The sequence below is a fragment of the Benincasa hispida genome, chromosome 2 (assembly GCF_009727055.1).
Source record: "Benincasa hispida cultivar B227 chromosome 2, ASM972705v1, whole genome shotgun sequence".
Taxonomy (NCBI): domain Eukaryota; kingdom Viridiplantae; phylum Streptophyta; class Magnoliopsida; order Cucurbitales; family Cucurbitaceae; genus Benincasa; species Benincasa hispida.
This window is the reverse complement of record NC_052350.1, coordinates 1,284,279-1,356,367: the sequence shown is the minus strand read 5'-3', so window position 1 is coordinate 1,356,367 and position 72,089 is coordinate 1,284,279. Positions and strand designations below refer to the sequence as shown.

Here is a 72,089-nt window from a genome sequence, read left to right as displayed (position 1 = left end):
CAAATTCTGGACTTTGAATTTGGTTAGTTGACTATAAGGTGGCCAACCCTAGTTTTTTACCAAATATCTTTACTCAAAAAATTGATTGAGTCCCAATTGGGTTTCTCTTAGCAACCTTCTCTTTTGTGAGTAATTAAGTCTTTTTTGAGGTTCTTTAGCTATCATTATTAAATCTTGCACCAAATAATTACATGTAGTTGTACTGCTTCCATAATTTTTCATAAATATTTCTTTGTGTGATACTTTAATCAATAGCAAGGATGTATAAAATAGTGTGAGAGTAAAACTTATCTTGTGTTTTCCAATTTTGTAAAGGTTCTCTAAGTTATTGGTTCAAATTTTGCTTTTGTTGTAGAACTTCCATTGATGCAAAACGGGGTAGTTGCTTAGTCATTGAACCTTGTACACAACTTCTAAAAGAGGATGGATCAATCTTTGATTTGATCAGCCATCTTAGGCTCGGCCTCGACCATCTAATGCACGACCTTGGTTAAGCTCAGCCATAGTTATTCATATACTAGTCCAGTGGCTTGTTGTTATTTTTGTTTATCATTCTTTGGATGACATTGGCTCTAGCTTCATGACTTTGAAGCCCCCAACTTTTGGTCAAATTTGAAGTCGTTTTACGAAATTAATTTGATGCTTGCCTCAGATGTTCAATAAGGAAACATATTCCCTTGGTAACTCTTGTTTTTTATTTGATAGGGGGAAGCATATCCCTTGTAAATCTGCTTTTTGTTTAATAAGGAAGCATACTCCCTGTGAAGCCCTCTACTCAAGAAACATTTTACTTAAAGGAAATGTTTGAATGAGTATGAAGTTTTAATATCTTGAAGAAAAACAATTCCTCTAAGATGAAGTTGGCCTGAAATGACCTCGAAAGGTACTTTCAGCCTCGATCGGGTAGGTTAACCTTGGGGTTGTGGCTTTTCTTTGATCAAACTTCACATATTTTGTCTTTTGGTCTCTGATATGCTCCTCGGCTAGGCCTCGACCTCCACCTCAACCTATCCTCAACCTATCTTTAGATATTGAGTAACTCAACTTTCCATTAGAAGGTTGAGACTCGGCCTCAGTCTTGAACATGTAGGGTTCTCACAACCTCCTAAACGTTAGGATGAGGCTGGTACAGATCTCTAACCCTAATGTGCTTAGGGTCAGCCTTGATCTTGGCTACTTTCCTAGCATATGGTGTACTTGGATGCATATATGGATGGTGAAAATATTTTACCTTGATGCACTTAAGGTCGACCTCGATCAGCTCCCTATGAAATTTTGATCGCAAATTCACGTTCCATTAACAATTTTGAGCATAAGCCTCAACTTGACTCTTTGCTTCAATTTGATCTCCTCGACTTTTATTCTTCCCTCTAACTTGGTCTCATTTAGAAATGTCCAATTTCCCCACAGGAACAGGGATTTCCCGCTTAGGCGGGGAATGGGGGAGGGAGTGGGAAAAAAAAATTTCCCGTGAGCTAAACGGGGATGGATTCCCCGTTCGCCCCTGAGGCGATTCCTCGTTCCCGCCCCGATTAGCCTTTACATATTTATTTAGTATAGTTATCTAATGTTATGTTATTATTATTATTATTATTATTATATAAATATTACACTTAAATTTCAAATTTGATTATTTGTTGGGAAAGATAATGAATATGTTTAAAATGAATGTTTAAATTTAGATTATATATGTGAATAATTTGATTTATATTTATTTCTTTTATACTATAAAAATTAATTAGCTTTTTTAGGCCAAAACTTGAGTAATTTATCTTTAAATTCAAATTGTCATATAAAACTAACCATAATAAACAATTTAGTGATAAAGTTAATTATTTAACTAAAATTTGCTCATATTAGTGATTTAAATTAATTGGCTTTTTACAAAAAAAAAAAAAAAAAAGTAATGGGGAAAAATTCCCCGCGGGGAACCTGATCCCCTTGAATTCCCCGCGAGGAATCCCTGCCTCCACCCGTGGGGTCACAGGGATGGGGAATGAAATGGGGAGCAGGGTCGGGGATGCCCCACCCCGTGGACATCTCTAGTCTCATTGGGCATTGGTTGCCTTGAATTTTTCTCTTTCCTTTAACTTGGCCTCCTCGGCCTCTGTTCTTCGTTTCAATTTAGTCTTCTTGGCCTCAATTTGATATCCTTTGCCTCAACTTTTGCAAGGATCTTAGCTTCAGTTTGGCATTAGTAGTCACGACCTCGACCTCAACCTCGGCTTTGGTAGCCTCGATCTTGGTGTTTGTAGTCTCGACCTCGACCTCTGCCTCTGTCTTAAATCTCTACTTTAACTTGATCTCCATGGCATTGGAAGCCTTGACATCGGCCTTGGCCTCGACATAGGTAGCCTCGACTCAAGTTGTCTTGAACTCAACTTCGACTCTTTGACACATTAACTTCCTTTGACACATTGACACATTGATCATGGGGATCTAATTCATCGATGGCTTCCACCTTTTGAATTTCTTTTTTTTTAACATGATTGTGAGAACTAAGCCATCATGACCCTGATTTTCTTAACTTTTATTAGATCACTCTCTTCCCCGCAGACAACACTAATTGTTGATGCCAAGTCAAGGAAAAACATATCTGACCTCCATGTGACATCAATGGTTTTTTTGGGAAGAAAGGACCTGCAAAACAAAGAAAAAGATTGTGATGCCTAAGCCAGTAAGAGAATTGTGGCATATAGACGAAGTCAGAAGTTTAAGTTATCTCATATAGAGTTATAATAATGTATCTATAGAGGTTTTGATCTAGAATTTATCTTAGTCCAACTAGGATTAGGGTATGAATTTCCTAATTCTAGATAAGCTAGGTTATCTCTCAAGCCAAATGGGCCAAGACAACATTTAGCATTTATCAAACTCTGAGCCTCAACCTCAACCTCATTCTTGATGGAGGTTAACTAGCCCAACATCCTTGCTAGACACGCTAGGGTCTTTGGCCATTGGGCTAACATAAGAGGCTTAACCTCGGTTAGGGCCAAGGATGACCGACTTCTCTTGCTCTCTTTAGACCACTTTACTCTTGATTCTAAAATCCACCTATAACAACCATCATTCTTTCTCTTCTATTTTGATATTCATTTTAGGGGTGTTCATGGGTTGGGCTAGATCGGGTTGAAAGACTTTTCTGACCCAACCCAATTGTTCGGGTTATAAATTTTTTCAACCCAAATAATCCTTATTAAAAAATGAACCCAACCCAACCCAACCATGAAATATTTGGGTTGGGTTGATTCAGGTTAATCAGGTCATTTATTTAAAATTTTGTTCTAAAAAAAAGTAAAACGTAAATATGTAAAAATCTAATTTAATTATTTTCATATATTGAATTAAGATTAACAACTCAATTTCAATTTATATAGTGAAAATTTTCTTTCTAAAGTGCAAAGAAATTAATTTTGAGAGTTGTTGAAGAATAAATTATTAAAAAAATATTGAAATTAAATAAAATTAAAATCAATATATATATAAATAATTGTATTATGAGTAATAAAAAAACATATTTTGAAGTTAATAATAAATTCGGGTTGGTTCGAGTTGGTTTGGGTTATATTAGGTGAACTCATAAACCAACCCAGCCCATAAAATTTTCATTTATTTGAACCCAATCCAATCCAAACCACACGGGTTGGGTTAGGTTGATTGATTTTTTTTCGGGACATTGGGTTTTTTGAACACCCCTAATTTATTTATAAGTTTTACTTTTGTAGATTAATTTTTTTCTTAATTCTACTATTATTTGTTATATTGATTAAGTTTTGTGCATAATGTTACATGTTATTTTTTTAGGACTAATTTATATATTATATTTTTCTTTTATGTGACAATTTTTTTTAGTTTTATCCTTTTTTTAGTTCTACTAATGGTAGTTTTTCTATTGAAAGATGGTTCATGTAATTATCATTTTTTTAGTTTCATTTTTTTTTTCTTTGGCCGTATTGTTATTAGGTATATAGATTTCTCAGTCTTATTTCATGTTGACTACTATTACATATATGTTTTCTATAACTTAACTTCTTTGGTATAATTGTGTCGTTGAAGATTTATGTTTTACTTGAATATTTTTTAATCCTTATTCATTTGGTCATTGTTTAAAACATATTGTTTTTCACATTTAGCACATTGTTTTTACTGTACTATGATTGTTCATATATATATATATTTTCACTTTCTTCTATTGTGTGATATAAAAATGAAACTATCACAAAATATAGGAAAGCAGTATATTATTTTCTTAGTTCTAATATTATTTGGTATATTAGATTTGTTAGTATTGTACATTATGTTACACATTAATTTTCGTATGACTAATTTGTTTTATATGTTTGTTACAAGTTAGAATTCGAACTATGTTTTCCAAGCAATTTTTATAATTAACACTTTTGATAAATTATATATGGACTGCTTTTTGTGGGTTTTATTATTTTTGGTACTTTTTCTTTTTACTCATTTGGTTAGGTATATTTTGGAATTTATTTTTCTTTTATCATGGTTTTCCATTTATGTATTGTTGAATTTCTTTTCACCTTCACTGTTATCTCTTCTCTTACGTCAATTCATTTAATTTAATTGCACAATGTCGTGAGTTATCACCTTTCTCCTCTGCGATCTTTTTTCAAGTGATATGTTTTAATTTCACTTTAGAAGTTTAATTTCTTTTAGCGTGCTCACATAAGCACTATGGATTAAAAACAAAAATTTACATTTGGTTCTCAAAGAAATAAAATATGAACAAATAATAGAAAAAGTGAACGAGTGTATGAATGATTCATAGTGCGCTAAAAAGAACAATAATGTGCCTAAATAATAGTAAATAAATTAAAAGACAATAGAGAAAAAAGGGTACAAATTTAAATATTTGTGTTACTTTTTTCAAACTCATTTGGTCATTTTTCTAATTAGTACATTTTTCCACAATTTAGAAGGTAGGAGGATCCGAACCTCTAATCATGATGTTGATTACTTGATGCCAGTTGAGCTATTCTTTTCAACATAAAAAAAAGTATTCTTATATTTTGGATCAGATGTGGAATTTATATCTTTTGGCATTGTTGATACATTTATGTGGATGTTCTTTAGTTTCACTTATATATTATCATTTGATCATTTTTGTACATTTTTCCAACTCATTTGGTCATATTTGATTTCTTTGGGACATAATTTATGGTTGGATTTGTTTTTTAACCCTATCTTGGGTGAATACAGATTGTTAAAATTTTTCTCACCCTTCTGTTTCCTTTTTGTGACATTCCTTAGTTTCCACTTATGTTGATGTGTTTGTTTTGTACATATTTTTTGTTACTTTTGTTTCGTTCTACTACTAAATCAAGCCTATTGATAGACTTATCAGGTCACAAAGGGGCATTTACACATCCCCTTCCCCCCACCCCCAAACCCATACGTGTTTACTTTAAAACACTTTCTAACCTCTTGATTCATTTTTGGAACTTAAGGAAAAAAAAATTAAAAAAAAAAAAAAAAACCTTTCTGAAGTTTTTTTTCCCTCCTTTTAACTTCTCTTTTTATTAAATAATATTTCAAAAATATTTTCTACATACTTTTTTTTTAACTTCATTTCTTTTGGAAAAACTCACTTCTCAAAAAAATTTCTCATACTTAAATACTAACACCTTAAAAAAAAACTGACCAAATTTTGGCATGTGTGAAAATTTTCTAAAATTTAATTTTTAACTCGTACATGAGTTCATTTCAAATGAAATTGAAATTTTTCCAAAGAAAAATTGAAAAATAATAGGTTTTCTCGAAGTTGAAACTAGTCGTTCAAGGATTCTTTGACCATTTTTGGGAGCTACATGTTCTTTAGTTCAGGGATTTTGGGTCATTCACTTCAAATTTTGTTTCAAAAATTCTTTCCAAAATATTTTCTCTATTTTTTTGCTTCAAAATTTGATTCAAAGCTCTCTCTTTCAAAACAAAATTCCAAAATATTTTCCAACACTTTCTCATTTATTGCCTTTAAAAAAACTTCTGAAAACAATTTACAATTTTTCCCCAAATGTCACTCTTCAATTTTATATATTTTTCAAAATTCTTTTTCATTTATTTTTCTTTTTAAAGAAGTCTTTCAAAAACTCTTTCCAGATTAGTCTCTTCATTTTTTTTTTCAAACTATTTCTCTTCAAGTATTTTTTTTAAAGAAAACTTTATATATTGTTTAAAAATATTTTGAAGAGCTTTCTACCGTTTTCTTTTCAAAGAGTTTTACAAGAAAGACATTTTGCCAAAGAGTAAAATGCTCCATTGGTTCCTAAGGTTAGAGGAATGTGTCATTTTGGTCCCTAGGTTTCAAAATTCAACAATCCAAGTTTAATAAACTAGTCATAAACTCGTGCAATGCATGTGGCTAAAAATCTTTAGAACATGAATGTTATTGGTGAGATTTTAGTAACAAATTAATAGAAATTTTATTAAGTTTAAATAATATATATCAGACACAAAAAATTTAAAATTTAGTATATATTGTATTTATGTTAATTCATAACAAATATAAAAATGAACACATGTTTGAGGATCATTGGAACACTTGGAACATAAATTTTGATGATGACATTAATTTTAAATCGATATACTTTTTTTGTGAGACTATAAATTGTAAATTTTTTTTTACATGAAATTAAAAGGCGATGGAGAATTATAATCATCAACTAACTTTGTTGGCATGCTTGCCAGGTTACTCTCTATATATATCATACTAACACATTTGTTTAAGATCTTTTGAATCTATCAAATTTGATCTTGCTGTTGTTCATTGTAGTTTTTATGGGTACCTAACACAATGAATAAACATGTTAAATTCAAACATATGAAAAACTGGTTAAAATTTTGATTCAAATAAATAAATAGGATATCGAATTTCCTGATAAATTTGAAACTATTGAAAGAATCAAAGATCTAATTGGAGCTAATAAAATAATAATAATAAATTTCAAATACTAACTTAAGCTACATGATCAACATTTAAATTTTGAAAATAACACAAATATTTATATTTGCTATCGTTGAAAAGGAATACACATTATTTAATCTACAAGTAAGAAGTATTGTCGCTCTTTGATCGAATTCAACTGCTAAATTTCTGAATCCAAAAGAATCGTTATTGTTAATAACACTCCCTCCTGGACCTTATCCTTTCATTTTCACATCTGTTCTTCTCCTATTTTCCTCATTTTCTACTTCTATTTATCTATTGATCCAATTCTTACTTCACTGCAAGAATTTTCACTTTTCCCCACGCAAAAAAAAAAAAAAAAAAAAAACATCGAGCAAAGTATTAAAAACGTTAGGATAGGTTATGCCGACGCATTTTTTTGCGCCGGCATAATCGTCATCATATCCATGTCGGGAGAAGTTCCTCCCAACGAAAACGATTTTCGTTGCAATAAATACCATTTTTGGCAACATAATTACTTGCGTCGACATATGTTTTTTCCCAACAAAATATAATTTGCATCGGGAAAAACATAGTCCTAAAAACAAAATTTTAATTCAATATGCAGATTTCTGCCGACGTTTATTTGCGTCGGCATAAGTTGTTTATAATTTTATATATTTTTTGTAACAATTAATCAATTTTTTATTTCCTTAATACCTAGTTATGCACAAACAAAAATTAATCTTCAAACAAATCAATAGAGGATAAATATAACAAAAGTAAGCTTATATATTTAAAAGTAAGACTAATATTCAATACACAAACTATAAAATTTTACGAACAAAAACTGTATATACAATTATATTTGAGCTTTTCTAACTTTTTATAAATCCCCTATACAAAAAAAAAAGTTTAATCTTCCCTAAGCCAAAATAAGTAAGATACTAAACCGAACTAAGTAATTATCTCACAAAATCTTCTTGCAATCTCAAAAAAAAAAAAAAAAACTTTAAGAATTTACACGAACAACCTAAAATAGGGAAAACAAAATGTTTAAAATGGTTATGAGGAATGATCCCTCTCTCAAGCTACAAACATGTTGTCAATATTCATGTACTAAAATACACATATTTAAAGTGGCTACCATAACTGCAGGATAGCCACACAACAACCAAAATAAGTTTCTAAATCCACTAACCAAGAACTGAAAGTTGTCATAACGTACCTAGTTGTTCGAAGGTCCATCTCCTTGCTTTTGTTGCGCACCTAACTGTCTTGTGATTTCAGTCAATTGATCTTGAAAACCTGAAACTATTGACTTCAACATGACATTTTCCTCCTTTAAGCTTATCACCTTCACCTCAAGCTTTTCATACTTATTCCCAATATCTTTCTCAATTTATGAGGAAGATGTAGCTAAATTGGATTTTGGGTACCATCCAATACCTTTAGTGTGTCCTGATCATTTTTCCAAAACCTGTTCACAAATAATTTCCTCCGTTGTTGGTTCAACCCCATCTTATGATGAATTTCTAATCTCCTCTTGCATTTCCAACTATATTTATAATAATTTTTAAGGTTATATATTATATATAAGGATGGATATAAAATTACGCATATATGATACAATATAATTTACATATGCTTCTTTGGTGGATTCACTTATCCACCCGTCCTTCTCTGAGAAGTGACTTTTGTAATATAATTTACATATGCTTCTCGATTGTTTGTAATTAAATAAACAAATTTATTCTTTACATTCAATGGGAAATGGATAAAACAATAATGAATTTACATCATACCATACCAATTCATTTTGCACTTGAAGAAAGGATTTCGACCCACAATGATGGATGAAACCGAGACATTCTTTGCTCTTCTTGTTATTCTCTCTTTTTTCTTACACAAATTATAATTTATTAGTACAAGCAATTTATTTAAACAATAAGTACAACAAACATATACAATTTACCTTCCATTCAGGATTCTTCCGTCGATCACAAAGAATCTTCAAATCTTCTTTATTTGTTAACCTATCTGGTGGACTTTCACGAGCAATTACAGGATTCTCAAAGCTACAATAGTGCGTATGCAATTATGATCTATATTCTCTAAATGAGTTATGTATTTGCCGATTTATGTACTTATTGACGACATTCGAGGATAGATCTACAATAAAATGTGTTTACATTTTTAATAAAAGTTATGATAAGTACACATATGAGATTAATACAATAAAAGCATAAAACTTACCTGTAAATGAGCCTTTATAGTGGCAGTGACATCACTAGGTACATCCTTCCACTTAGAACAACGTAATGAAATATGTCCCAGGTCAAGGTCCCAATGGCGTTGCTAAACTTTGTAGCAAAGACGCTTACTGGTTTTCCAACACCTTCAGAAATGGTAATTGGGATCCACCCATGTCGATGTACATATACATCTAAATTAATGTTTCGGTTGTGCCCTCGCCCATGCTTCCGTTTTGTTTTAGAATTGGATCCTGTAACAAGATCAAATACACTACTTCAATTAGAGGTTACAATAATATTTAGATATTTAACCTAAGACATACTATCACCTGATGCGATGGTCGTTCCTACCTCTATCGAGAGACTCGTAGTCAAAGTATTAGCTTCCCTAACTAGTTCATCTGCTAGATGATCTTGATGTTGCCCCACCATAATTCTACAACCACACTTGAAATAATTATCATGAATTAATCGTAGCCAAAGTGTTAGCTTTCCTAACTAGTTCATCGGCTAAACAATCTTGATGTTGACCATTCATAATTATACAACCACCCAAACATGAATAACATCAAACATACTTTAAACGTACATAACACCTAAAATTACAAATTACATGTAGTCAAAGTGTTAGATTTCCTAACTAGTTCATCTGCTAGACGATCTTGAAATTATGAATTACACTAGTGTTGTTATATAGTTATTCACTATCTTGATCATCAGAATCTAGATATTAATTTGAACTAGAACTCTTCTCAGTAGACGCTTCTACATCTTTGGGTTCATCATTTATAAAACCTCATCGTCTGAATATGGTATATTATGATTCAATTGTTGTGGATTAACTTGAGGTTCTACAATAGTAAGATCAATGTCATCTCGACATAATATGACATCCTGGATAGATTCATCAACCTTAATCCTTCCAACTACTTCCAACAACTTTAATTCATCATTTTCACCTCCATCTGCTTCTGGAATGTCCCATACATATTTATTTTGGACAATTTGCACAATTTTCCAACTATTGTTAAGTTTATTGTCGTTGATGTAAAAAATGTGTTTGGCTTGAGTTGCAAAGATGAAGGGCTCATCTGTATACCAATAATGAGATGTATTTATTGACATGAACCCCAAATCTTGCTGTACTTTATTTTTCTTAGGGTCTGTGTCAAACCACTTACATTTGAAAAGGATCACACATCTTCCATTGCTATATTCTAAGTCCAATACATCAACTACACCATAGTAATTAGTTTCAGCTTCTTCTGTTTCTCCAGACACCATGATGCCGCTATTTTGAGTTGATCTTTTATTGTCATGATCAATACAGTGAAAACGAAGTCCATTGACGATGAAACCATTGTAGGAGCAGACTTGATTAAAAGGACCAAGTGATATTGAGTAAAGATCATCGGATGCTTCTCCTCTTTGATACATTGAGTAAACCTATTAATATTTAATGGATAATTGGAACTCAATATTTTTTAACTCATTATTGATGTTCAAATATCTAATTGAAGAAGTATACTTACATGATCTTTGAACCAAGTAGGGAATTGTGATTGATGCCTCTGAGATAATTCTGATGTTGTATCTGATCAAGTATGAATCGGTCTCAAATGTTTCCTAGTCATAAATTTAACATTAGATATAATATCAACTTTGAAAACTAAGGATATTAACTAAACATATAAGATCTGAAACATAACTATGATAAGTCGTTTCTCATTTTCAGTTAGCGTCTTCGCAATTGACCTCCCTAATGGTCGTACATTTTGCCTAAACACATAAAAATCTACACAACTTGGCCAATGGAGAATTGAATCATCATTACGTGGCTCCCTATTGAATCTAGTTTCTATTCCAGATAGATATGTGGAACAAAAAGTCAAAGATTCTTTCATGATAAATCCTTCTACTATTGAACCCTCGGGACGGGCTTTGTGTCTCACGTATTGCTTCGAGGTTTGCAAGCTTCTCTCAATAGGGTACATCCAACTATATGTAACTGTACCAACGACCTTTGCTTTGTAAGGCAAGTGAATAGCAAGATGAACCATTACATCAAAAAAAGCTGACGGATTTTTTTTTCAAACTTACATAATATGAGCACAGTATCTTATTACAATCGGTCCAAGTCTGTGACACATATTACTTCCACACATAAATCATGAAACAACTTACATACCTCCATAATAGGTGTATACACATTCTTTCATAAGTATACTCGAACACCAATAGGAATAAGTCGCTGAGTAGAATATGAGAGTCGTGCGTCTTTAATCCCCATAATTTTCCATCATTCACACTAACACATCGTGATATATTTAAGGCAAACACATCAGGAAACTTAACTGATTTCAATAACTTACAAAAAGTTATCTTCTCACTTGTAGTAAAAGTATATGCTACATGTGGTTTTACAAATTTAGATCCTTCTTTTTGTAAGTGTAAGTCCTTTCGCATATTCAAATCTTCAAGATCCAAATGGGCATTTGTCGTATCTTTCGTTTTTCCTTCAATATTCATCAAAATCCCAAGAAGTTATCGCATATATTTTTTTCAATATACATGACATCTAACTTATATCGTAACATTCAGTTTAGACCAGTATGGGAGCTAAAACAATATACTTTTTTTTGTCCAATTAATAGTCATTTTTCTTTTTTTATCTCGTTTGGATGGATGCTTACTTAGTATTGGAAAGTTTAGTGCATTGACTTGTTATAGGATCTCATCTCCATTCATTACAACGGGTGGAGATCTTCACTCCAATTTACCATCGTGTTGCTTACTCTTATGCCAATTGTGGTTATCTGGAAGATAACGTCGATGATCCTTGAAAGAGATTTTTCCTCTTACCTTGAACGAAGATCTATCTTGTTTATAAATGAGACATGCTTGATAACCTTTGGTACTCCATCCTAACAAGTCCCCGTATGCAGGAAAGTCATTAATGGTCCACAACAAACATGCACGTAACTGAAAGTAACCCCCACTCATGCAATCGTAAGTGCGCACACCATTGTCCCATAACTTTTTCAACTCTTCAATCAGTGGTTGTAAATACATGTCAATTTCTTTTCTAGGAGACTTTGGTTCTAGTATAAGTAAAGACATGAAAAAGTTAGATTCCTTCAAGCACTTCCATGGTGGAAAACTGTAAGGAACAAGCATTATGGGCCACATGCTATACGCAATACTCATATTTTCAAATGGATTAAATCCACCAAAAGCTAAGGCTAACCGAACATTCCTTGGGTCTGAAGCAAATTCAGGAAACTTTCTACCAAAACATTTCTACCCTTTAGCATCAGCTGGATGTTGCAACACACCATTGGTTTCAACTCGTTTATCCTTATGCCATCGCATCTCAGAAGCCATTTGTTTTTATGAAAACAATGGCTTCAACCTCAGTATTAATTGAAAATGACGTAAAATTTTGTTTAGGATTTTCTTATTCTTGCCATCCTTTATTTTGTATCGAGACTCACCACATACTAGACAACTTTGACAATTAGAATATCTTTTCCAAATTAAAACGTAGTCGTACTTGCAAACATGAATAGAATCATATCCTAGTCCTAGGTCACGTAATTTCCTCTTGGCTTCATAAAAAGAACTAGGTATGCATGCACCAGTTGGAAAGGCATCTTTCAACAAATCTAGTAACATATCAAAGGATTTGTTACTCCAATTATTGAGAACCTTAATATGCATCAATCTCACCAAGAAGTTCAATGAGGAAAATTTTTTACAACTAGGGTACAACGGGTTTACGTGCTTCATCCATCAACTCCTCAAAAGTGTTTGAAGTATCCCTTTATTTGATGTTCTTAGGGATTTCATCTCCAAAGTCTTTTTCATCTTCATCATATGCCCCTTCTCTCATTGGTCCTTGTAAATCATTTAAAAGATTGAACAACTAATCATCATCATTGTGTGCAGTAAGTTCTTCCCTTAATCCATCATCCGCTGAAGGAGCTAAAGGAGTCCCGACTTGTTGAAATTGAGCTAAGTTTATCGGTTCTTCATGATAAATCCATTGACTATATGAAGGAGATATTTCATTTGTTGGGATTGGTGTCCTAATTCTCTCGGAGTCTCATAGTTTGTAAATAGTTTGTACACGTTGTTATGAATAAAATAAGAGTTATTTTATTTACATTTACTCATATCTAATAAACTAAAATCCGTGGTTATTATATCTAAACTTAAGCATGTAGTGAGACATACAAGTGGATCATGCCTTAAATAATAACCTAAATGATCTGTAATATAAGAATAAAGAAGAGATACCTTATCCTGGTGATACTACGGATACGACCCGCTTTGTAGAGGTTTACAAGTATTGTGAACCACTACAAATGGTCTGATCCTGACCATTCATGTGGAAACATGCAAGCGAGGGTGTCCTATACAAAGATTTTGTATAAGAATGGACCACGAGATGATTAGTCTCTCTATATAATGTCATTGATAATTGAGACTTATATTTCACTAAAATGACCATAGGTGACATGACCTTAGTCCTAAGTGTTTTGGGAACTCCTACCCATGAAGGTGGTCCTTTGATTAGTATAGGTGAGAGTTGACCAGATTGTCAACTCAATAAGCCTACCTTTTTGAGGATTTGTGTCACACCCCCTCTCTAGCCTTAACCCTCAAGACCGGGAAGGGAGCGTGAGGGTAAACCAGTAGTATTCCAAGACAACATTTAAATTTAACATTCTCCCCATATCTATTAAGGATTTCAACATATTTACAACACTATATCTATCTTGCATACACATAGTTTAATTTCCTATATTCTTTATTACATGATCCGAGCCGTGCCCTGAGAATTTACCAAGTCTTGGTGTGATGATGGTTAGCAGACTCCTCCTTGAACGCTCCACTTTGCTACCTGGGGGGGATATAAGAAAACATTTGGAAGAGTGTGAGCTACTAAGCCCAGTGAGTGGTTCTTTTAGAATAAAATCACTTTGCAAATCATATTTTTGGGAAATCAATCACATAATCATAATTTTGGTATAATTTATGCATGATCATGTATATGTTCATCCAATCAACATCCTTCAGTCCCATGCTATACGTGGCATGCTCATATCATGGACACATTATCGATCATCATAACTTTTTATGGAAACTTTCCTATAACCCACTTTTCCTGCCAATGTGCACACCGACAATTCTTTATCCCGCTAGTCATGCTTAGGTACTTGACTATATTTTCCGCTGGTCTTCATCGACTATTATTTCCCGCCAATCGAGGCCGACTATATTTTCCCGCCAAGCACCTTTTGTTAAGCATGCTAACTATGTAATCTGGGTATAATCTCAGTTTCCATAGCAATTTCATAAACAATATCATGGCAATCATCATAACACCATAAGCATGTATTTTGCACTTACATATGCATTTATTCACATATCAAAGCATAAAGCTAAGTAAACACTCACCGTCAGCAAGTTTTTCCACTAAAATCACCTTCAGACTACCTTCCTGAGAATTCCTCCATATCAATGGAAATTCTTCAATTAATACTTGTTATATCAATAAATAGTGTCAAATTTAGCCAAAATATCATTATATATTGAAAACACGAGCGTATCCTACTCAAAATTAGCCAAAATATCAAAGTTAGCCTCTTTAGAGGTTATTTGGACCGAGATAGGTAGCTGGGCGTTGGGTAGTAGGCAGAGTGGGCGTGCTGTGTCGCACAGGGGCTAGTGCGTTTAGGCATGCGCTACGCGCTGGGCGTGATGCACCGCATGAGGAAGGCAGCTATGTTAGGCTGGCGCACGGGATGCGTCGAGCGATGCACGTGCAAACGGACGAATGGACGCAGTGCTATTTGCGTGTAGCACGTGTGCTGGCTGTGCGTCCGGCTGCCTAGCCCTCGACACATGGCTTGCTAAGTGTGCTTACTCGACCTATTACATGAACGCATGGTGCTGACCATCGACGCATGGTGTGCTGCCTAGGTGCTTGCGCCGGCTTGGCTCGTTCGCATAGGCACGCTCGGTCGCATAGGCATGCTCGGCCGCATGGGCGTGCACTTGGCCTGGCGCATCGACGCATGGTTGCTCAGCAGCACATAGGATGGCTCGCTCGCTTGCCCATTCGACGCATAGGCAAGGCATTCATCGACGCATGGCCTGCGTGCTCGGTGTCACAATCACTCTTCCGGGAGCTTCTCTTAGAGATTGTGCGGCACTTGTTCTCGCTCACGAACAAGTCAGCCAACTCGAATACAGATTGCCGGTGGCACACCGAGTGCCTCTCACAATCCTCCCACCCATTTTAGGAAAACGGGTTTGGAGAAAAGGTTTTCGTAAGCATTTTTGTGTGTGCGAATAAAGAAAGAAAGATTGTAGTAGGCTAGAAAACATAAGCAACAACAACTTTATAGAGTACTATCCAGGTATGGGGAAGTGATGATTAGTCTTATCCCCATATAGTGCATTCTGAACAAAAAGCCAACTGGCACCTTGCATATGCAAAAGAGAGTGAGTGGTCACTTACAATGAAAATGTAAAGAAATCAAGCTAGCTAAGCTAATACAATACATGATATAAAAGTATGCTAGAAGGGGTTGGATCGGGCATGCGGCCATATGGGCAACAGGCCCTGGACAAGTATGACCGTGACATTCTCCCACACTTATTGGTTGATGTCCCGTCAACCGACCCTGTTCAAAATCTGCAATGACTGGAGCTGCATTCTTCAAATCTTCGGCCCGCTCCTAACTAATCTCTTCGTCGGAGAGATCCTTCCATTTCACTAAGAACTCTGTCAGTTCTCGTCTGGGTCTTCCAATACGGCGCGTACATTTATTCAGGATTTGTGCAACTTCTTTCTCAGTGGAATTCTTCTATCGTGACCGGTGGGCGTCTTAGCATATTTCGTTGTTCATCTCGGGATCGGGATGATAGGGCTTCAAGATGCTCAATGGATGATAAGATGAATCTTCATCCATGAGGGTAACTGAACCTTATATGAGGTTCTCCGACCTTTTCAATTACCTCCACTGGACCTTCATATTTCCTTACTAGCCGTTGGTCTCTTTGGCCTCGGAAACGAAACTGTTCCAGTCGTAGCTTGATCAGGACCCTGTCCCCGCTTGAAACTCGAGAGCCCTTCGTTTCTTTCAGCCCCTTCTCATCTTTCTTGACGCTCTTTCTAGGTAGGCACGAGCTATCTCAGAGGTTTTGCTCCACTCCTTAGTGAAGTTATGTGCCTGAGGACTTTTGCCTGTATAAGGGTGCCATCAAGTGTGGCATGAGTGGCTGTCTACCACACACCACTTCGAAGGGCATTTTTTCGTCGCGGAACTTTGTTGCCTATTGAAGCTAACTGAGCCACATCTAACAACTGGACCCAGTTCTTTTGCCTAGCATCGATAAAGTGACGTAGATAATTCCTCGATCATATTGTTGAAGCGTTCCGTCTGGCCGTCAATTTGGAGATGATAACTAGAGGAGATATTCAGTGTTGACCCCAATATATTTGAACAATTCTATCCAAAATGTCCTAGTGAATCTTCCGTCCGATCACTAACAAATGCTCGCGGGACGCCCCATATTTCATGATTGTTTGAAGAACAGCTGGGCAGTCATCACGACTGTGCAATCATCTTCGACATTGGGATGAAAGTGCATATTTTGAGAATCGGTCGATGATAAACAAGGATTGATTCGAACTCTCCACCTTGGGAAAATGGGTGATGAAGTCGAGAGACACGCTCTCCCATGGTCTAGAAGGCACAGGTAGGGGTTCCAGCAGACCCACTAATTCGCCCTTTCGACCTTGTCTTGTTGGCTGACAAGGCAAGTCTTGGTAAATTGCATGACATCGTCCCGAAGGCTTGGCCAGTAGTATCCTTGTTTCAGGAGGGCGTAAGTCCTCTGCCAACCATTATGTCTTGCCCACGGTGTGTCGTGACACTTTTTCATCAGCGACCTTCGTAACTCCCGAATTCGGGATGTAGAGGTGGTTGCCCTTGGTGTATAGTAGATTGTTTTCCACCAAAACTGGCGTGTCTTCCCTTTTTGGCCAACTGTATGATGGCCTGCGCTGCTGTGTCGTTTGTCAAGTGAGTTTTGACAGTTTCTTGTACTGTTGCACTCAACGTCTTGCTTGTAGGCCGGGCGACATGCACAGGGCCGCATGTTCACATCTTTCGGCTAAGAGAATCGGCTGCTTGGTTACTTTCCCCGGTCTTATGTTCAATTGGAAAGTCGAACTCTGCTAGACACTTCTACCACCGTGCTTGTTTCAACGACAACTTCGGTTGTATGAAGAAGTAGCAAATGGAGTTGTTGTCGGTCTTGACCACGATTTGGCCCTCAAAGAGATTTACTATCTCCAGGACCTCAAACAGTGAACTACTGCTAACATCTCTTTCTCGGAGGCGGCATAACCTCCGTTCGGCATCATTTTAGTTCCTACTCTCATATGCGATGGGTGTCCATCTTGGAGGAGGACACCGCCCAACGCAAAGTCAGAAGCATTTAGTCTCGAGTTCAAATGTCTTGGTCACGTCGACATTCCGAGGACCGGCCCTCAATCATCACTTTCTTCCAAGCCTCAAAGGCGGCTGACATTCAGAGTCTAGCTCCATGGCTATCTTTTTTTTTCAACAGTTTGGTTAATGGCCCTGCTCTTTGAGAATCCTTCTACGAACCGACCTATAGTAGTTGGCTAGATCCGAGGAAGGATCGTTAGTTCGGTCACGGATGATGGTACCCATCCAGTCTTTGATCGCGGCCACCTTGCCCTCTTCCATACCATCTGACCACACTAATCACGTGGCCAAGGAAATTTTGCGCTTTTGGGCAAAGAAGCACTTCTCTCTCTTTACATACAACTGATTTTTCCTCCAGTTTTTCGAAGACTAGTTGGAGGTGATGTCGATGGTCCTCCAACGAGATACTATAGACCACAATGTCATCGAGATACACTACGACGAATTTGTCGAGGTATTCGTGACACACTTGGTTCATTAAGGTACAAGAAAGTTGCTGGAGCATTGGTGAGTCCAAAGGGCATCACAAGGAATCGAAGGCTCCAATCTCGTGACACAGGTCATCTTAGGTCATCTCCTTCAGCAATTCGAACCTGATAATATCCAACCGAGGTCCAATCTTCAGAGAAAATACTTAGCGCCGTGAAGCCGATCAAATAAGTCGGTAATGATAGGAAAGGGATATTTGTTGCGGACTGTGAGCTTGTTCAAGGCCCGTAGTCGATGCATAACTGGAGCTCCCATCCTTCTTCTTTTGAAACAGTACTGGTCTCTGTAAGGGGCCTTTGCCGGTCTGATAAATCCCGCATCTAATAATTCGTCTAACTATTTTCGGAGTTTGGCCAATTTTGGTGAGGTCATCCGATATGCATCTTGCGGGCGGCTTTGCCCCTAGTAACAATCGATCTCATGGTCAATCCCCTCGTGGGGGTAAGGACTTGGGAAAGCTTTTAGGCATGACATCTTGAAACTCTTCCAAGACAAATAGAATGTCTCGGGGATCTCTTCTCTGTGTTTCAACTGACTCTATCGGGATCGCCATGGACATGGGTTCGCTCGATGGGCCGCCTCTTTTCAATTGGAAGGTGCGATTATTCTCTCCCCCATTTGGCTACTTGATACTGGCTTGAACTACGGTGGGTGTAGATCTGGTAATGATAGACATTGGCGAGGGCATTGGTATACCTTTATGTTCAAGTAGGAGTTCCATCCCCAATACCACGTCGAACATCATCATCTTGACAATCAGCAAGTCAATGAGGCCCTTCCAGTCTCCAGAGTTCTCTTCCTATCACTGTAATCGGTAGGGCTGCAGAATCACAACTTTCATCTTCCTGCATCTCTTTCCAGGTTAAGTTCCAGGCGGCGGGCTTCTGTTTCAGTCATGAAGTTATGGGTGGCCTTAGAGTCGACCATAGTGCTCTTGGCCGATCTTTGGTTGACCAAGCGTCCACATACAGGAGTGCCCTCTCTAGTGGCTCCGTCGCCTTTTTCCCATTTTCTTTTGGAGCGCAGATAAGAATTTCAATGCCCCCATCCTGGGATTCTCATTCTCTGTAGCTGGCTCGATTACTGTCTCCTCCAGTTCAGCCTTGTCTTCTGAGCTAGAGGCTAATGCGGCTTGAAAAGCATTGAACACGTTTCGATTCGGACATTCGCCCGCCCTGTGTGGCCCTCTACATATGAAACAAGATAAGGGGCGACTGTTTTCTGTTTCCCCCATTTGAGGAAGTTGACTGTTTCTTCACATCTGCGAGTCAGTGCTAGATCGTATGCGTTCAGCTGCCGCATAGGCAGAGGAGAGGAAATCCTATACTCTCTGTTCATATAATTTTGATTTCGCTCACAGTTTCAGCCTTTGACAAAGCAAAAGACCTTGTCTTTCTCGGACATATCGTGTATGTTCAACATGAGTCCTGCAAACTGTTTTACGTAGTCTCTAAGTTACCTGTTTGCTTCAGCTCTCGAGTTTTCGTCGAGCCAAGATCTTGACATTTTCAGGGAAGAACTGCGAGTGAAGTTCTTGTTTCAATCTATCTCATTATCAATTGTGCATCGTCCTTCTTGTATGTCTGTAAATCGCGATCTCCACAACAGTTTTGCATCTTCAGCCAGATTATCATTGCTAGTTGACTTTCGACTCTCAGTCATCGTGTTCGTCGCCTTGAAGTATTGCTCAAAGTCGAAGTATAGTATTTTCCAGGGCTTTTGCTTCCTACACCCCACAGAAGGGTTTCGGTTCTGGGATTTTTATTCTGCTTACTGCCATTGCTCCCCCAGATGGGCTTGGTTCCTACCGCTCGGATGATGAGATTCACCCTTGTGCTCACATCCGCTATCTCGACTCTGACGACATTAAGGGCCGACCAAAAGTCTTCAAACAAATTGGTTACCATCTGAATTATTGCTTTTTGGAGCCTCAACTCTTTGACGCGCTCCTCTATGTGCGCAATAGAGCCCGATGAGCTTATCGCCATGTTCAAAGCTGCCGGACCGTGCTGTTTTGGTCTCAAGAGTCTCTACCCTCATCATCAGTTCTCTGACGGTTAATCCATCTAGGCGGCCCACTACCGCATCAATTCCATCGGCTTTCTCAGTAACTTTTTGTAGCCGAGTCTCTAGGAAATGGATACTATCCAGGACCTCTCTCAGGTAGAGCATTTGCTCTTCCATCTCTACCAGCCTGTCCACATGGGACTTGTTCAGGTTCTTCGTCGCCGACATGATCACTAATCTTTCTCTCTATGAGCCGACTTGGCTCTGATACCAACTGTCACAATCGCTCTTTCGAGAGCTTCTCTTAGCAATTGTGCGGCATTTGTTTCCGCTCACGAACAAGTTAGCCAACTTGAATATGGACTGCCGGTGGCACACTGAGTGCCTTTCGCAACCTCCACCCCCGTTTTAGGGAAAACAGTTTTAGAAAACGGGTTCGGAGAAAAGGTTTTCGTAAGCAGTTTTTGTGAGTGCAAATAAAGAAAGAAAGATTGTAGTAGACTAGAAAGCAATAAGCAACAACAACAGCTTTATAGAGTACTACTCCGGGTATGGGGAAGTGATAATTAGTCTTATCCCCATATAGTGCATTCTGAACAAAAAACCAACGGCACCCTTGCATATGCAAAAGGGCGAGTGGTCACTTACAATGAAAATGTAAAGAAAGCAAGCTAACTAAGCTAATACAATACATGATATGAAAGTATGCTAGAAGGGGGTTGGATCGGGTGCGGCCATGGGCAACAGGCTTTGGACAAGCATGACCGTGACATTCGGCATGCACCATCGACACATGGGCTGCACCCTCATCATCAACGCATGGGCTGCGCGCTCGGTGCATGGCCTGTGCACTTGGCCTTGACGCATGGCTGACGCGCCTAGCATGTTCATTTCGACGCATGCTTGCTGCTCATGTCCTTATGTATGCCTTTGCGTTGGTTGTGTGCAACCCTTAGCCATTTTTCAAGTCTTCTAGCTTCCATCCTCCATGCCTTCTTGCGCCAACATGTTTTAAGCCCTTCATAGGCGTTTGGATTTTGGTCACCTTTTTGGATAATTTTAATGTTTTCCTCCATTTGTTCTAATATCCTTACTTAGGATTTTTCTTCTCTATTTAACTTCCCACTTTAGATTTAATGTTAGGGTCTTATAGTTTGTCTGATTGAGGAGTTGGAAACTCAGTTACATAATATGAATTCACTCCTTCCCCAAAGCAGGGGTACGTAGATAGATTTCTCCCTTAAGGGCTGATTTCGAGTCTTGAACATAGACATCCTCTCTCTGGAAGAGAGGACCCAGTCATAGTAGGACTATTACTTATTGTTCATTAGAAGAATTGGTGGTACCTAAGGAATTAGATGTAACTACAAGGGCAAAATGGTAAATTAGTCCAACTATACTTACGAGCGATTTGTGAAGGGTTATGGTAACCGTGAGATAAAAAGAAAATTGTTTTCCTAAATTTAGAAGTTGCTTCATTTGGAAATTACTCAGAGAGACAAGCTATCAAGTGAAAGAGTTTCACTAAATGATAGCGTTGATAGAGACTAAACAATCGTGTAGAGTTGACTATACGATAGTCATTCGGTTGATCATTGCTACACGATCGAGTAGCATAGTCTATGCGATAAGCTGTCATTTACTAAACAATCGAGCACATCGTCTATATGATAGACTAACTTCTTATCTCCCACTTGCTCGATCGTCTACTCGATTGTAGACCTCAAGTATCTCCCTCAAGCCAAGATCATACAGAGCCCACAACTTCTGGATTCTCACACTAAGAATACCAAGGTAACACTTGTGGTAGTGTCTTTACTCAGTTCGTGAACAAGTTGGACTCAACTAGGTTCAAGGAGCATTCAGACAATTGTTGTGTTCGTTGGCTGTATCGATCGTTGCGTTCGAGTGTATTGTTGGACGCTTTGGAATGATCGAGGGATTTGTGAAGAATGGTTCTTCAAAGGTATGCATCCTCTATCCCTTGTATCATCATATAGCATGCTGTAATTTCTGTTTGTGCATGACCTGTTAATTTATTAATTATATGATAATTAATTTTTTCTCTAATAACTGATTGAGTGGGAGGTATTGGAAGTTTTATGGTAACCGTGAGATAAAAGGAATATTGTTTTCCTAAATTTAGAAGTTGCTTCATTTGGAAATTACTCAGGGAGACAAGCTATCAAGTGAAAGAGTTTCACTAAATGATAGCGTTGATAGAGACTAAACAATCGTGTAGAGTTGACTATACGATAGTCATTCGGCTGATCGTTGCTACACGATCGAGTAGCATAGTCTATGCGATAAGCTGTCGTTTACTAAACGATCGAGCACATTGTCTATATGATAGACTAACTTCTTATCTCTCAATTGCTCGATCGTCTACTCGATTGTAGACCTCAAGTATCTCCCTCAAGCCAAGATCATACAGAGCCCACAACTTCTGGATTCTCACACTGAGAATACCAAGGTAACACTTGTGGTAGTGTCTTTACTCAGTTCGTGAATCAAGTTGGACTCAACTGGGTTCGAGGAGCATTCAGACAATTATTATGTTCGTTGGCTGTATCGGTCGTTGCGTTCGAGTGTATTGTTGGATGCTTTGGATTGATCAAGGGATTCGTGAAGAATGGTTCTTCAAAGGTATGCATCCTCTATCCCTTGTATCATCGTATAACATGCTGTAATTTCTGTTTGTGCATGACCTGTTAATTTTCGTTTTTAGACTGTAATTGTTTGTGTTCAATTCGAATAGAATTCGGAACAATCCCTTCCGCTGCTAATGGAAATTCCCATGTTTGATTTCCTTCACCATTAGCAAATAAATGTCATTCTACTCCATCTAATGTCTGAGACATTGAATTCTGACAATTTTTACATGGGCATCTTGTTTTCCCCTCCATTTACATGACACTTTGCCACTTCCATGAATTGTGCAACTCCATCAATGTACTCTCTTGAGAATATATCTCTAAGATTAATCCAATCCTTATTCATCATTGAACCAAATGAATAAAGGATGTCTAAGTTTTAGCTATATGAAGAAGATATTCCATTATCTCTAAGTTTTAGCCTTTATGATGAGAACAAGATAAAAATCACTACTTTTTTAGTGTTCCTTCTTACTTTATAGAAGGGTCGATCTGCATCAAGCATGTGAAAAAACATTGTAAGGAAAAAGGGTCAAATATTTATGTTAAAATGCCCTGAATCTGTTTGTTGGCGCTTTGAACAACCAAGTACGGCGCGCCCTGGTGGGGGTTCGGGGGTAACGCCCCCGAAACCTATTCAGATTTTGTATTCAACATATTTATTTATTTGCAGTTATTTATGATTATGACCCTAGGGTTTAAAGTAGTGCGTTTGTTGGATGGAAAATTAGGGATGGGGTTGCGCACACAATCATGCATTAGATATGGCTTAAGCTATGCGTTTACGCCCATGCGTCAGAGGACATGCGTTGGAATGAAAATGCGTTAATCTAGTGTGCAATGGCCATGCGTTCCTATCACAAGTTTTCTTACGCTCGTACCAAGTATAACGTGAACACAAGTTTCTCGGGTAATCCGAGGTCAAACACAGGGACTTGTCACTCAATAATGCTTGTGAAGCAATGCGTTTGAGGTGATGAAAAGAAAAATAAAAAGAAGAAGTTTAATGGATTTACACACTACTCCTACTCTTATCTAAACAGATTGAGATATAGAAGACTTCCGATGAGAATAGATAGATACACAACAACCGTAACGCATAGTAATGTTTATTATCTTAAATTGCTCAAGTAATCCCAGCTCGTCACACTAACGCATCACACACCTCTCGGTGGTCAGTCGCATGACTATATCTCTATAGTGCATGGTTGTGTCGAGCATAAGATTGTGCCTATCTCTAGGAACAATGCATACTTTGCTTTAGTGCGTTCCATCTCTTACCTTCTCAGGCAGTTAGACGCGACTATTTAACTTATAGACAAGCAATGCAACAACCCATAGACAAGTGTTGCTACAGCTTTTTACCAAGCAAAGAGGATTAACTCACTATACTCGCAAAGCGCACACCTCTCGATGGGTTACTACATGCGTCCTATCTCTAGGCTACACGATTAAGTATGCGATTGCCTTTGATAAATAAATGATGAAGGTAAATGATGATAGAGATACAGATGATGAAGAAGATGGCATTGAAGGAATCAAGAGATGCATTGATTACAAAATGTCTTAATATCTTAAGCTAAAATGTAATACAATACAGAGGTTAGAAGAGAAATGAAGGACTCTGCGTCAAGGCTGCCGGTGGTGCCATGGATGAATGGTGGAGATGTCTCTATTGAGCTTTATCTCCGATGAAAGCTCCGGTCGTCACTCCGTCTGGTTTGTGGAGGTGAAGAATTCTCACTGAAAATCTTGCTCAAGCTCTCATCTGTGATCGCAAACCTCTGCCTTGAGGCAGATGTTCGGATACTTTGAAATGAAGGTCGAAGGGGCTATTTATAGGGTTTAAACGCCGACAGCTATCATGATTGCGTTATGTCTCACTGCTACCTTTATCGCGGTATGGGCAAAGTCACATCGTCTTATCTTGTTGATACTCCCAAGTTATGCGTTCGAGCTTGATTCAGCTAAAGTATCAACGCGTTCTACCCATCTTGCGATCGTCCTTCTATTATGGTTGTCACTCCGTGGCCAAAATTTCCAATTGATCACCGTATTCGCTTGATCACCGCAACTTCCATGCGATGGGCGCATTCGATCACCGCAACTTCCATGGGATGGATGCATTCGATCACCGTGTTGGATTTATGTCCTAAAACTATAGTTTGTAAATTAATAAATATATTCTGTTTTGTTTTTCGATAAATTTTTTATTGAAATTGTAATCTTGAATCCAATAAACTAACGTCCTGAGGCTATTTAATGTAGTTTGAACTTTATGTAGTGACATAAAGGTGGATCAAATTCAAATATATAGCCAAAATGGTCTATAGTATATGAATAAGGTTGGGCGCCTTAATCTGGGGACACTATGGATGCGGCCACTTTGTAGTTAGTACAAACGATGTGATCCTGAATCGTTCATATAGAGATATATGAGTGGGGGCATCTTATGTAAAGATTTTACATAAGACTGAACCATGAAATAGTCACTTTTTACGTTCTAAATACCGTTTTATGTATAAAACTGACTATTTCGTTAATTGATAACCTAGGTAACTTAATCTTAATCTGAGCTAACTATGAACTCTTGTTCACTCAGAATTATCCTTAGATCTGCATAGGTGAGGGCAACTCAATATCGCTAGCCCAATAAGCCTCCCATTTCAGGGGTAAGATCGGGTGGATAGCTGGGAACATAGGGTGCAAGACGGAATTCACTTTTACCCGTTATAGGGATAGTAGATAGGTTGTTCCCTTTAGTAATGAATCCAGGTCTTGAACAAGGGGCCCTACCCTCTCCTTGGCCCGAGAGGGATTCAGTTTATAGGTTGGACCTTAAACCAATTGTTCATTAGAGGATCAGTGGAACTTAAGGAACAAGATGTGGTCTTGGGGGTAAAACGGTTTTTATGACCTAGCCGAGATTACGAACAACCTGTGAAGGATTAACTTACTAATCATGGTTATATCAAATGGACACAAATACATCTATAGTGAGGGGAATGCAACTACGGGACTTTAGTGGAATGACTCGTTAGTTAACAAATGTTGATTAGCTCTGTCTAAAGAGTTTAGCTAACTAATCTCGGATCGTTGGAGCCCATGATCTATAGGTCCATTAGGTTCCCCTACTAGCTCATATGGAATAAACTTAGAACAGTATGATAGAATAATTCGAATTGTTCGAATTATGTAGAGAGAGAGAAACCGACAAGTATATGTGATATAGTGGTCAGGTTTTTCAGCTTAGAGATACAGCTTTAATATTTAAATGTGATTTAAATATCAAGAATATGAAAATGTTCATATTCGGAAGCTCGGAAATGATAGAAATGGTCAAAGATGTAAAAAGTCAAAGAGTTGACTTTTGACTTTGAAAAGTCAAACTTTGACCGACCTTATATTCAAATTTGATTTTAATTTTGAGAAAATGAATGTGGATTCATGCTCGGGAGGTTAAAATTAGTCAACATGGGAAAATCATAAAAAGTCAAAATATTGACTTTTTGGTCAAAGTTTGACTTTGACCAAATGACTATTTTGCCCTTTGACTATAGATAGTGGGAAAATCCAAACTTTTGTTGGATAATTCTACTAACAAAAGTAGTGGCTAGGTGTTGGCTTATAGTGGAGACATTAAACCCACTAAGATAGTGGAATATAGGTGTTGGGTTTTTATGCATTTGGTTCATGCAATTATTGCATGGATTTTTCTATAAATTGGGCTTTCATTTTGAATGAAAAGAGTTTTTTTGAAATTTTGAAAATTGGTTTTCATATTTGGGCTAGAAAAATCACAACTTTGAAAAAAAGAGTAAAACCTAAACCTACCCAAATTCCATCTTATTTTCCATCTCTTTTCTCTCTCTCGGTTTTCTTCATCCACCGGGTCCCACAACTCGGTTCTGTGTCTAGAGGATAGTAGGTCAACTCTAGTGGTGGTCCGAAAGAGTTCAGATCGAGATTCAATGAGGAAAAGCGATTTTCGAGAGCTTCAAAGGTAGTATCCTACACTTTTAATTGACTGATTTTTCCTTTATGATGTATGCTTATTTCCTTTAATTTAAGAGCAATTAGAGTGTAATTAGATCCTAATTCCACTGCGTATCTCGTGTTCCATCACACTGCAACTTCCATGAGATGGGCACATACGATCACCGCATGCATTTGTCTATGCGATAGCTCGATTTTCAGCGCATGCATTTGTCTTTGCGGTCGCCTGGCTTCAGTGCATGCGTTTGTTTGGGATTGCTTATTTTCAACGCATGCGTTTGATTCCTGCGATAGCTACAAAAATAGACACTTTGACATGGAGTAATGCATAACATTGGGGTCAATGAGGATTTAGGTGTTAATCGACGCAAAACTCAATTTTTCGCAAATTCATTATCACTGCATTTTCTACTTATTAGCCCTCATAATTCTAAATAAAAGGCTTATAGTAACTAGCATTTCTGCTAGTTATCAGTGTTATATAAACTCTCTAATCCTAGAGGCGCCGTTTTGATGTAATTTTCTAAAAACATTCTCTCAAATAATATTGTTCTCCCTCTGCCCGTGGACGTAGCTAACACACTGTTAGTGAACCACGTATATCTGTGTGTCGATCTTCTCTATCTCTACATTCCTTTTTGTGTTCTTTAATTGTCATTTTCGTACGATTGTGAACCTTTATTTATAAAAGATAAATAAATGAAGCTAAAGGGTCAATTTTTTTCCATTTTCTAATTTTTTTTTCAAAGTTTTCATTTTTCCTCACAATTTTTTTAATCAATCAAACAAAATGACTCTTTACTATAGTTTTTTTTAAATGATATGATATCAAATTTACCTTTACCTATCATCTTAAGTTTTTCGGGCCAATCGATGATTTGACACTAGCAAGTAAAAGGTGTGAAATTTAGTTAATTTGCTTTAAACATCCTTAGCAATTTCATAAAACTTAAAGCATATTATATCCATAAAAAGGAAAGATTAAACTTTTCAATATTAACAAATAAATTTCATGTACAAAATTAAAACCCAAAATACACAAATAATTCATCCTTCATTATATCCATCCATATACAAACCAAAGATAAAATAACAATTTCATTTAGAAACAAATGAATATCCTAATTCCAATATGAAACAAAACCCTTTATCAGAATAATAACACAAACACAACCTACGAATAACATTTATTAGAAAAAAAGCAAAGAGAAAAAGAACCAACCAGCGCATGCAACAGCGTGCGTTGGTGCTCGGTATTGGAGCGGTGGCCGTTTGTGTAAAAAAATCGAGAGAGAAATTGAAAATAGTAGGGAAAGAAGGGGAGATTTGAATTAGTGGGGGACTTAAGGGAAAAGGGAAATAAGGGAGGAGGGGGACGAAAGGGAAGAGAAACGAAATGGGTGGGGGGGACTTAAGGGAAAGGAGGGGGGACAAGGAGGTGGTCGACAAGGGGAGGGGGGAGGGATGGAAAACAGAAGAAGAAAATAAGAGGACGAAGGGGGGGGGGACAGAAAACAGGAGAAAAAAGAAGGGGAGGGGGGCACGAAGGGGAGAGGGGACGAAGGGGATGGGTCGACAGGGGAGGGGACAGAAAAGAGAAGAAAAAAGAAGGGATGAGGGGAAGGGGAGCTAGCCAGTAGGGAGCTGGGTGAAGGATCTCTTAATGAAGAGCATCCATGAGCGCATTCGGATCTTTCTAATTCCACCGTGATCGAAATACACCATATACATTCGAACATAAAATTATGCAAATATACAGTAATTAATGACAAGCTTTGAACAATAAATAACAAGGGAAAACGTTCTCATACCAATGAAGATGCTCTTCAAGCTTTGGAACTCAAACCAGCGGAAGACCTCTACCCGATCAACAAACGGCCAGCAAATGTGTCGGCTACAGTAGCACGATCAACCACGAACAAATAAATGGAGCGGGGACGACACCACCAGAAAGGAGCCCTTGGTATTCTCGGAGTGAGAACCCAAAGTGTGGTCTTTGGTGAGTTTGGTAGAGGTAGGAGGAAGAACTAATCGTGTAGACGATAAGCAAGTGAGAGAGAATTGGAAGCTATCATATAGCTAGATGCTTAGCTTTTAGAAGAAGCTACACAATCGTTTAGGTTTTACTGAACGATCGTTTAGGAAAAAGTAAACGATCGTTTAGCAAATACGACACACTATACGATCATTTAGGAAAGCTATCTGATCGTTTAGGAACTAGCATGCGATCGTTTAGGCGCGAGGTATGCAATCGTTTAGATGCTGAGCGATTATCGTATAGGCTCTCGACTTATGTGATTGTTTACGTTTCTATACCAACACCAAAATTTCCGAACTTTTTCGAACTTCGCAAAATTGAAACAAAATTTCATTTTATTCTTCGGTTACAATAACCGGCAGGGTTTTTCCCACTAACGCACGTCCGAGAGAATTTTTAGGCCAATTATCATATAATTAACCATTAAATAATTAATAAATATAATCATATTATATTTTTACCCTATAGTTTGGTATCACATATCTACTATAGTAATTTCTCTTCCACTTGATATAAATCATGTTTATATCTAACATTTAGCCATTTATATCATATATAATTAACTAATCCAATTATATCATATATAATCAAGCTTCCTCTTATCAATTTCAACATTTCAAATTAACCAAAACACTGATTCTCGACTTCATCCAGGCTACTCAGGGAACCAAATGGATCTATGGCTCGAAGCTCCAACGGTCCGTGAATAGCTGATTAAACTCTTTATCCACAAGATTCACTATCCGTTAACTGTCAGGCATTCCACTAAAGACCAAAAACTGAACTTTTCTTACTACAGATATATTTCTGTGTCCATCGGATATAACCAATCATAAGTACAATGACTCTTCATAGATGCTCATAAGTACAACTGGACCAAATTACCGTGTTGCCCCTGTAGTTACATCTCACTTCTTAAGTACCACTGCTTCCTCTAATGAATAATATAACATAGTCCAACTATATGTGAACACCTCTCGGGCAAAGAAAAGATGTGTGGCACTACATCGTTCAAGCTCCGAAATCAACCCTTAAGGGAGCTATCTATCTACTTACCCCTGCATCAGGGAAGGAGTGAATTCCATCTTGTGCAACTGAGTTCCCAGCTCTCAAATCAGATGAATCCCTAAAATGGTAGGTTTGAATTGGCGACTTGGCCACTCGCACCCATATAAATCAAAGGACCGCCCCCAATGGCAGGAGTTTCTAACTCACTCAGGATTGAGGTCATGTGACCAAGGCCATGAATCATGCCACTACAGTCACTAAAATCTCAAATAGACATAAGCTTGCAAACAAGGCCATAATCATGCCAAGATCATCCAATAGTTCACAATCTGTCCATCCATCAAACTTTATCACATTTTATCCATCCATCGCACTTTGCGACAACATACAACATTAACATACAGTGACATAAGCATAAGCTTTCAAAATTTTCATCTGACCAGCAGGCATATAAAAAAAAAAATTTTATTCCAACTTAGGAACCAATACGTAACACATGCTTGGGATTGAGGGAAAATCGGTAGTAAACCACTTACCTAGGGATATCGAGCTGTCCCAAAACGAACCTTCACTTCGCTTGGAAACTTCCTTCACCACCACAAATTCCTGAAACCAACCACAAAATTCCATGGGTAAATTGGCTTTGGCCCAAGAATACCAAATGACGATGAGCCTACCAAAAGAACCCGAAACTTATCCTGAATAGAAGAATCAGACGGAACCAACCATGATTCGGTGACAACTATAACAGCCCATGTCAGAACTGGTGAACGACGCTTGGGTTAGGCCGGCGACTGGCGAACTCAGTAAGGCGCGGCTGGCGGAGCTGTCGGGTGCGACGCGGCTGGCTGGAGGTTGAGTTAAGCGGCATGGCTGGCTGGGAGTTGAGTCAAGCGATGCAGCTAATTGGGGGTGGAGAGATGCAGCTGCGAGTCGCCGATGGTCGAGCTTCACAGCGGCGCAAATGGTGGCAGAACGAGAAGGACGACCAATGACATTGGTGAGGCTAGATGAAACGAAGCACGACTACGAGCGGCTGGACCTACGGTGGATGCCTCGCGTAGCTGGAAGAAGAAGAAGATTGGCTGGGCAGAAAAGAAAAAAAAAATTGGAGGGGCGGCGGTGGCTGGGAGGAAGAGAAGAATAAGGGTTTTCCTTTTTCCTTTTCACTTTTTTTTATACTCCACGCTTCCCGAGGACCCTATTTAAAAAAAATACCAAACCCTTAACCCTACCCCTTTTTTGGAAAGAAAACAACAAAAGGTAAATAGATATAAACACATAAATAAATAATATAACCCCCAACTTCTTTTCCCAAAAAAAGAAAAACTCCAACCATTTAATAAAATATATATAAAAAATCCTAAACCTTGGCCTTTAAATAAAAGAACGATCAAATGCACGAATTAATTTAAATCTTACCTAGATTTCGGGGCATTACAACCTTCCCTCCTTAAGAAACTTTCGTCCTTGAAAGTTCTAGTCTTGAAAGAGCTCTAGATGCAGTGTTCTCATCTCATCCTCTCGCTCCCAAGTTACTTCCTCAAACTGATGATTCTGCTATAGAACCTTCACAGTGGCACCTCCCTGTTGCGTAAAACTTTCACCTCCCTGGCCACAATTTGCGCAGGTTTCTCCTCGTAACTTAAGTTTTCATTCAACTGCAAGGGCTCAAAGTCCACCACATGAGACCGGTTCGTTAAATACTTCCTCAGCATGGAGACATAAAAGACGTTATGGACCACGGAGAGTGATGGTGGCAAAGCCAAACAGTAAGCCACAGGGTTGACTCGCTCCAAGATCTCGAATGGCCCTACAAAACGCGGACTTAGCTTACCCTTTTTTCTGAATCTCGGGACACCTTGCATTGGCACCACTTTTAGAAACACTTTGTCACTACCCCGAACTTAAGATCTTTATGCCTAACATCAGCGTAACTTTTCTGTCTACTTTGCGCTACTAACATTTAAGCCCTGATCTTCTGCATGGCTTCATTTTTCGCCATTCCCTTTGGCAGTATCCACTAATTCGGAACTTAATTTGAAAGCCATATTTCGACCCGAACGTTTTTGGGATGCCCTTAATAACTCCACTAACTCAGTTCCTACCAGTTTCCTCTCCCCAACCTCCCCCCAGTAAACAGAATACCTGCACCTCTACCGTAAAAAGCTTCAAATGGTGACATGCTAATGGTAGCTTGATAGCTATTATTATAAGCAAACTCCGCCAAATGCAAGTGGGAATCCCAATCCTCTGAGAATTCCAACACACAAGCACGCAAAATGTCTTCCAACGTCTGATTCAAACGTTCTGTTTGCCATCAGTTTGGGGTTGGAAGGTTGTACCAAAGTTTAACCGTGACCCTAAGGCTGCCTAAAGGCTCTTCCAAAAATTCAAGGTGAAACGAGGGTCCTTATCGGACACAATTGATACTAGCACAACATGCAATCTTACTATCTCCTTCATATATAGCTGAGCCCACTTACTCACAGCGTACATGGGCTTTCCTAGAATAAAATTCGCCACCTTAGTGAGTCTGTCTATCACAACCCAAATCACTGAGAAATCCTCCACTGTTATGGGCAAACCCGTAATGAAGTCCATAGCCACGCTCTCCCATTTCCATTCTGGCACATCCAATGGCTGTAGCAAGCCTGCTATCTTCTGCTCAGGGCCTTCACCTGCTAACAGACTAAATATCTGCTAACATAGTCAACTATCTCCCTTTTCATATTGGGCCACCAGTAATACCGCTTCACATCTTGGTACATTTTGGTACTACCTGGGTGCATTGAGAATGGAGAGTTGTGAGCTTCTGCCAATAATTCCCCCTTGAGGCCATCATCTGTTGGAACGCAAAACCATCCCTGATACAGAAGACCCTTGACCAGCGACACAAAAAATTCACTGGCCTGGCCCGACCCTACCTGATGACATTTCTGAACCAGGTCCAGATCACCCTATTTGCATCAATAATCCTCTGCCTCAAGGTTGGTTGCACTGTCAACTGAGCTCGCTGTGAAGTGACTTCCCCCACTGTCACTGCAATCTCTGCTCGCTTCAGATCCTTACACAACTGAACCTACTTAGTGATCAAGGCGACAGAATGAGCGACTTTCCGACTGAGGGCATCGGCTACCACATTCACCTTACCTGGGTGGTAGAGGATCTCACAGTCGTAATCCTTTACTAACTCAAGCCACCTACGCTACCTCATGTTTAACTCTTTCAGGGTGAAGAAGTATTTCAGACTCTTGTGGTCAGTGAAAACCTGGATCTTTTCCTCATACAAATAGTGCCTTCAGATCTTCAAGGAAAACACCATCGCTGCCGATTCCAAGTCATGAGTAGGATAGTTTCGCTCATGGTTTTTCAACTGGTGGGAGGCATAGGAGACCACTCTACCATGTTGCATAAGCACACAACCCAAACCCTTCTTAGAAGCATCACTGTAGATCATAAAATTCCCAAAGCCATCTGGTACGATGAGAACCGGTGCTGAAACCAACCTCTACTTGAGGTCCTGAAAACTGTCTTCACAAGCTTTGCTCCGAACAAACGAAGCTCCCTTCTTGGTTAGTTGAGTCAACGGCGTGGCCATGCTAGAGAAATTCTCTACAAATCTACGATAGTACCCAGCCAACCCCAGGAAACTGTGCACCTCGCTGGCCATTGTAGGGTGAGGCCAATTGGTAACGGCCTCAATCTTAGTTGGATCCACTGAAACTCCGTCCTTCGACACCACATGCTCAATAAAGGAGACCTTTCGTAGCCAGAACTCGCACTTAGAAAACTTTGCATACAATTTTTTTCCCGCAGCGTTCCTAGGACCTTCCAAAGATGTTCCTCGTGTCCACCTCTGTCTTGGAATAGACCAAGATTTCATCAATGAAAACGATTACAAAGGTGTCCAGGAAGTCCCTTAACACCCTGTTCATCAAATCCATGAATACAATTGGGGCATTGGTCAGACCAAAAGACAATGAACTCATAATGCCCATATCTGGATTGGAACGTAGTCTTCGAGATATCACTGTCCCTGATCCTTAGCTGATGATAACCTGACTGTAGGTCTATCTTGGAAAATACAGTAGCACCCTATAACTGGTCAAACAGGTCATTGATCCTAGGAAACGGGTACTTGCTCTTGATGGTCACCTTATTCAACTTCCTGTAGTCTATGCATAAACATAATGATCCATCCTTTTTCTTCACAAACAACACTGGTGCACCCCACGGAGAAACGTTGGGTCGTATGAACCCTTTATCAAGCAGTTCAACTGGGACCTTCAATTCTTTCAATTCTGTCGGAGCCATTCTGTACGGAGCTTTGGATATGGGAATAGTGCTCGGCTCCAGTTCAATCGTAAAATCAATCTCCCTTAGTAGAGGCAACCCTAGAAGTTCTTCAGGAAACACATCGGGATAATCTCTCACAACTGGCTCAAAGGTTAGAGCAATCTCAGTTTCTTTTGTGTCAACTACACTAGCCAAGATGCTCCAGACACCTTAAATAATCAACCTCTTGGCCTTTACCACTGAAATCACCTTGGGCAAAACTACCGTCCCGGCCCCCTTGAACTTAAAATTGGCTTCCCTAAGGGGGTTAAAATTCACCTTCTTATGAGAACAGTCTATACTAGCATGGTTGGCAGCCAACCAATCCATGCCCAGAATTACATCAAAGTCACGCATGTCTAATATTATTAGAGTTACATCAAGGATGTGGTTCGCTATTTCTAACTAACATGCTTTTATCTTTTCACTTGCTATCATAATTTCTCCTGATGGTGTAGACATTGATAAAACATAACCCAAGGGTTCTAAAACTAACATAGCATGTTTTACGAACAACGATGAAATGAAAGAGTGAGACGAGCCAGAGTCAAACAATGCCAAGGCATAGTGCTCCAAGATTGGGAGCGTACCTGTCACTACTATTCCCGAATGCTTAGCTTCTTGATGACTGGTGGCATAGACCTGACCCTACTGCTGCTATCGATTTGAACTACCCTGATGCAAACTCGGGGGCTGACCCCCTGCACTTCCAGAACCAATACTAGGGCATTGGTCCGCCGTATGCCCTGTCTGCTTACATCTGAAACAAGTCCTCGTGTCAATCAGACAGCGACCCCAATGATGCTTCCCGCATGACTTGCACACCGGTCTTTTCCTTCAAACTCCTCTTGAAGTAGTAGCCTGCCGTTGGGCATGCCTAACCGACCTGTTTGTACTTTTAACCCTCTGCGGAGGTCTCGGAGCTTTCTGCTCAGCTTTCCTTTTCTAGCTGGGGGCCAGTTCCTCCGTCAAGGACTTCAAGAACTTTATCTCTAAAAGAAAGCCCACGCGTGCTACCACTCGAAAAGTTGCGGCGTAGGTGGGAAGCTTCTCTACTGTCATGGTCCCCTGCTTCAAATTCATGAACTCAACCTGCTTGTTGTACCTCATGTGAGCAGAGAAGTACTTCTCATAAAATCGCTCCTTGAACTGTCCCACGTGGCTTGGCCTCCACTGGCTTCTATCATTCTCTCAGTTAAGCGCCACCAGTGCATGAATTATCGATGAGAACGAAAGCGGCACACTGCAGTTCTGCTTCTTTAGAAACCTCATGTACTGAAAAATCCCCTCCACAGTTGAAATTCAAAATTCTGCGTTTATGGGGTCTTTCAGGGACCCGTTAAACGTCGGAGGATCATACTTCTTGGCCCTATCTTGATTCTGAACTAGTGGTAACGGGACTGACGAGGATGGCGCCTGTTGTGACTGAGCGTGCTGAGCTATCTACTCGGCCACCATACCCCTTAGTTGTCCTACTATGACCTGCTGACGACATTCTCAATAGCTGCAACCATAGTCGTATATTCTATTGGAATTTCTGAGGATGACGGTCCTGGCGGGACACAATCGAAGCTCAAGGCTCGCTTCTTGGTTTAACCTTCTGCCAAGTTGACCCAGAAGGGTCATGAGGTGGCGAGTCCCATACCTCTTGGCTCTGCACCTCAGATTCTTGCATGTCAGGGTCCCGTTCCCCAACTACTTTCTTACCTCAACTGCCCCTTCCTCTAGTTCGTGGTGCCATACCTGGTAACCACACGTAACGTTTTAATAAACGCTAGCAAAGTAAACCATCAGACGACTGCACAACTGGTAAGATTTCCTACATATTTCCCTAAAGGACTTTAAACAACATACCTGGTGATGACGAAAGATTCATTTGTGGCCATAAAGAACAGGTTGGACTCACGATGTAAGTCAGTCTACAGAACCTAAAACTTAGGCTCTGATACCAACTGTAATAACCCAACTTTCTAATTTATTTCTAGGATGCTACTTTATGCATGCATAGACTTGGCAATACATTTTCTCAAAGAATAATAAAATAAAAGAGATAAAATTTTTATTTAATTTAAATAATGCTCAAATAAGAAAATGTGAGAAAACGTAAAAAAAATATCGTTCGGGGTACCCCTAACCCAACTTTAAAATGAATAGAAATTAAATAGTCAAATAATAAAATCAATGAATATTTCATAAGAGTCTAAAATGCCTAACTCATAAACTAGATTCTAATACATGACACCTAAGTGCAAAAGCAGTAAATTGTCCAAATGGCCAGGTCACGGATCTCTCTTATCATGTGCCGGTCTATCGTTACCCTTACCTGAAAAACATGAAAAGAAAAAGGGTGAGTATAAAAGTATACTCAGTAGGCAGCCTACTATTGGGCCCACTCAATGATCTGTTAGTCTTTCCATTGGACCCAAGTGTACAAGAGCATCATAGGCGTAGGCATAGGTATAGGCATAAAGGGCGAACCTGAAGGCATGCTTTCATAAGTAGTGACCCCAAAGGTCACAAGCATAAACATAAGTGGTGGTGGTCCCAAAAAGGACACTGTACATAAGCATAGGGAGTGGGCCCGAAGACTCACAACATGCGATGTGCATAGCTCAATGGCAACACTAACAGTCACTAAAATCTCAAACAGACATAAGCATGCAACAAAGGCCATGAATCATGCCACTACAGTCACTAAAATCTCAAATAGACATAAGCTTGCAAACAAGGCCATAAATCATGCCAAGATCATCCAACAGTTTACAATCTGTCCATCCATCAAACTTTATCACATTTTATCCATCCATCACACTTTGCGACAACATACAATATTAATATACAGTGACATAAGTGTAAGCTTTCAAAATTTTCATCTGACCAACAGGCATATAAAAAAAAAATATTTTATTCCAACTTAGGAACCAATACGTAATGCATGCTTGGGATTGAGGGCAAATCGGTAGTAAACCACTTACCTAGGGATATCGAACTATCCCAAAACGAACCTTCAATCCACTTGGAAACTTCCTTCACCACCACAAGTTCTTGAAACCAACCACAAAATTGCATGGGTAAGTGGGCTTTGGTCCAAGAATACCAAATGACGATGAGCCTACCACAAGAACCCGAAACTTACCCCGAACAGAAGAATCAAACGAAACCAACCACGATAGGCGACAACCAGAACAACCTGCATCAGAATTGGTGAACGACGCTTGGGTTAGGCTGGTGACTGGCGAACTCAGCAAGGCGTGACTGGCGGAGGTGTCGGTGCACGACGCGACTAGCTGGGGGTGGAGAGACGTAGCTGCAAGTCGCTGGTGGTCGAGCTTCACATCGGCGTAGACGGAGGAGGAACGAGGAGGACGACAAACGGCGTTGGTGGGGTAGGACAAAACAAAGCACGACTATGAGCGGCTGGACCTGCGGCGGATGCCTCGTGCGGCTAGAAGAATAAGAAGATTGGCTAGGAAGAAAAGGAAAAAAAAAAACTGGAAGGGCGGCGACAATTGGGAGGAAGAGAAGAAGAAGGATTTTTCCTTTTTCCTTTTCTCTTTTTTTCCTATTGCATGCTTCTCGAGGACCCTATTTAAAAACAAATACCAAACCCTTAACCCTACCTCTTTTTAGGAAAGAGTAAAACAACCAACTCCTTTTCCAAAAAAAAAAAAAAAAAAAAAAAAAAAAAAAAAAAAAAAAAAAAAAAAAAAAAAAAAAAAACTCCAACAACTCAATAAATATATAAAAAAAATTCCTTAAACTTTGGCCTTTAAATAAAAGAACGATCAAATGCACGAATTAATTTAGATCTTACCTAGATTTCGGGGTGTTACAATAGCGTTACCAAGATAAGGTTTCCCTCCTATATCCATATACTACAGACCATTTTGGTTATCACTCAAGACATGATCCACTTGTATGTCACCACATACATGCTTGAGTTACATACAGATAACCAGGGATTTTAATTTTATTGGTCTGTGGTAATGCAAATAAAACATGCAACTAAGCAAAATACAAGTTGTGAAGTAAAATATCATATATTATACAACAAAAGTGTTCATACAAATTGTTTATAAACTACAGGACGCAAGACTTTAGGACATCAACCCCAACAACTGGTTGACAGAGAGTTGGTCGGCGGAAGCTGAGGGAAAAGAGAGGAAAAAAGAAAAACGGGGAAAAAAGAAAGTTAAAGGAAAAGAAAAGAAAGGTAAAAATTAGGGGGAAAAGAAAAGTGGAGGGGAAGAAGATGGGGTTTTTAAAGACTTTTCCCCACACATATTTTTGTCGGAAAAAGTTTCAATTTTTGTCGGCATAAATTTTTTTAAAAAATATGCATGTTACTCTATTTTGGCCAACGCTTTAAATTTTCATCGAGATAAATACGCCTATGCCAACGAAAATGAATGCATCGGGGAAAAAAATATCATAACAGGTAAAAATTCTTATAGAGCTTTATTTTTGCTTCTTGTAATATTCACTCGTCTCCTTAAAAAGGAATTTTAAAAAAATAAATAAAATGAAACTAAATTTCCTATGTAATCAAAATTTAAATTTGAGAATAACCTATTTGTTAGAAAATATAATAATCAATATTGGATCCAAATTTAAATTCCAAGATACTATGCATATATGATTTTTTTCCCCTCAAATGTTGATGGATAATATAAATCAAAATTTTAATATAACCACCATACCTTTTCATCGAAGAAAATAAGTTTATAAATTATTCAGGCTTCACTTTGGCATGATCTAACATTTCTTTATGAATAATGAAAACTTCAATTATCATTCTATAATTCTTTCTATCATGACATTTTTAAAATGGAGATGGGACCATAAAAATATTTAGTTATTATGTGAATGGTTGTATAGTATGTAAAGGATATGTCAATTTAAATATTAGTTTTTATGTGAATGGATGTCAAGAGGATTCCATGATAGATGAAAATGTATGATTATTATTTACTTAAAAAATGTATGAAAATTACAAAAGCGTTCTGTGTCTTTTGTGTTCTTGAGACAATTTTCAATCTACCTCCTCCACATCAAAACTTTCCCTCTTAACCAAAATAATCAGAGCCCACCATTTCTAGTTTCTCACCCTAAGAATACCATGGTTTCATTATTGCAGTGTCTGGGTTTTGGTTCGAGATTTATCTTGAAGAAGATCTTCAAGTTGCTCGTGATTATTCGAGGGAAATCGTGAAGAAAAGGTTATACAAAGGTAATGTTTCTTGAAACCTTTTCAAGTAAAGCATGTTGTAATTTAGATTTTAAATGCATATCATATTGTCTGTTTACTGTAACTTTGTATTCAATAATTAATGGAATTTGGTCGATCCGCTTCCGCTCAAAGTTATCCTCATACGAGTTCCTTTAGTTTATGTATTCTAGAATTAGAGTGGAATAGTACTCTTATTATGTTTAGGCTTATGTTTTTCTCATTAGATTGGATTATATTTTGGGTATTTTCTTCCTTACAACAGTTGCATCTAAATTTCTCAATTACTAGAAAACTACAGCAAATTATTGTATAAAAATCAATTTCGGTGTTATTAAATTTACCCAGGGAAAAATAATAATTGCTTTTGCACATCTTAAAATAGATTATTACATACACGTTTTACACCTAAAAAGGTTCCTGCACAAATTTAGCCGAAAATAGACCATGTTTTAAATGGTACATTTGCAAGAAACTATTGGATAACATAACCAAAAAAAAAAAAAAAAAAAAAAAAAAAAAAAAAAAAAAAAAAAAAAAAAAAAAAAAAGAACAACATAGTTGATACACGATATTTCTAATAAATTGAGGTGGAGTTACAATACCAACTGAACCTAAAAAAATTTACTATTACCTACTGATGAGAACACCAAAATAGTAGATACCATGTAATTTCTCTCCAGACTCTAACTGTGATGCAACATATACAACCATGTACGCATTATTAATATAACCAATGTTTTAATCTTGACATTTGCTTGAATCTCTTTGGAAAACAAAACCAAGAAAAACAAATAGATGATACACATTATTTCTTATGAATCGGGATTGATGCCAATGAACTAACCATAACCAAACTTAGAAAATGATGCATAATGGAAGAATAAAAGTTTATAGTACCTACTAGGAAATGACATAAAAATAGTAGATACAATGTAATTACTCTACGTGTTCCACCTGTGATGCACCATATGCAACGTATATATAAATATTATTAACATAACCAATGTTTTAAACTGGACATTCGCCATAAACAAATAAACCTTTTTTCATCTAATAAATAAAAATAGAAGAATCTATTCAACATGAACCAAATGATTTTTACATGACTAATTGGACAAGACCAGCTAACTAGAAAGTGGAGTTTTGCTTTTTCTAGAATTATGACCTCTTAAGCCACAACGTCTGCACCTGTTCCTTAGTTCTTTCTTCCTGCGAGATAACAATCTCTTTTTCGTAGGTCTTCCAATTGGATGTTTTGAATTGGGCGGGAGAATCTCAGCTTCATCTGAAGAAACCGTTGAAATAAGTTGATCAACACCACTAATAGGGTACACACTCGAACTATAAACTTGGTCTAATGTAGAAATCTGGTAATATTCATATGCATACGACTGCAAGTCAAGGTTCCTATGACATAAGGCAACACATACATGAGAGCAAGGAATCATGTCCATATCCCATCTTCTACATGTGCATGTCCGATGAAGAATGTTTATTTGAAAATGTTTTGTTCAATCATGAACCTCGAATTCATACTCATTTATAGGATACAACTGTAAAAACAACATACACAACTTTAGTAGCATACACAAAATAATGGTTAATAAGAACAAATACACAGTACTCAAAAAATGACTCAGGTCCATTGTGTGACTCTTAAACAATGTTGATCGAATAACACCCTTGGCCCAAGGAGATAAATCGGTCCATTGGAACATAGAAAATGTACGACGTTCGTAGAACATTTGAATCATCAATGCACGAACTTAAGGAAGGGGATGATAGGAAGCTCTCAAGCTACTCTTAAATTTGAATTTATGCTCTCAGAAATATTGGTCGTCATCAATCCATACTTCCTCCTAGTAAAGAACGCCCTTGCCCACCTAAAAAGCCCAACCTCTTCTAACTCAGTCCTAATCGACAAAACTATTCCTTCCAATTGCCTCATGTAAAATTCAAAATTTGTAATTGTGTATGCCCTTACACACAAATCAAACGAGTGGTCTAACAATTTTGATTTATGCCTATCCTTAATGATTTGAGTAGATGGTATACACACAAGTCATGCTCAGCAAGAACATACACACTCCTAACGCCTTTAGCTATGCTAGGATATTTATCAAATATTATAACAATATCATCTGGCTCACCAAACACAACCTTCAAATTGCGAAAGAACGATTCCCATGAGTGATCATTCTCTGAATCAACTATAGCAAATGCAAGAGGAATAATTTGTGAATTCCCATCCAGTTTGCATGATGAAAGTATGGTGCCAAAGTACTTATTCTTTAGATGTGCACTGTCAACAAAAATGATAGGTAAACAATGTTTCGATGCATTAATACAGGCAGCTAGAGCCATGAAAAAGAATGTAAACCTACAATCATCATTCACTTCTTATGTTGTATACGTCTCTGAGGAAATTGATAATTAGTACATATCCCAATAAAGGATTCAACAATTTCAAAATAAATACAATGAAAATATATATTAAAAGGTAATTTCATACCTAGATTTTTTCAATCAAAGCAATTGAAAAAGTGAGGATCAGGGCAGAATCCTCCACTGACCCTCATATCAATCTTAATGCAATTTCACACCCTCTCCAAGCTTTGTCATAGCTAATGGTAACTCCATGTTTCCTCCTCATGTAGGCAACAATATGAATTGGACGATATTGGATCTTATCATTCGCCTTTAAAATAGATTTAGCACACTCACTCACAATGAATGAAGTTGCTTGCCTATGATCACTTTTGACAACAACTATTGAACATATGTGTTTGTCCACAAATTTACGAATAATCCACATCTGACCTTTAGAAACCAGTGATGACCGAATAAACCAATTCCATCCATCCTCTTTGCACCTCATTACTAGTCATGTACGACTAGACTTCACAGTTTTCAAATGAAAATTGTCTTTCAAGGAAAAAGTGTATATTGCTTTCTTCAGTTCAATCTTGTTGTGAAAAACATAATCTTCTTTAAATACAACATTTTCTGACATGGCATCAATATCAACCAAATCAATGAACCTACACTCCGTCCTACTACTATTGAAGCCACTAAGTATGTGACTGTAACTGTCATGCATAGACCCTGTATTTGAATCCACCTCATTGTCACCCTCACCCCATTCCACAACTATGTAAATATCATAAGACATATTGCTAGCAACAATAGAAAGACACCAAAAAACATCCTTATCTTCTGAAATCCTAATCATATTCAATTGACTTGATCTAGAGCTTTACATAGTTAAACCGGTAATAACTTATTTACCCCGAATATGTAACTTCCTAACAATAACCTCTGTGAACTATCAAAAATTAGAATCAACCAAAACATGAAAACAAGTAATATTAAAGTTGTTATATCGTTTTTTGTCATCCCACACGCCCCCATATAAAATCGTGATCTTCTGAAGTGACATTCGACTAAAATATAAACAAAAAAACTGCAATTACGTTCAACATTAAACAAGTTTCTTTGAATCAAAACAAGCATATACGTACAAATACTTTATATTGGGAAAATACACCAGCAAAATGGAAGAAACTCAAAAAATAACCCATAAGAAGTGAAGCAATGGAAACAACCCCAATGGCATAAGGGAAGAAATACCCTTTTCCGATGTTGTGTTTCCCTAGTTTGATTGCATCTAAAAAGACTGCAGACCAGATGGAAGGAGGGAGGAAATACTATGTTTTCTGGCGACTGAAATTACATAGAAGGGAGAATCCGCAATCAAACTAGACCCACCAGAATGACATAAGGAAAGAAATACCTTCTCGATGATCCAAAACGATGGCAGGCCAAACGAAATGAGGGAGTAAATACTCTATTTTTCGACGACTGAAGGTACATAGAAGGTAGAATCGACTGCAATAAAACTAACCCACAAAAATGGCTATTCCCCCAATTCATATTCTATTTAGGCCATACAACATAATTTCTCAAGAATTTATTCACAGAAACTTAGAAAAAGCCCTAAAAGCTAATATGCTTTATACTTCTCTTTATTCCATCACAGCAGCAACTAAGTATGGATAGATATTTCCAGATTGAAAGATTCTAAAACAAACCCAACATTTATTCACTACATAAATCCTATCCAAATACACATTAAGAAAACTTCTTTAAATCAATAACATCATATCTATCTCATTATATTTTCATTCACAGTCGATTCATTATTGTTCAAGTGAGGTAGCTCCCAAATTCTAATTTGACTAGGTTTTCTTCATTAGTGTCTCGAACCTATTTAAGTGAAAATATTATATATTAGAGAATTTGACTAAATTAAAAGAAGTTTACGTAATTTTTCATTTAATTACCTCTTTTTCAACTCTTTGTCGTATACTTTATGAACCACATGTGTGTTATACATCAATTTATAATAGTTCTTTTGGTTTCTTTCACACATCTCCCGTATTTCAAAAGTAGGGTATGAACATCAATTAAAATAAATCAATAAGCACAACTTTTTTTATGTACAAGAAAAAGATATTAAAATACAACTGGATATTTAGTTGACTTCTATAACTTTGCAAGATATTCTGCACCTTTTGTAATTTCCGGTGGAATATTTCTAGCCACGCAAGACAAGTAATGTAATCTAAGTATAAATCTCATTGAGATCATGAAAAACAATGTAACTAACCCAAAGATCACATGTAAGCAAATCAAAGATTTTAGAGCTGGAAAATAAATATAGAACCGGGAAAAAAAAATGTAGGTTGTTGAAGATACCTCGATGTTCCAAGAGATGCAACTACTCTTGCTCCCGCTTAGGCTACTAATAATCAGAGCCCTCCAAGGTAGAAGACAAACTGGAGTAAAATGCGTATAACAATTTGAATATCAAAATAGTAAAATAAATGTCCTTTCCTCTATACCTTCTTTGAATACCAATTGCCTTTCAGCTGCAGCTACAGATGCAAGTTCTGCAATGAGGCTAGAAACCTGCAATTATAAATATGGAAGCTGTTGTAAAAGACTTAAATGAGATATGGAGATATGGAGATATTGCAGACTTAAACCTGCAATTAAACATCGCTAACTTGCAAAGCACAGTAGCATTTAATCAAATTTATAAGATAAAGGAGAACTACAAAAGGATAATGTTGCTCATAACAAAGCAGCTTAAGAATTAAGCTTGGGAAAGTACATTGTTTGCTCAATAACACTTTGTAATGCTAGTACCTCAGTTCACAGTAATCAAGGAAATTCCTTACTCCCAAGCTTGGTAACTAAACTACATTGGCAACAAACTGATATTCTGATCTTGTCTACGACCAAGCTAACAGACTCCTGGTCTAAGAGCATTGTTTTAAAAAATCTCTCAAAATAAGGATAAAAGATGACAGGTTACCGAGATAAATTCCCCATCGCAATTAGCTTTGGACTTCCTTGAACCTACATTATAATAAAACATTATGAATGGTGTTAATCTGAATCCTACATACCCAGTTACAATATGATCGATCATAAGCACTTCTAGTTATCTAATAAAAAGCTTAACCGTCCATTTCTTCAATATCTCCCATCATTTCCAAAACAAAGTAATGAATTACCACAAAGTCAACCAATAAGGTGAACAATAAAAAGTATATTCGACTAAACAAGATTTAAGTGCAAACATTCAAAGTTGATACAGAAAAGGGCAATCACTTTACACAAGTTCCGAATAAGCTAATCAACTGAGAATGAATCCGTAAGTGTGAGATGGAGAAAATGGAGATAAAACTGCGTCTCCATAAGGAGTTGGTGATTAATTTCGTGAAATAAACAGAGAATTCTTATTGAACCCACATTTTCATTGAAGCAAAATTAGCAAAATGGAAAACAGAATCAAGCAAAACAAATTTTGTATACCTATGGTTATGGCGGGGAAATTCGTAAGGATGACCCATTTTTTTGGTCCAAAATGTCAAATGACTCATTTTTAAAAAAATAATGTCAATTGACTCTCTACTGAAATTATTGTCATACCAACTTAAGTAAATTCCCCTTACCTCTTTGTCTTCTTACCATTTTACTGAAAACCAACTAAAATTAAAAACTCTTCAAATTTTTCAAGTGTAACGGCTTTGTATCGCTCATAAACTAAACATTTTTTAAAATCCATCATTTGGGCTTGCAAACGATTCCACTGTCATCGACAAATCGAATCTGATTGGTAAATCTTTCAATCTGTGCCTGAAAATGTCTTAAACTGATCAGTAATGGGGCTTTGTGGGTCATTCTAGGTTTAGAAATATTGTGAATCTATGGTTTTTTTTTGTTTGTTTTTTTGTTTTCAATGTGTTCTGTGATTGAAGACGAGTAAAAAGAGTTTGTGAGCGAGATAAGTGAGAGTGAAATCGGCGAGAGCGACACCAAAAAGAGTGGGTCGTTTTGGGGTTTAGAAATTCTGTGAACCTATGTTTTTTTTTTGTTTTTCTTTTTTTCTTTTGTTTTCGATGTGTTCTGTGGTTGAAGACGAGTAAAAAGAGAGAATGTGGCGAGATAAGTGAGAGTTACTAGAGAGAGCGATACCAAAGAGAGCGACACCAAAGAGAGCGATACCAGCGAGAGCGATACCAGAGAGAGCGATATCAGAGAGAGCGATACTAGTGAGAGCGAAACCAACGAGAGCTATACCAGTGAGACTTAAACAGAATGTTTTTTACAATTTTTTTTCTGAAAGAGTTTATTGATTGAATCTTCATTTCATGCAGGAGTGATTTAAGATGCCAACACGTTTCAGAATACCTATAGTCACCGATTTCCCGGTCAAGTAACGAACTTGGCCCACATTGCTAATGCAAACAAGACTGTAAAGGAGAAACTTACCCCAAGGCAGTTAGAGATGTTCAAGAGAACAGTTTTTGGGCGATTCATGGTGTTCAACAGCCCAATTATCCATCATATATTGTTGAGAGAAGTGAAGAGGACAAGATCTGACTCAATCTCATTCTCTGTTGGTGGAAAGGTCGTCACTTTTTCGAAGGATGATTTTTTGTTGATGACTGGTTTGTGGTGATCCCTTACGCGAGTTGATCAGAAAGAGCAGTCCTCGTATGAACTTGCAATCAAGTATTTTTGTAATCGAGTGACTAAGGACATCTTACATGTCCATCTACTAGAAGAAAAATACAAGGAGTTGGAGTTTGAAAATGACAAGGATGCTGTGAAGATCACATTAGTCTACTATACGGAGGTTGCAATGATGGGAAAGAACTAACAGAAAAATGCAGTGTACCTTAAACGTTTTAAGGATGTTCAAAACATAGAGTACTACAACAGTCTAGACTTGGGTACCATTATTTGGGAGTGGACACTCGATGCCCTAAAGACTACATTGAATGATAAGAGTAGTCTATACAAGACGAAGGTGAAAGGAAATAAAAATTACGTTGTGAAGTACTTTTGCGTGGATTTCCACAAGCGTTCCAGGTAAATTTGCTAAATATAATAATCATGTTGTTTGATTTAACATTAATATTGTTCTTAATATATGTTAATTTTTATTTAAGTATAGACGTACGAGATCCTAGCAGCATCGATAATTGGGAACATTACGGAGCAAAGGAATAAGGTGGCTTTGCCTTGCATATTATGATGGTCATGCTCCCACTCAGTGTCCTTCAAAGTACTCAAGAGAGACATATTTGAGTCTAACAATGTACGTTTACTCTATGCATAATATGTTTATTTGGTTGTTAAATTGACACTAACTAGTTTATTGAGTTGTTAATGTAGATAAAAGTTAAAAAGGGTTTTGTCATGACAGACGCTGAGAGGGAGTATCGGGATACCCTAGTAGATAGACGACCTATATTTGATCTAGGTGCCAATGATGATAGTGCTGAAAGTGGTAGGGGTAGTTCTGAAAGCGACGATGATGATCATCGTGGAGGTAACAATGATGAATGTGGAAGGGTGGAGGGAGGGGATGAACACGAGCATTCTGAGCATGAGGATGCTGAATGTGGAGGGTGGAAGGAGAGACATACACACCTAGTGATGATATGTTCCACAATCTGTTGAGGGACGTACGTGATGAGGACTAGTTGAACCCGCCTGATGTCCATCTTGCGAACTTTCATAGAGAGCGATCTATGGATGAAGAGTGTCCTGAGTGTGTTGCCTACAGGGAGAGAGCCAATCCCAACGATTCTATTTATTCGTACTTGCAGACTATTGACAGCTCACTATCGAGGTTGGATGGCCGTATATCGAGTTTAGATAGTCGTGTATCCAATATCGAGGAAAACATGACAGACATGAAATGACAATTGTCGGCCATCCTGTTACTGTTGCAGTATATGTGCAAGGTTTGCATTTACTATCATTTTATGTCTTTATGTATTTAGTTTTTACGTGTTCGTGGACTCATCATTTTACTTTACTAATTGAAGGGTTCCACGGTGAACGAGGAGACGACAAGGTCACCCATCCCACATATAGATGATGATGCCACAATATCGCTCATCCCATCTCGGGATCTCGATACCACTGATGTGACTGCCTCTGATACTCTCATCCCCTCTATAGAGCCTCAAAATACCACCACTTCACCTACTTCCATCCCCCCTCTAGAGCTCGATACCACAACATCACCCACTGATGTCGAACCTATAGAGGCCGACGTCCCACATACAGAGGCCGACATGTCTGACTTACTCACCATGTCATATACAGAGGCCGACACTTCTGGTATTGTTATGATCACAGAAGGAGTTACATAGGTGAGTAATTTATTGATCAATAATCTTTGTTTAATTTTTATATTTCTTGATGAGTAATTTTTGTTATCTGTTTATGTAGGAATCTCGAATAACTACTCGTAAAAGAAAAGTTGTTGATAAATATACACCTCCAGCTCAAGTAAAGAAGAAAAGTGTGGTTAAGTATCCTCTCCCGGGTGTGCCTACATCACTATCCAAATTGATTGTCAAGTACAATGTAGCACATGACGTTCCACTTAATATCTTTACAGAAATGATGGGCTAGATCTCAAATGAGAATACCGATAACGAGGTTAGAGAAAATTCCTTTAAACCACTTGCCAAGAAATTTTTAAAGGAATTGATTGAACCGAGTTCGTGGGTCGAGTGCGATATAAGATTCCTAGTCTTAACTTCTTTATAGTTGGATATTTTATACTTTTACTGACATAGTAATTTTTTGTGCAGACCATAAATACTTTATTTTATTTTATGAAAGAAAATTTTTATACCCGACCTGACATGTGCATGCATAAGTTCACCATCTTGCCAATTGGTGTAACGGTAAATTTTAATATATTTTGTTGTGCAGAGTCATTTTACTATGGTATATTTCGTTACTTAACTTCTCATTTTATTTGGCAGAGTCACCTTAATGCTTATGCAGGGTACTTAAACGAATAAAGAATAAGACAAGACTGGAGGCTGCCTGAGTATGGGAGGATGAAGACACATACAAGGACTACGTCACCGGTAGATTCGATGTCAAATAGGCAGATGTGGATTTCGTGTATATGATAATGAATATTAGTGAGGACTGGATGGTCCTTGCAATGGACATTAACAGATGTCATATATTCGTGTTTGATTCACTTCTGTCATACACACCAATGACGAAGCTAGGGACTTAGTTGGAGCCATTAACTGTCACAGTACTATCCCTACTTCACTATTGTGATGTGGATCGTTTAAAGCTAGACCTATCCACATCTCGTTGGAAAATCTTGCGACCTATGAACGCCGACATACAGTACGGGTTGCTTGATTGTGGCATCTTTGCAATAAAATTACTAGAACATTTGGTGATTGGTGTTGATCCGTCCGTAATCACTCGGGAGAAAATGAGTGAATATAGGATGTAGTTAGCATGTCAATTATGAGCAAACACTCCGTATTTTTCATGTGTATAAAACATGTATTTTTTATTATATTTTTTGTGTATGTAACCATGTATTTTTTATGTATGTAAAACATGTATAAAACAATTTTATCAAAGCTCAAAGTTCAAAGTTCAATATTATACATTTTATCAAAACATGTATAATTGAGCTACTACTCTTTTCATTATATCAATGGTATATAAAACATTATATCAAAGTTCAAGATTCAAAGTTCAAACATTGAGAGAGCGAGATTTTGAGAAAGAGCAAGATTGAGAGAGCGAGACTTTAAGAGAGAGCAAGATTGAGAGAGCAAGACTTTGAGAGAGAGTGATGACAGGCAGAAATGCACGTCATTATAGGCCTTTGATTTAGAATTATGAGAGTTGTTAAATAGAATATGCGGTGAATATGTTAGGAATTCATGAGAAAACGAGTTTGTGTTGATCGACATTAAGAATCTCAACTAACCCACTATTATGCGTTTTATGCGTTCAATCGTTTATTTTTGTATCAATCGAAGAAATCAATCACATACGCGGGATCCAGGTTATCGCGGAGATGATCGCATGCGCGATCGCATACGCTTGACGCATGGATGTTGCGCCCATCTACCACATGCGTCCATCACATGGATGTTGCGGCCATCAACCACATGTGTCCATCGCATAGAAGTTGCAGCCGTCAATCGAATGCGGTCATCACAGAGAGATTGCGGCTACATAATGATGACCATAATAGAAGGGCGACCGTAAGGTTGGTGGAATGTAAGCATGAACGCATACATTGGGATTATCAAATGGTGATATTGACATTTCACTTACCACGCCGTTAACAGTAAAGATCCAGAAAAGGACCATTGCGCCGTGAATGTCAGATTCAGAGCAAGTCCATTAATGCTATCGGCGATCAAGCTCTATAAAAAGAAGCCGATGAGTAGAATTTCAAATCATCCAAGGTTTTTAGCCTGAGGCTCTCTACCTTAGGGCGGATCCTTGTGACCACCGACACATGAGAACCAATGCATGACCTAAGACATGCATCGCATAATATGCATTCACTAATTCACGTCAACAAGTTTTTGCAAAAACTTGATGACAAAATTTTTTTAACGTAATATATGCGATGCATGTCTTAAGTTATGCGTTGTTCTCATGCGTTGAAATGAAAGTATGTGTTAATCTCATATGTAGTGACCATGCGTTCCTGTCATAAGTTTTCTTGTGCTCTCGCCAAGTATAACGAGAACGCAAGTTTCTCGGGTGATCCGAGGTCGAATTCAGGGACTTATAGCTAAATGGTATGCGGTGATGTGTATGCGGCAAATAAATAAAAGAATGATGAGGGTGATAGGTTAAGCACTACTCCTACTCCTAACTAACAGATTAAGCAGTGGAAGTATGAATGAGAGGTAGAGACATGACAACTGTTGATGCGTAGTAAAATGCATGGAAAAATAGATAAAATGGTGAGGATGTCTTCACTGCAACACTAAGCTTGACCGCAAGGGGGCCTATAGCTCAGAGGATTAGAGCACGTGACTACGAACCACGGGTAACCCTAGCCAACGCAAGCTATGCGATCATGCTATACACACTTGACGTAGGCACATGCGATGTATATGTGATAGTGTCGAAAAGCCTATTTCTAAGCCTCCATATCCTGCTTACGTGCTCTCACACATAAACGAGATGACCACATACCACCATATCCTACTTAAAGGTTGCATACGCTGTATAGTAGCAAACGGAGCTTATTCCTAACTTCCCCATTCTTGCTTATGTGATCCAATCCGCTCTTCCGAGACTTAGATTTGATTTTTAGACTACTCTCCCAATATGCCTAAATGATGAATCATACACTCATAAGACAAGGTAATCGCATAAACCTGATTGACATAAGATTATTCCTATTCCTAGTGAACACTTGCTTACATTGCTTAATGCGACCAACCACTTACCCTCTCGGGCAGTTAGTTGCTGCTGATTCTACTCATAGACAAGCATTGTGTCCGCTTATAGACAAGCGTTGCTACAGCTTCATACTGAGCAAATAAGGTTTTCTCACAACACTCGCACAACGCACACCTCCCGGTGGTTTGCTACATGCTTCATATCTCTAATCCGCATGATTAAGTATGCGATACTCTAACAATTTTACTCAGTGATGCAATGAAAGTAAAGGATACTAAGTAAAGGAAGATGGAGATGGAATCGAAGGAAAATACAGAAATGCATTGATCATAAAATGTATTAATTCCTTAAGCCAAAATGTAATACAATACAAGAAAATAAGAGAAATGGAGGGCCAGTTGGAAGCAATGTCTTGCTTCTAGCAGTTGTATGTCAAGGCTGCCGGTGGTGCCATGGATGGGTGGTGGAGTAGACTCTCTCGAGCTCTAACTCCGGCAAAGACTCTGGTCGTCACTCGGAATGATTGAAGGGAATGAAGAACTCTCAAGCTATCTTCTCATGCTTTGGTCTGGATCACAAGGATCCGCCCTAAGGCAGGGAGCCTCAGGCGAAAAACCTTGGATGATTTGAAATTCTGCTAATCGGCTTCTATTTATAGAGCTTGATCGCCGACAGCATTTATGGACCTGCTCTAAATCTGACACTTGCGGCGAGATGGTCCTTTTCTAGATCTCTGCTGCTAATGGCGTGGTAGGTGAAATGTCAACATTGCCTTTTGATAATCCCAATGTATGCGTTCATGCTTACATTCCACCAATCTTGTGGTCGCCCTTCTATTATGGTCATCATTATGTAGTCGTAATCTCTCTATGATGACCGCATTCGCTTGATGGCCGAAACTTCTATGCGATAGACGCATGCGGTTGATGGCCGCAACATCCATGCGTCGAGCTTATGCGATCACGCATGCGATCGTCTCTGCGATAACTTGGATCCCGCGTATGCAATCGATTTCTGCGGCTACTACAAAAATAAACAATTGAACGTATAATAATGTATAATAGTGGGTTAGCTGAGATTCTTAATGTTGATCGACGCAAACTCGTTTTCTCATGAATTCCTAACATATTCGCCACATATTCTACTTAACAACTCTCATAATTCTAAATAAAAGACCTATAATGACGTGCATTTCTGCCCGTCATCACACCTCCAGACTTCGAATCATGCTTGTCCTCAACTATGCATTATACTCAAGAAATTCAATATTCACCCTCTGACTTTCCTTTGCAATGACCAGCCTCTCAGAATATAATTTACTCATACCTCTAACCATGACAGCAACGCTCTTCTCCACTTTGGCTGCTTCTTCAAAAAGATCTTTTCTAAGCGTAAATTTGGCAAGCCTCTGCTAAAAAACTTTTTATTCATTCCCCGCAACTTTGCAGTCAGCTTTTAAGAATGCGTTCGTTCAAAACAATTCAAAGCCTTGCAATTTCTTATTAGAATGCGGCGTTGAACTTAGTTACGCTCTTCGTTTTGGCTTGCCCCCACGTGTGTCATGCGGATAGCCAACTTCGGTTGCGTGCCATATTCAACTCAACTCTCGTCTTGCTTAATTTGTCTTACGCCATATAGAGGAGTTGCGCTTATGCGTTGATCCTAGCGACTTACTTTCGTTTTGGTTTGCCCCTACGTGTGTCATGCGGACATCAAACTACGGGTAGGTGCCTTTCACAACTTAAACTCTTATCAATATGGGTTTCCCCATCGCATTGACATTGGAGTTCTTATTCTCAATTTTTTTTTTTTTTGAAAATGATTGCAATGTAGTAAACGCAATTCTCCGGGATCGGTGCCACCCCCAAACTTAGAGGTTGGCAGCGCTCTCGCTGCAAAGCTAAAGACAAAATCAACAAGAATGCGATAACAAATGTTTAAGCAAAGGTTTGCACAAAATATAACTTAAACTATCAAAATTTGAAGAAGCTATTAAAAGTAAGGTGAGCCTTGCGATGCTTAGTTAGCAGATGTAGTGAATTATACATATCATCATAGATGCATTGCAAAGGAAAGCAATTGGTCAAAGAGAATTTCAGAAGGATAAATCATAAAAGATAACAAGAAAAGAACCTTAAGTAGAATAACGCTTGTGACCATGCTTTAGAATTCATGCGGTCGAAGCCATGCGTTGAATGATGAAGAGGATCCTTCCGTTGCAGCTGCGCACCAAGGAGAATTATTGTCGCACCTACAAGGAGCAAACGCACCACAAACAAGGAAGCAGCTACACATCTAAAATAAAAATAATTAAAATAAACTAAACTAAGAAAATAAGGTAAAGGTAGAGTAGATGACGTCCCTGGAGAAATTGGAGTGATGTCACCACAAGAAGTCTTCCATGCAGGAGATTGCTCTCAACTACTTAGTCAAGAGGCTCGCCCTAACCATTAGAACTTCCGACAATTGTTATGCGCATGTCGGCCATCATGTGCTTAGAACTACCTTCAGCTCATGTGACTGATTGCCCTTCTATCTTAGGGTCAATACTGGTTTTCGGCGCATCGCGTACATTTCAATATTGTTTGTAACTTGGTCACACAAACTACAATACCCCCAAGTTAAAAAAGGTTGCCTGCGAAAACACAAAACTAAAAAACTATTAGCTACCAAGTCCCTGGCGACAGCGCCAAAAACTTGATGACAAAAATTTGTGAACGCAATATATGCGATGCTTGTCTTAAGTTATGCGTTGTTCTCATGCGTCGGTGGTCATGCATTGGAATGAAAGTATGTGTTAATCTCATATGCAATGACCATCGTTTCTGTCACAAGTTTTCTTGTGCTCTCGCCAAGTATAACAAGAACGCAATTTTCTCGAGTGATCTGAGGTCGAACTCAGGGACTTGTAGCTAAATGATATGCGGTGATGTGTTTGTGGTGAAGAAATAAAAGAATGATGAGGGTGATAAGCTATACACTACTCCTACTCCTAACTAATAGATTAAGCGATAGAAGTATGACTGAGAGGTAGAGACACGAAAACTGTTAACGTGTAGTAAATGCATGGAAAAATAGATGAAAAGGTGAGGATGTCTTCACTGCAACACTAAGCTTGACCGCAAAAGCAACCCCAGCCAATGCAAGCTATGTGATCATGCTATACACACTCGACATAGACGCAAGCGATGTATATGCGATAGTGTCGAGAAGCCTATTTCTAAGCCTCCATATCCCTCTCATGTGCTCTCACACATAAACGAGATGACCGCATACCACCATATCCTACTTAAAGGGTGCATACGCTGTGTAGTAGCAAACGGAGCTTATTCTTAAGTTCCCCATTCTTGCTTATGCGGTCCAATCTGCTCTTTCGAGACAGATTTGATTTTTAGACTACTATCTCAAATATGCCTAAATGATGAATGATGCGCTTATAAGACAAGAAAATCGCATAAACCTGGCTGACGTAAGATTATTCCTATCTCTAGTGAACACTTGCTTACATTGCTTAATGCGACCAACCACTTACCCTCCCGGGCAGTTAGTTGCTTCTGATTTTACTTATAGACAAGCATTGTGTCCACTTATAGACAAGTGTTGCTACAACTTCACACTAAGTAAATAAGGTTTTCTCACAATACTCGCGCAACACATACCTCCCGGTGGTTTGCTACATGCTTCATATCCCTAATCCGTATGATTAAATATGTGATACTCTAGCAATCTTACTCAGTGATGCAATGAAAGTAAAGGATACTAAGTAAATAGAGATGGAATCGAAGGAAAATATAGAAATGCATTGATCACAAAATGTATTAATTCCTAAAGCCAAAATGTAATACAATATAAGGAAATAAGAGATATGGGAGGCCAGCTAGAGGCAATGTCTTGCTTCCAGCAGATGTGTGTCAAGGCTGCCGGTGGTCTCATGGATGGGCAGTGGAGTAGACTTTCTCGAGCTCTAACTCCGACGAAGGCTCCGGTCGTCACTCGGAATGATTGAAGGGGATGAAGAACTCTCAAGCTATCTTCTCACGCTTTGGTCTGGATCACAAGGATCTTCCCTAAGGCAGGGAGCCTCAAGCAAAAAACCTTGGATGATTTGAAATTCTGCTCATCGGCTTCTATTTATAGAGCTTGATCACCGACAGCATTTATGGACTTGCTCTGAATCTGACACTCACGGCACGATGGTCCTTTTAGGATCTCTACTGCTAACGGCATGGTAAGTGAAATGTCAACATCACCATTTGATAATCCCAATGTATGCGTTCATGCTTGCATTCCACCAACCTTGCGGTCGCCCTTCTATTATGGTCATCATTATTTAGCCACAATCTCTCTACGATGCCCACATTCACTTGACGGCTGCAACTTCTATGCAATGGACGCATGCGGTGATGGCAGTAACATCCATGCGATGGACGCATGCGGTAGATGGGCGCAACATCCATGTGTCGAGCGTATACGATCATCTCGGCGATAACCTAGATCCCACGTATGCGATCGATTTCTGCGGTTGCTACAAAAATAAACAATTGAACACATAATAACGCATAATAGTGGGTTAGTTGAGATTCTTAATGCCGATCGATGCAAACTCGTTTTCTCATGAATTCCTAACATATTCGCTGCATATTCTACTTAACAACTCTCATAATTCTAAATAAAATGTTTATAATGACGTGCATTTCTGCCCGTTATTAGAGAGCAATATTGAGAGAGCGAGATTTCGATATGATTTGATAACAAGACTGTGTTTTTATGATTTGCAAAAAGATTCACTTTCTTTTACAAAAAAAATACTCATACTCCAGCTTGTATTTTTTTTTTTTTTTTTGTTTATAGAAAAATGAAGATTACTTACAGAAAGTATCAAAAACTCTTCTTTGGGGCCTGATCAATGGTATTTATAACACATACCAACAGACCGCTAGAAGATAAAGGTAGTTATAAACTAAACTAGATGAGAGGTATTTGTGTCATGGTTTTTGGCATTTTCAGTACGTCGCATGGTTGTGAGCGGTTCACTACAATTTTGGCGGTTATGCCCATAATTCCTACACCGACCAAATTTCATTTGTCTGCAAAATTCTCCTCTGGATGGTATTCTTCTCACTCTCCGTCGCTTGACTTGTGCCACAAACTTTAAAGGAAGGATAGTCTTTTCTACATATCCAAGAGCTCTCTTCCATTCAGATATGTGCCCAAGTTGATTTATAGGCTCCTCATACGCAGTAATTAGAGAGTCCACTGTATAAAATCGACTGCAAAGACTCTGAATAGGTATATTTTGTTCCTTGGCGGCAAAAATTGCATGTGAACACGGGATACCAAGTGAGTCGAATTCCATACACATTTGGTGACGTAAAATTAGCCGCCAAAAACTTGATGGTAAAAATTATGGTGAACGCATTATGCGATGCATGTCTTAAGTTATGCGTTTATTATCATGCATCGGTAGTCATGCGTTGGAATGAAAATATGTGTTACTCTTATATGTGATGACCATACGTTCCTGTCACAAGTTTTCTTGTGTTCACGCTAAGTATAACGAGAATGCAAGTTTCTCGGGTGATCCGAGGTCGAACTCAAGGACTTGTAGCTAAATATATGCGATGATGTGTTTGTGGCGGATGAATAAAAGAATGATGGGGGTTTAAGCTATAAACTACTCCTACTCTAGCTATCAGATTAAGCGATGAGAATATGAATGAGAGGTAGAGACACAACAACTGTTGAAGCATAGTAAAATGCATGGAAAAATAGATAAAATGTGAGGATGTCTTCATCGCAACCCTAAGCTTGACTGCAAGGGCAACCCCGCCAACGTAAACTAATGCGATCATGCCATACACGCCTGACGCAAATGCACATGATTTGTAATAGAAAACCGAACTTATTCCTAAGTCTCCATTCTGGCTTATGCGATCTTAATCTAGCTCTCTCGAGCCTTGATTCTAACCTAGCTCTCTCAAGTCTTAGGTTATTTCTTCAGACTCTCTCTCGAGTAGCTCTAAAGGTGTGTTGGACGCATGCATAAGACAAGGTAATTGCAAAAGCCTGGTTGACGTAAGATTATTCCTATTCCTAGTGAACACTTGCTTACATTGCTTAATGCGACCAACCACTTACCCTCCCGAGCAGTTAGTTGCTGCTGATTTACTCATAGACAAGCATTGCATCCGCCTATAGACAAGAGTTGCTACAGCTTCACACTAAGCAAATAAGGTTTTCTCACAGTACTCACGCAAAACAACCTCCCGGTGGGTTGCCATATGCTTCATATTCCTATACCGCATGATTAAGTATACAATACTCTAGCAATCTCACTAAGTGATGCAATGAATGTTAAGGATGTTGAGTAAAGGAAGATAGAGATGAAATTGAAAATGCATTGATCACAAAATGTATTAACTCTTTAAGCCAAAATGTAATACAATACAATATAAGGAAAGAAGAGAAAATGAAAGGACCAGCTGGAGGCAATATCTTGCTCCCAGTAGATGTGTGTCAAGGCTGCCGGTGCTGCCATGGATGGGCGGTGGAGCAGACTCTCTTGAGATCTAACTCTGGCAAAGGCTCCGGTCGTCACTCGGAATGGATGAAGGAGATGAAGAACTCTCAAGCTTTCCTCTCACGCTTTCATCTGGATCACAAGGATCCACCCCAAGGTAGAAACTTGGATAAATTGAAATTCTGCTCAGTGGCTTCTATTTATAGAGCTTGATCGCTGACAACATTAATGGACCTGCTCTAATTCTGACATTTGCAGCGCAATGGTCCTTTTCTGAATCTCTGCTGCTAACAGCATGGTAGCTGAAATGTCAACATCATCTTTTGATTCTCCCAAGATATGTGTTCATGTTTCCATTCCACCAACCTTGCGTTCATCCCTCTATTATGGTTATCATCATGTAGCCGCAATCTTGCGATGACCGCATTCACTTGATGACTGCAACTTCTATGCGATGACCGCATTCGCTCGACGACCGCAATGCCCATGCGATGGATGCATTCGCCCGATAGCCACAACACTCATACGACTGTCGTATGCGATCACCGCATCCAATTAATGGACGCAATATTCATGCGTCAAGCATATGCGATCGCGCATGCAATCGTCCCCACGATAGCTCGGCTTTCGTGTATACGTCTGCTTTCTGCGTTAGCTACAAAGATAGACAATTGAATGCATAATAACGCATAATAGTGGGTTAGCCGAGATTCTTATTGTCGAACAACGAAAACTCATGTTCTCATGAATTCCTAACATATTTTCCGCATATTTCACTTAACAATCCTTATAATTCTAAATAAAAGGCCTAAGATGACGTGCATTTCTGCCCGTCATCAACGTGCATTCTTTCGTGTGAAGATTCACAATACCATCCAATCGATTATCTCACACGTGGAAGTAATAACAATCAATAGGCTCAACATGATAACGTCTACCCTTATCGGCCTCACTTGCCAATCGGGTTTCACAGTAGTCAGAGCGCAATGTCGTTCGAGATGCCCAGTGATTCCTCCATTCGTAGAACCACGATCGGAGCATTCCTCTAACATGTTCAATCAAGCATACTATGGGCAATAGCCAATACTCTTTAGTTAACGAATTGAAACACTCTGCATTGGACGTCATATTGTCATATCTTTGTTCTATTTGGTAAACTCGTGCTCACCTTTGAAGATCAATATCTTCCAGATATTTCATGACAGCACCATCTCAAAAACTACGGAGTTCGTCCCATTTCATGTCAACCGTACTATCCTTAAAGTTTGTAATAAGATTCTGTTCTATGTGCCACGTGCATAATCCATGAAATGCCGTGGGAAAAAATGCACGAATAGCATTGCTGATAGATACCATCCGATCAGACACAAACACCAGATTATCAGGTTCTCCAATACTGCATTTCAAGTTCGACATAAACCATGTCCATGATCGATTGGTTTCATTGTCCACTATTGCATATGCTAGTGGGTATAATTGATTGTTCCCGTCCATAGAAACCGCAACCAACATGGTCCCTTTGTACTTTCCTTTCAAGTGCAACCCATCAACAATTATCACAAGCCGACAGCTTGCGAAACCTTTAATATAAGGCCCTAATTGAAAGAGTTAAATAACATGCAATGGAAGTATCAAGGATCCATAAAATTCACTAATTTTGGCAAAAACTAAAGCATGTTTTTTTCTAAAAAGAGGATTTTTAAGATCATAACTTTGAAGAACTCTTCAAGAACTTGATTGTACAACAACAATCTTCACCAAAGATCACCGTGAACCACCTCAAGGTCTTCCTTACTATTCTTTTGGAGCTTTAGACAAAGTGTGGGGCTCAAGAATAGCTTGAATAGATGAAGAACAGTGAAGAACTCACAACAACCCAATTGGAAAAACTCTTTCTTCTCATAAAGATTTTTTCTCAAAATTTTTGTATTCGCTCTCCTCAAATCACTCCAAACTTCGTTATTTATTGCAAATGAACATGAAAAGAAGTGCATTGCATGGGTTGCAGCTCATGCTTGGAGTATTAATGAAGAGAAGGTAATGGCCATTGTGTGAACAAGAAGATGATGATAATGGAAAAACTACATTTTCCATTTGGGACCATGCAAAACCGATTTTCAATTTTCTTTCAAAATAAAATTTTGATTTCCAAAACTATTTTGATTAATAAAACTGAAAAATGATTTTCTAAAATTAATTTAATATGAAATATTAAATTAATTTTTTGCACAATAATCATCTTCATATATTTAAATCATATTTAAATATATATTCTCCTATTCTGTTTAATTTGAACGTTTCAAATTAATTTCTCAAGCTACTCTAAAGCTTATCCATTTACGAACTAGCAGGGGGGTCTCGCAGATCTATAGATCATGGGCTCCAACGATTCGAGATTAATCAGCTAAACTCATTAGTCTGATCTAGCCCCCGTTCGTTAACTAATGGGACACTTCATTATAGCCCATAGTTGATGTAACACCCCAAATTTTTATTATTTATGTAATTTTAGTAATTTTTATTAATTAATGGCATTTTTGAAATTTTTGGACTTAAGTGTAATTGCGAGAATTTAATTATTGACGTTGAAATTATTTAATTTGGAAATTAATGGATTGACGTTGAAATTATTTAATTTGAAAATTAATGGATTGACGTTGAAATTATTTAATTTGGAAATTAATGGATTGACGTTGAAATTATTTAATTTGAAAATTAATGGATTGACGTTGAAATTATTTAATTTGAAAATTAATGGATTAACGTTGAAATTATTCAATTTAGAAATTAATGGCAGGAATTAATTTCATTTTGGAGGAAGGGGTGTTTCAATTTAATGGTTTAATCGGAGGGAAGTTATGGAAATTGGACTTTTAATGTCACACAAATTTAATTTAAAATTAATGTCAAGAATTAATTTCTTTATGGAAGGGGGTGAATTAAATTCTCTGTGAATTGAAAATTTTACGGGAGAAAAGGATTAAAAGTTGGAAGCAGGGTCTGATTGAAGGAAGAATTTGGAGATTGGAATATTAAGAGTGGTTGTTGCTCAAGCTTTGTTGGGGAATTGAATTCAAAGATTTATTATTGAAGAATGCCGCTTGGATCGATATCTGAGTCTAGTATTGAGGTAAGTAATCTTACTACTGGAACTGCACACGGACCAGGTACTGGATGTATGCTAGCATGATAGACGAAAGTTATGGTAGAATGGCAGCACGATGAATTGATAGTTTAGTATAACCGATGCATGTTCTTGCTTGAGGATCTGAAAGGTGTATTTGTGCACATAGATGCTTGAATGCTAGCATGAGATGATATTTGATTCCATGAGGTTATATGTGATTTGTGGATATTGAGGCATGTGTGTTTGTTGTAGAGCCATGATGTTGAAGCATGTATGTATGTCATAGAGTCATATTGTGATAATTATGGTGTCGAGCCTATGATAGTGATTTTACTGATTAGTTAGAATTCCCACTAGGTTTGTGTTTCCATCGGGATTCACCAGTGTGTTTCCTTCAAGATTCACCAGTTATTGTGTCTCCTTCGGGATTCACCAGTTATCGTGTCTCCTTCGGGATTCACTAGTTATTGTGTCTCCTTCGGGATTCACCAGATATTGTGTCTCCTTCGGGATTCACCAGATGTTGTGTCTCCTTCGGGATTCACCAGATATTGTGTCTTCTTCGGGATTCATCAGTTTGTGTCTCCTTCAGGATTCACCAGTTATTGTGTTTCCTTCGAGATTCATCAGAGGTAGTGGGCATATTTAGCTACAATAGGATAGAACTCAGTTTTTCATGTATGTATGTGTCCCATGAGGACTAGAGCAGTTTATATGTTCCACCAGAGGTAGGCATCTAGAGGACATAGATGCCTAGCCTGACCCTAGTAGTGGGATTACTTACTGAGTATTTTATACTCACTCTTTCTCATGTTTATGTTTTAGGTAAAAGTAGAGACGCGCCGGTGAATGACAAGAGGAATCCATGAACGAGCCACTAGGGACCATTTTTAATTCTTTCGTTCATGTTTTAAGAGTTATTTTATGTTTTTAACTTTTGGTCTTGACATTTGGAACTTATCGTTTGAGATTTGTTTTCAGGCTTATTTATTTCCATTTATGACTTATGGGTACCCCCATTATTTGTTTTTAATATTTGAATTTAATGAAGGACTTTTGAACTTACCTTATTTATTTAGCATTTATTTCACCATAAAAGGGTGTCGTTTTAAGTTCATGCATGCATGTATTTAGTAACAGCCTAACTTAAGTCCTAGGAGGTCGGGTCGTTACAGTTGGTATCAGAGCTCATGTTTTGGGTTCTATAAACTGACTTACTATGTAAGTCCAGATTTTCCCTATGGCCCATAAACGGATTCCTCGTCATCGCCAGGTATGTCTTATTAATTAAAAGTTATATGGTAGTTGTGCATTAAAATATTTGTTTAGCTTAAATGCACTAGTTATTTTCTAATACTAGGTCAGTTACTCGTTAGAAATTATTATAAGCGGATTATTCAGGTATGACACTACAAAAGGAGAAAAAAAATAAAATTATGAGGTCACTTGGCACTAGTTTCATGGAAATTTTGTTAGAAACAATCAAATATATACCTCAGTTCAAAAATCTTAAAGGTTGATGAAACTATGTAGAGTTATGACAATTCAGGAATAAAGGTATTTAAATGTTCAAGCCAAGGATTAAAATTGTCTAGATAAGAATACATTAAGGATTAGTGTTATGTTTTTTTGTTGAGTAGTGCAATTGGTGTTAGTACAAATAAATTTCTTCACAAGCCACATATTCAAGTATAAGGTTAAACATTGTTTTATGGATAAGAAGGAGAAAAAGAAGAGATTATGGATTTATTAAAGGTTCTGAGATATCAAAACCAAACATTTTGAGACGAATTTTGGAAAGGATTAATAAGTCATAATCACTTTAGTAATATTACAACTTGATGGACTAGGTAAAGTATGTGTAGTGATATGAAGGATTCTTTTGGAATATCTAGCTAAGTTGATGTCATTAAAGGAAGCCAAAATAGTTGGACATGAGTTTAGACTTAAAGGGGATAAAGCAAAATGTTATTTTTTTGGGTTGAAGAATTATTTTAGAGTGCATAGATTAATTAAATCCATAGCCTTATTATGATGAGGAGATCAAAGTTGGACAATTTGAACAAACGAAAGTCTTCTGGAGTTTAAAAGCATGAAAATTGGCAAAGGAGAATTCTACAAGATGAAAATTCTTAGTGAGAGAGATAAGACTTATGGAGGAGTTAAGTAAATATACTTTAGTAAAGAGATTATGTTCCGCTTGGAAAGTGGAAAAAAAAAAAGTATCCAAGAAAGTTTACTCTTTTGGAAATAGAAAGGAATTTAATGTGTTCAAAACTTCCAGTTAAGTATGGTTTGGAGGTATGATATGAGGGGCTACAAGAAATTTGTTTTGGTGTACAAGAAAAATATCTCATTATCATATGGAACTTTAGGAGAATATGAGTTGGATGGAAAGATAGCTTACACAGGTGATCGGTATGGAACTTTGCTTTAACACAAGAATCTGTAACCGAAATAAAAGGTTGAGAAGGGATACGCTAAAATGGAGTTACCAGTAACAGTAGATGTTCAAGAACTATTGACATGGTATGTTGAGGCTTCATTAGTTAAAAGGAAAATCATTGAGGGCATTAGTAAGATTTAAAGGATTTTGACGTAGTGTTCAAGTTTGAAACATGAACTAGAAAGACCATCAATTTGATTGAAAAAAGAACTTAATCCAACTCGAGGTAGACAAAAGTGGTATATGCACAAAAGTAAGTAAGTTGGATCTTCCAATATCACCGTTGGCATAAGGGATAGACTTGTAATAAAGTTGAATTGATAACAAGAAGTTGCTATAGGTGGGTTTGGAGCAGTATAGGATAGTATGTTTTCCCTTGCATGGGCAATAAGTTAACTAGCTCTAAGGAGTACGAGTAATTCAAGCTATGACTTATGAATCAAGAAGGTTTTATCGTAAAAACTAACTTTAGGGATCAATTATGGTTATTACAAGGTTATGGAAATGTGTTATAAATTAACTGATACTTTAGCATCCAGGAACTTCAAAACCTCATTTTCAAAGGCCATTTTAGACTCATCCCCAGCAGGGTCTAAGTAATGATATGTGATTATTTTAAGGCTAAAGGATAATATGAGGATTGGCTCAAGCAAGTTTTATAGCCCATGACAGTATAAAGCCTCATGATGAGCTTCTCATGAATGTGAGATCTAATTAGACAGAGTTATTCCCAGACATGTAGACCCTAACAGAGACATCACAGTCGGCGCTTCTAGAGTAGAAGCAATATTCAGTTGAGTAGATTTGTTTTGGTATGTATCTTCAAATGACGCATTATATAGCATGACCAGTTTCTCCACTACACATATGAAGTTTTCCCTATGATAGAATGGTAAGCTCAGATATATGTTTTTAGTGGATAATATTTTCTTAAGCTCATGACAGTTTTCATAGTTCTCAGCTTGAACGTGTTAAAGTATTGTTGGTTTTCAGCATCTTAAGTATCATAGTTATATATGGAAGGGGTTGTCACACCTCTTTTGACACTAGTATCAGCTATGTCAAATAATGACTCTTATTGTACATCTAGTTTTTGGAAGAGTCTCTAGTTAACATTGGATACTCAATTAGATTTTAATACAACTTTTCACCCACAGACTAATGGTCAGAAAGAACGTTTGAACCAGACATTAGAGAATATGTTGTGCACTTGTGCGTTAGAGTTTTCAGGAAGTTGAGTCTCTCACTTGCATTTGATGGAATTAGTATAATAACAGTTATCCGGCTACCATTGGCATGTTGTCATTTGAAGCCCTCTATGGGAAGAGCTACAGGTCTCCTGTGTGTTGGGATAAGGTAGGAGGGAGGAAATTGCTAGGACTTAAGCTAATGCAAACCATGAATGGGGCAATACAGAAGATCAAGGCCCGTATGCAAATAACTCAAAGCAGACAGAAAAGCTACGTCGACGTGAGACGTAAGGACCTAAAATTTAAGACTAGGTGATAAAGTGTTCTTAAAGGTGGCACCTATAAAGGGTGTTTTGAGGTTTGGAAGGAAAGGGAAGCTGAGCCCGAGGTTCATTGGATCTTTCGAGGTCTTGGAGCAAATTGGTCTCGTAGCTTACCAATTGGCATTGCCTCCATCACTTTCCTCAGTTCATAATGTCTTCCATATTTCAATGCTGAGAAAATATGTAACAGATCCGTTTCATGTAGTTGACTTTGAGCCATTGTGGTTAAATGGCAACTTGAGTTATGAAGAGATACCTGTGCAGATTCTCACCAGAGAGGTGAAGATGTTACGCAATAGGGAAATAACAGTTGTAAAGATTTCGTGTCAGAATCACCAGTTCGATGAGGCCACTTGGGAATGAGAGGATGACATGAGGATCCAGTACCTAGAGCTTTTTCAGGAATGAACTTTCGAGGACGAAAGTTATTTAAAGAAGGAAGAATGTAACAAACTGAATTTTTATTATTTATGTAATTTTAGTAATTTTTATTAATTAAGGGCATTTTTGGAATTTTTGGACTTAAGTGTAATTGCGAGAATTTAATTGACGTTGAAACTATTTAATTTGAAAATTAATGGATTGACGTTGAAATTATTTGGAAATTAATGAATTAACGTTGAAATTATTCAATTTGGAAATTAATGGCAGGAATTAATTTCATTTTGGAGGAAATGATGTTTCAATTTAATGGTTTAATCGGAGGGAAGTTATGGAAATTAGACTTTTAATGTTACACAAATTTAATTTGAAATTAATGTCAAGAATTAATTTCATTGCGGAAGGGGATGAGTTAAATTCTTTGTGAATTGAAAATTTGACGGGAGAAAAGGATTTTAAAAGTTGGAAGCAGGGTCTGATTGAAGGAAGAATTTGGAGATTGGAATATTGAGGGTGGTTGTTGTTCAGGCTTTGTTGGGGAATTGAATTGAAAGATTTATTATTGAAGACTGCCGCTTGGATCAATATCTGAGTCTAATATCGAGGTAAGTAATCTTACTATTGGAACTGCCCATGGGCCAGGTACTTGATGTATGCTAGTACGATAGACGAATGTTATGGTAGAATGGTAGCATGATGAATTGATAATTTAGTATAACCGATGCATGTTCTTGCTTGAGGATTTGAAAGGTGTATTTGTGCACATAGATGCTTGAATACTAGCATGAGATGATATTTGATTCCATGAGGTTGTATGTGATTTGTGGATATTAAGGCATGTATGTTTGTTGTAGAGTCATGAAGTTGAAGCATGTATGTATGTCATAGATCCATATTGTGATAATTATGGTGTTGAGCCTATGATAGTGATTTTACTGATTAGTTAGAATGCTCACTAGGTTTGTGTTTCCATCGGGATTCACCAGTTTGTGTTTCCTTCGAGATTCACCAGTTTGTGTTTCCTTCGGGATTCACCAGTTATTGTGTCTCCTTTGGGATTCACCAGTTATTGTGTCTCCTTCGGGATTCACAATTGTGTCTCCTTCGGGATTCACCAGTTTGTATCTCTTTCGGGATTCACTAGTTATTGTGTTTCCTTCGGGATTCACCAAAGGTAATGGGCATATTTAGCTACGTAGGATAGAACTCAGTTTTTCATGTATGTATGTGTCCCATGAGGACTAAAGCAGTTTATATGTTCCACCAGAGGTAGGCATCTAAAGGATATAGATGCCTAGCCTGACCCCAGTAGTGGGGTTACTTACTGAGTATTTTATACTCATCCTTTCTCATGTTTATGTTTCAGATAAGGGTAGAGACGCGCCAGTGAATGACAAGAGAAATCCATGAACGAGCCACTAGGGACCATATTTAATGCTTCCGTTCATGTTTTAAGAGTTATTTATGTTTTTAACTTTCGGTCTTGACATTTGGAACTTATCGTTTGAGATTTGTTTTCAGACTTATTTATTTCCATTTATGACTTATGGATACCCCATTATTTGTTTTTAATATTTGAATTTAATGAAGGACTTTTGAACTTACCTTATTTATTTAGCATTTATTTCATTATAAAAGGGTGTCGTTTTAAATTCCATGCATGCATGTATTTAGTAACGACCTAACTTAAATCCTAGGGGGTCAGGTCATTACAGTTGAACTTCTCTCACTATAGATATATTATGTCCACTTAATAACTATAATCAGTAAGTCGATCCTTCATAGGTTATTTGTAACCACAACTAGGTCAAAAATACCATTTTACCCCTGTGAATTCATCTTGTTTCTTAAGTTCCTACTAAACCTATAATGAACAATTCTTATTCATAATCCCTATAAATCAAATATTTTCTCTATCATGAGAAGGCGGGCCCCGATTGTTCAAGACCTGGAATCAGTACTTAATAGAACAACCTATCTGCTAACCCTAAATAGGGTAGGAGTGAATTCCATCTTGCAAGACTATGTCCCCAACTATTCATCCGATCTTATCCCCAAAATGGTAAGCTTATTGAGCAGTGCTATTGGACTACTCTTACTGTTTGCAGATCAAAGGATAATCCCGAACAAACAGAAGTTCATAGCTAGCTTAGGATTAAGATCGAGTTAACCTAGGTTATATGATAAATGAAATAGTCAGTTTTAACAGTAAACGGTCGTTATAAAGAAAAATGACTATTTTCGTGGTCCAATCTATATGCAAACTCATTGCATAGGATGCTCCCACTCACATATCTCAACATGAATAATTTGTGCATCAAATCATTTGTAGTACCTTACAACTTCTTGTAACAACTACAGAGTGGGTCGCATCCAATAGTATCACCAGGATGAGATACCCAATTTCATCCATATACTTATTAGACCATTTGGGTCATATACTGTCAGCTTGATCTTGTTTACGTCACTACATAAAGTTATAGCATTTAGACTATAGCCAAGGATGCGTTTATTGGATTTCCATAATAAGATGCAAAATCAACAAGTGATTTTTATTGATAAATAGAATGTTTAACACAAACTGCGAGTTATAAGACATTCCCAACACTAATGCTATAAACATATACTTGAAATGTACCTCATCTTCAAATTCGATCTCAAACACTGTACCCGGATTTTCTATTTTTAACGCTTCCCCATAAGCATGTAGTACAGAGTATGAGTATACTAGAGTACCTCTAATGAGATCATATGCGGCTTCCCTTGAACGCCATGTTTTATCATAACTTATATCCATACCATAATCTCTCCTCATATCCTCAACGATATGACAAGGTTTATAAATACACTTATTCCTATAAACTTATCTTTAATCAACTTACCAATAACTGTAACAGTTGCTTGTCTATGGTCATGATTCAAAATTCTGATGGAACATGTGTGCGAACTGCAATACTTTGTGATCTTGAATATATCAGACCCTTCCATTTTCACTGCACGAAAACTCCACTTACAAGTCTCCCCAATAAATTTGACAGTGAACAAAGATTTGGTTGACTTCCTGATCCTAAATTCAAAATTTTTGTTGATGGACAAAATAGATAATCACATTTTCAAGTCCTTTTTTACTCAAAAATAGTTGACCAACTTCAACATCCTCTGTCCCATATGAAGAGGTACTAAGCATAATCAACTCTCCCCTATGACTTGAAGACACAGATGGTGGAACCACTGAAGTTGCTGTAGAACAACGCACATCTCTATGATCACGATCCATTTCATTCAATCCTGTTGGTTGCTCATTAACATCCATTGAAGGACCATAGTCCATATAATCAAGTCTAGATGATCTCTCATTACCAACAACTGAAGTACCGCCCAATTCTGAATTCAATCTTGCTGGATTAGTGCGATCGTTGCCTAGTGATAATGTGATGGTACAGTGTTGGTAGATAATGGAATATCATCCTCTTCCCAATGAAACTAATATGATTCTTCGTATTGTTTGTCCACAGTCGTATCATCCTAACTCACATTTCCAAACCTTATTCTAATATTTTCATCCTGATTCAATTTTAGCGTTAAAGATAACTGAAGTCTACTAAGCTCTTCTCGAAAAAGAAGGAAGTGAACATCATCATCATTTCTTATGTATTGTGGAGGGGTTTCATATTCAAGTTTATATTTAACTCTCATTATAAGATCAAACTCTGAAGAACTAACATTTGTAACCCTGTAAATATGAGATTTAAGTTCTTCATACTTCAATGTAACAAGCACAATGATTCCTGTCAACTCTCCCCCAATATACGAACTTTCATTCTCATCCCAATCACCTTCATATCGAATAAGTAGACACTTTTGATGCTGTCAGTAAAGGGTCAATTGATTTTATTTTTTAAAAATTGGTCATTTGACATTTTGGACCCAAAAAATGGGTCATCCGTACAAATTTTTCATTATGGCGATAAGACGAGCAACAGAGCTAGTAGAGGGATGCTTCAAACATGGAAATGAGGTCAAAGCGCTGAAGCGTGGCGAGGAATATTTAAAGCAACAAAGAGCTATCAAGAGGGTGATATCCGCAACTTGAAGAAATGGAAATCGAAAATGGAGAGTACGAAGCTTGAAGAAATGGAGAGTACGAAGCTTGAAGAAATGGAGAGTAGGAGCTCGAAGAAATGAAAATCGGAAATTGAGCCATAGCTTGAAGATATGGAAATGACAATATAGAGAAATTGAAATTTTAGATAGTTTTACTTCAATTTCTCATAGAAATAAGAATAATATATTCTCGAAATGATTTTATTTTAAAAAGTTCTTTTTCGACGGTTTCTAAATAATCTTTGATAAAAACATATATTATTTTTTAAAGATTTTTTCAAAATAAAAGTACGATGGCAGTAATTTTAATTAAAAACAATATATTACTGTCTCATTCCTCGTTGGCTCGGAGAAATTCACATGATACAGTCAAAAGAAAGTCAACGGACAACAAGAAGGAGATGAAATCTATGACGCCGTTTTTCTGTTAATCAATTGAACGATATTTTGCTTTATATTCACACGTGATTCTAAAATTAATGGCTTGATTATTAGAATTTAAATAAGGTAAAATTAATTGAAGATTTGTGAAAGTTCTTTTGGAAGGTTTTCAACAAGTTTCGATCAAAGTAGACATTTTCAAAAGTTTTTTAAACTTATTTTTCAAAGATTTGTAATGTCCTTGGATAAATATAATATATTTTTCAATGATTTTAATAACATTTGATAAAGAGTAGATAGTTTTCAAAGATTTTTAATATTCTTCGATAAATATAATATATTTTTCAAAGTTTTTTTAATGTTTTTGTTGAATATAATATTTTTTCAAAGATTTTCAATAACCTTCCATAAAAAGTATATAATTTTCAAATGTTTTTTAATATCCTTTGAGAAATATTATGTCTTTTTCAAAAAATTTCAATAACCTTCCATAAATAATAGATAACTTTCAAAGGTTTTTTTTAGTGTCCTTGACAAATATTATATCTTTTTTAAAGGTTTTCAATAACCTTAGATTAATAGTAGATCATTTTCAAAGGTTTTCAATAACCTTCAATAAAGAGCAAATAATTTCTAGAGATTTTGATAAATATAATATTTTTTCAAAACGTTTTTAAGAACCTTCGATAAAGAGTAAATATTTTTCAAAGGCTTTTAAATCCCCTCGATTAATATGTAACATTTTTCAAAGGTTTTTTATAACCTTCGATAAAAGATGGTCGAAATAGGCCAACATGAGCGTAGCTCAACTGGCATAGTGCTTATTATTGACCTCGAGGTCAAAGGTTTGATTCCCCCATTCCACATCTTAATTACAATACCTTTCCAAAAAAAAAAAAAAAAAAAAAACATGGGATACCCATGCCAATTTTCATGCACAAAACCTTCAAACCAAACGACCCTAAGAGTAATTACTGGGATCAAAATACTATTTTGGTTAAAAATATTGTACTTTCAATAAATCTTAAATTTTCACATATTTCTAGTTTATTGTTAACTTTTTAATAAAAGACGGTTATCTATTAACATCTTTACTGTTTGTTCACACGATGTTTTCGGAGAAACGTATTTTATGGAGTTGAATTTGAGTTGGTGTTGATGTTGGTGTTGATGTTGATGTTGATGTTGATGTTGATGTTGATGTTGATGTTGATGTTGATGTTAATGTTGATGTTGATTTGATGTAATGTGGTTCGATCTCTAGTACTTGATCCTCTGATTCTCTCACGATTGAATGGATGTGCTTGACTTGAAGAAGAAAGGCACCGAACGTTCTCGAAGTAGAAGTCTTGGAAGAGTCTTTGTATCTTTAAGGGTACAGAGTCTTCTGCTTGATGAATTCTCTCTAACCTCTCTGAAGGTAAAATTGCTGACCCTACAAATAAGGAGAGTTCCTTCCTGATGGACTTCATGAGCTTATGGACTTCATGAGCTTGGCCTGTTGGCCCATGAGTCTAGACTTGATTGGCCCATGGGCCTAATTAATTGGACTTGGGTCTGACCTTTGGGTCTAATTAATTGAACTTGGGTCTAGCCTTTGGACCCAATTAACTGGACTTAGTCTATTGCATTTTAGGTCCATATTTGAGCGTAATGGGACCAACGCCCAAATTATAACGTCAAATTGGGTGAAATTAATTTTACTCATCTGCGACGAAAACACAGAATTTGTCCTCAATTTCAATATGAGACACATGTCAACTCTTAATTGGTCAAAAACTTAATAATTTCAAAATTCCGTCATTAATTTAACAAATGATGTGACGGACCGTGATTGGTCTAAAATTTCTCGTCCAATAAATGCCCTTTTCAAGATTTGTGCACACATGTGGGTGGATGAATCTCGAAAAAGATAAAGCCGACATCAGAACGCAAGTAATTTGATCTTGACTTCGATGTTCCTAATCTAATTAAACTGTGAATTTAGTGCACAAGTTTAACTAAACTTTGTAATGGAGGACAATCAAACTTTTAATTTAAGAAAAAAAAATTCAACCTTTATCCCAAATTAATTTGATTTAGAGAAAAAAAACTTAAAAATTTTGATTTAAAATGAAAATTCAAGTTTCATCCCTAATTTAATTTGATTGGAGATTAAAACTTAAAATTTTGGTTCTAAGAAAGAAATTTGGGATGTGGCCAAATTTATAGAAAAAAAAAAAAAAAAAACACAAACAAGCAAACTTTGAGTTTTGTCCCCAATTTAATTTATTTTAGGGATAAAAATTTTGGATTTAAAATGAAAATTCAAGTTACATCCCAAATTTAACTTGATTTGGAGGTAAAACTCAGAATTTTGGAATTAAAAAAGAAA

At 37.4% G+C, this 72,089-nt stretch overlaps 1 protein-coding gene across 3 annotated transcripts; it reads right to left on the bottom strand.

Moving 5' to 3' along the window:
* Nucleotides 1-40,414: 40,414 nt before the first annotated feature.
* Nucleotides 40,415-43,384, bottom strand: LOC120071823. Of its 3 annotated transcripts, none has more exons than XR_005480349.1 (3): nt 43,244-43,384; nt 40,881-41,752; nt 40,415-40,735 (listed from the first exon to the last, which is right to left on the bottom strand). XR_005480349.1 is itself a non-coding variant. In XM_039024210.1 (3 exons), exons 1-3 carry the CDS (start codon nt 43,381-43,383, stop codon nt 40,962-40,964), a joined length of 324 nt encoding a protein of 107 aa, XP_038880138.1. In that variant the 5' UTR covers nt 43,384; the 3' UTR covers nt 40,415-40,961. The 3 variants fall into 3 exon arrangements, 2 of the variants coding, with proteins under 2 accessions (XP_038880138.1, XP_038880137.1); XM_039024210.1 differs by having other exon boundaries at nt 40,415-41,003; nt 41,611-41,752; XM_039024209.1 differs by having other exon boundaries at nt 40,415-41,752.
* Nucleotides 43,385-72,089: the final 28,705 nt, after the last annotated feature.

Bases quoted from the DNA above. Each gene is read 5' to 3' on its own strand.
- LOC120071823 (XM_039024209.1), bottom strand. From the start codon at position 43,383: ATGAATTGGGGGAATAGCCATTTTTGTGGGTTAGTTTTATTGCAGTCG. The intron at 41,753-43,243 runs GTATTTCTTTCC...TTTTGTTGACAG, and splicing joins CGTTTTGGATCATCGAGAAG to TGCACATCTAAAGAATAAGT.